Here is a 72089-nt window from a genome sequence, read left to right as displayed (position 1 = left end):
CAGGTCGAGGGGATCAACTACGATGAGACCTTTGCTCCTGTAGCAAGGTACTCATCTATCAGATCGATGTTTGCACTATCAGCTTAGATGGGTTGGAAGATCCATTAGATGGACATGAAGACATCATTCCTTAATGGCAAGATTGAGGAGGAGGTGTACATTTGTACAAATTTTGAATAATAAACACATATTCAACAGAGATTATCCTGATCATGCAATATTGCGGAATACATGCACAATACATAAGCTCCTCTACGTTGATCATCAATTTAGCAACATAAAAAACAATGAAACATCAATAGCATGCACACATTAACACAATATGTAACCCGGGGAAAGCATACAGCTGAAAACCCCACACTATCTGTATATTAATGATTGAGAACATGTAACATTACATAGTAAAATACTCCTCACAAGTACTCAATACTATCTCCACCTGTTACACAAAATACAGCTCAGATCCGAACAAGTCACAGGTTCAAATCTCCACAACTGCTTTGCCTGCCTCCACTGCACAATACCTGCTGAGAATCACTCACACTGGAAATCACGTGAGCATAGGCTATTCTATTGGGCATATACTACACAATACTCATTGGCATAACTCAATCCATGCTTGTGCAAATCCTCATGCACAACTGATAGTCACAACTCACCCTTTCACTTACCTCTAACACCTATCTCTGTTGAACTGTCCATGCACTGAGTTAATTGATGTATTCTTTAGTTGTTTTATGAGTTAATAATTAATTCACATAACTCATCACTAGTCTATTTGCAGTTAGACTAATTACAGCTAGTTCAACCAAGTCAAACTGAACACAACTCCATCAACTCCACATCCAACTCCACCAAACTCAACTGCTTGAGTTCTAACTGAAGTCCTGCATGCAATAGCTCAACTGACCCACAAAGAAAAGTGTATTTCCTTCTGACAGTTGCATGTGCCACATCCGTAGCTTGAACTGAAGTGCTCCAAGAGGATAAGGTAAAGTTTATAGTCCAAATATTACTAAGGGCTAATAATATTTGACTTTTCTATTTTTAGCCTAGCAGTCTAAAAATAGACTTTGATCACTCCTGCTGTGAACCAGAAAATAGAAGTCCATCTATTTTTCCCAACATGACCAATCATCCATAACCAGCATCCTGCAACTCATAGACATGATCCATATGTCTAAAAATAGACTTTGCGCCATAATTTGCCTGCGGGCCCACTTAGTGAAGGCGATTCCTTTCCACTAAGCTCCATCATCTTGTTGCATTCTCAACAACATTGAGCAGCCAGAGAGTTTTGAGACCTTCGATCGTGAGTCGCATGTGTGCCAACTCAAGAGGGCTTTGTATGGGCTGAAGCAAGCACCCCGTGCTTGGTACACCAGGATCGACAACTATTTCACCAGGTTGGGCTTCACCAAGAGTGAAGCAGATGCGAACCTTTACCACATCATGGTAGAAGGTAAGCCATTGATCATTGTTCTTTATGTCGATGATATGATTTTGACAGGTGATGATCAGCTGATACAGTCTTGCAAGGAGGACCTTGCAAGAGAGTTCGAAATGAAAGACATGGGTCTTATGCACTACTTTCTAGGCATGGAGGTGTGGCAGAAAGATGGTGAAGTATTTGTGTCTCAAGGCAAGTATGCCAATGAGATACTTAGGCGCTTTCACATGGAGAAGTGCAAGCCCATGCAGACTCCTCTAGCTGGGAACTGGAGGAAGGAGGATGCTACTTTAGGTGAGGTAGTAGCTGCTACTGTTTATCAGCATTTGGTGGGTTCACTTATGTATCTAGCAAACACACGACCTGACTTATGCTTTGCGGTGAACCAACTGAGTTAAGCTATGGTTCAACCTACCAAGCTGTTTTGGAAGGCAGCGAAGCATGTGCTGAGAAAAAGCACATCTCAGTATGGATTGTGGTACAGACGGACATAGGGAGTGAAGCTTCATGGCTTCACAGATGTGGATTGGGCCGGGAGTCCATCAGATAGGAAGAGCACTTCTGGGGGAATCTTCAACCTTGGTTCAGCTGCAGTTTCCTGGTACAGCAGGAAACAGAGGTCAGTTGCACCTAACTCAGCAGAGGTTGAATGCATGGCTGCTAGTCAGGCTACATGTGAGGCCATTTGGATGTGGAAGATTCTAGTGGGATTGTTTGGTCAGAGGATGGATCCAATTGTGATCTACTACGATAATTAGAGTTGTATCAAACTCTCTGAGAATCCAGTTTTTCATGACAGGTCCAAGCACATTGATATCCGGTATCACCATCTTCGAGACTGTGTGGTAAAGAGGATCATGTTGTTGCAGTATGTTTCGACCGAGGAACAATATGTAGATATTTTGACTAAGGCATTGTCAAAATACAAGTTTGAGTTCTACAGAGACATGATTAGGGTTACTGATAATCCCTTTCTTGTGGAGAGGGAGTGTTGAAAATAGCAACAAGAAATGCTAAACATAGAAGTGCTAAATTTAGTACTACTATAAATAGCATTTCGGGATGGATTCCAATTTTAGTTAGTCCCTGAACTAAAATAGAGAAGTAAAATTCAAATTTGATCTTAGCAACTATTTGTAAAGTAATTAATTAATTCACCATGAGTTAATTAGTTGTAGAAAATCAAACATGAAGTCTATGTGGGGACATGCAACAGTTTTTCCATTAATTGAGGAATTTATCCATCAGTTAAAGAGATAAGGATGAGTTGTAATTTGAGTTGTAATTAGTTGGCTCAGTTAACTGAGTGAAGTCCAGTTAGATTAATTCAAACAGTTTGTTGAATTAATTGTGAGTTCAGTTAGTTAATGCATGCATGCATGTAACTGCTGCACTTTAGATAACTGAATATTCTCTCATAAATAACTCATGCATGTTAGTTCAGACAGAGACCCAGTTGAGATCAGATGGAGGGATAGTGTACTATCAGTTGCAGGAATATTCCATTATGAATTTCCCTTGCATGCAGAAGGAATTCTTTCCTTGAGGATTGCGTAGTTACTTCTTTAGGTTTTGTGAGTGTGATGAGGCCAATTCACACATGTGGCATCACTGAACCCCAAGAAAAACTGCGCAAGGAAATAGGAGGCTTGGAGGGCTTGAGGAGGAAATATATTGTGTCTATTCAATCTGTGAGCTGTATTGTTTGATTGCAGAGAGAGCGGGAGAGCTTGAGAGCTGATTCTTTTTGTAACTTGAACATATTTCCACTTATACAGAGATTGAGGTTTTAGGCTGAGGCTTTCCATGCATTATTTCTTATGTGTTATGTGTGATTGATTTCTCATTCTCAGTTATATGTGTTATCATTGATCTTGCTCATATTCGATTAAGCTTCCACAAAGTTTGTTGTAGAAGTATATCTTGTATTTTGCTTTAGTACATTGCATAATCTTTTGATCTACAGTGGGAATTTCTACAGAGCATTCATTTTGCTTTCCTTTCGAGTTTCTGACCACTTGCAAGTGCATTTACCTCCTTAACACATAAATCGAAACGTTTGTCAAGTCCAGCCTATGGTTAGCTAAAGGAAAATCTAGCATAACTTCTTAAATTTGTTCCCAACTTAAATACATGTGCATTTTCATTCACCAAGACTAAAATCCGAAATTTAAAGAGCCACAAAACAACCTACTAGCGATGTTAATCTTCTTTCCTTTTCGATGATTTATGTAGTTAAAAAGTTGGCACAAATGCAAACACTAAAAATGAGCTTCAAAAACAATAAATATTAGAACCCCAAAAGCAACTTGTTCGTAAGAGGACGAATTTGATTCCTTCACCAAGTTTTATCATTAAAAAACCAATATTTTCAAGCCAAACATACAGATATTAAAATCCTTTAAGCTTTTTAGCTCAAAATTGAAAAGGGAAGGCAAGCGCAATTTTTTTCTTGGTCTGCATGCCCAAATTTGAATTTTTTATGCTGCAGAGTCAAGCTTAGAATATTGCGCGTCGAGGACTTTGGTTAGAGTGGTTTCTCCAAATTATTTTAACACATAAGCAATTAATATCTCCTAGAGATCATTTATTAAACCCTGGGGCCTCTCGTGACTCTAAGCGTCCCTTCACTAGTTCATTTTCTACTTGGAAACCTTCTCATCAAACACTACATCCCTACTAATATCAGTCTTTTGTGTGGAAGGATCAAAGAACGTACCCATCATTATGGTGGAGCTCACCCTGGGCATCCATACAGGCCTGCAGCTTCTCGTTCCCTGGGTTATTGAGGCTATAGGATCTAGTTAAACTACTCTTAACAAATATTACTAGAGAAATTGTTCTTGCATCTTCTGACTCTATAAAATTAACTTAATCTCTGATCCTACCTATATTATGAGCTAACTAGATTTTTATTAACTTTATGGCCACATGGCTTAGATCTATTAGTCATGGGTCAGTACTCATTATGGATCTTCATCTACACTCTACACTCTACACAATGTATCAATCTAATTTTTATTATTAATCTCCATTATTCCTCTACACCTCCACACTTTGCACAATGTATCAACGTTAACAGTTTTATGTTTTAAATGCATGCAATCATATAATTTTTGTTATTTATCATAATGTTTTAGTTTCAATTCAATGTTAGAAAACTCAATGTCATATTTTTTAATACACCTCCTACACCACTCCCTTTCTGATTCATTGCACTGTTAAAAAAAGAATTTCTAACTCTCTGCTTTCCCTGCATTATTTTTCTTATCATCATCTTCTTATTCATGTTTATCCCATCATTCGAGAGGTACCTATGAATAACTCCACTCTCCCATTAGGGGAACCTACCTTCACCTCCCAAGAGTTATCCTCGAGTAGACCTATATCGCATTATGCTTATTGTGATAGTGATTCTCTCTTTACCGGAACACTCCCATAGTTTACACATCACTTAGCATTGAGTTTCCCTGTCATAATCTCCTATATCAATGAACAATTGTCGTTCACAACTTCATGCTTTGCGTTAGAGACCATATTAGTGGTTGTCAAACAAAACTAATGATTGAACGTGAAAGGAAATGCAAGGCATGCATTGTGACTAGACATGAATGTTGCCATATGGACAACATCCCGTGCAATGAGTGCAAGTATGTTAGCACATGACACCACTCTTGGGCACACCTTCTCCATTGTAGCTTCAATGACGTGGAACCCTCTAAGACTCACTTTCGGAATCACATCTTTTTTCGATTTTGATGAATTTGTTGAATTCAAGAACTCTAATCCATCACAACTCTTTAACTTGTTAAACAGATCTATTTAGTAATCGAAAAAAGGCCATAAATATTATTCTTGTCTAATGCATTATCATTGGTACTTAAGTATATAGGTCTATAGCGTAGGTGAAAACTTAAAGTTACTCACTCTGTCAAAGCAGTGATGAAAGTGCATTATGAGAAAAGGAGCAACCATAGTTGGGGCTTTAGATATGTACCCTCCAACTACATTTTATACTATGTTATAAACTATGGAGCAAGTCTTGTCATAGAAGTTCAATATGAGTCCTCCACCTGCATATGAAAATAGATAGGAAAATAAAAGAACACTAGCAAGTGCGGCAATTAGATTTCTAACTATAGTTATTTTCATGATATTCACAAATGAGAAATGTTTTGCAAAATGGAATTCTATCATTCATATGACATAGACTTTAGAGTGAAGCTATTTATAGAATGAGTACTTGCACAGAGGTATGTTGATCTAATCAATGCAGGCAAACAAACGATAAGGAAACTCTTAAAATTGGAGTAGGTGGATATGTCAAAGCCATTGTAGCTTGTATTCTTGAGAACCATTTCACAAGCCATATTGTGAATTAATTGTTTATATAAAATCTAATTAGCATATTCAAAAGTGTTTCATTTGTTATATGGTGTATTATCTTTATATCCCCTATTGATCCTTCTTTTATAATTTTGAGTAATTCCTAAAGGAAAACAACGCTTATAAGTGATAGAGCATTTGTGCGTGCATTGTCGGATGATGATGTTGTTTGGATTTTAATAGGATAGTCAGAGCATACGTTAGTGCATCCATGGACTTTCTTGTAGACAATGAGACAAATGACACGCAGCCTTAAAACTTGACTCATTCGAAATAATTTTATGACACGTTAACGTACATGTTTCATCTTCTGTAACCATAAAACATGTAACACATGGAGGTTGAGGTTGATATCAATCATCATACTGTAAAATCACCAAGACGAACACAGATCTAAGATATTGTTGAACAAATATGTGGGTGAAGCTTTTATATATTAATTTAATATCAAACTACTACTATTTTGCTATGTGGAGAAAGGGTGTGCGAGAAGTGCGGGAGAAAGTGTGTGCGAAGAAATTGTGTGTGGGGGAGTTTGTTTCCCTTGTTCTGCACACCATTCCCCACACACACTTTCTCCCACACTCCTAATGCAAATATTTGTTTCGTCTAAATTCCCTTCACTACTTAAAGTGAAATATCGATGTTTTGTTTCATTGCTTTCGCATGGTGCAATAAGCATTCATATATTAATTTCTTGAACGCAGAGCTTGAAGCAAGAAAGGATGCCACTACATTGCCCAAAGGCGAATACTCATGTTGGAGAAACAATTGTCTAAAGCATATCAATGAGATTATATTTTATGTTTCCTATGTGCAGATGCCCTCTTTGCTTATAATATTTTTAAGTGAAAGCCGACACGAAGAACAGAGGCCTTAATGTTTTTCTTCAATGTTAGCCATTTACACGTGGCTCCATTCTTTCAGGTCCAACTCATTTTCATTGGCCTACTATCTATTTTTAATATTTAATTATATGCAAAGAAGACAATAATCCAACAAAAAGAACAAGTAAGAACCGACTAAATCACAAAAATACGATGCCAAAAACAAAACCTTATGACCTAAAAGACCCCTGGAAGTGTTCATTTTGCTTTCCTTTTGAGTTTTTGACCGCTTGCAAGTGCATCTGCCTCCTTAATACCTAAATTAGAATGTTTGTCAAGTCCAACCTATGGCCAGCTAAAGGAAAATCTAACATAACTTCTTAAATGTATTCTCGCCTTAAATACCTACGCATTTTCATTCACCGAGACTAAAATCTGAAATTTAAAGAGCCACAAAACAACCTGCTAGTGTCGTTAATCTTCTTTCCTTGACGATGATTTATGTAGTTAAAAATATGGCACAAACGCAAACATCGAAAATGAGTTGCAAAAACAATAAATATTAGAACCCCAAAAGGAACTTGTTCAAAAGAGGATGAATTTGCATTCCTTCACCAATTTTTATCATTAAAAAACCAATACTTTCAAGCCAAACACACAAATAATAAAATCCTCTAAGCTTTTTAGCTCAAAAATTGAAAAGGGAAAGCAAGCGCAAATTTTTTCTTGGTTCGCACGCCCACATTTGATTTGTTTACATTACAGAGTCAAACTTAGAATATTGCGTGTTTAGGACTTTGGTTACAGTGGCTTCTCCAAATGCTTTTAATGCACAAACAATCGATGACATCTTCTGGAGATCATTTATTAAACCCCTGGGGCCTCTCATAACTCTAAGTGTCCCTTGACTAGTTCATTTCCTACTTGGAAACCTTCTCATTGAAGACTACATCCCTAGTAATATCAATCTTTCGCGTGGAAGCATCAAAGAGCCTACCAACCATTATGGTGGAGCTCACCCCGGGCATCCATACATGCCTTTAGGTTCTCGTCCCCAAGGTTACTGATGCTATAGGATCTAGTTAAACTACTTTTACCAAATATTACTAGAGAAATTGTTGTTGCATCTACTAACTCTATAAAATTACCTTAATCTGTTATCCTACCTATATTACGAGCTAACTAGCTCAAGGTTATTAGCTTTATGGCTACGTGGCTTAGATCTATTAGTCACGGGTCAATGTTTCACTATGTTTCTTCCTCTGCACTCCACACAATGTATCAATCTAAGTTTTATTGTTAATCTCCATTCTTCCTCTACACCTCCACACTCTGCATAATGTATCAATGTTAACAGTTTTATGTTTTAAATGCATGTAATCATATCATTTTTGTTCTTTATCATAATGTTTTAGTTTCAGTTCAATGTTAGCAAACTTAACAACATATTTTTTAATACACCTCCTACACGAATCCCTCTCTGATTCATTGCACCGTTGAAAAATAATTTCCAAATCTCAGTTTTCGTTGCATTATTTTCTTATCATCATCTTCTTATTCCTATCTATCCCATCATTTGAGAGGTGATTGTGAACAACTCTAGTCTCCCATTAGGGGAACATGCCTTTGCCTCCCAAGAGCTATCCTCAAGTAGACCTATACTGCATTATGCATATCGTGATAGTGCTTGTCTCTTTACCTAAACACTCCCACAGTTTACACATCACTTAGCATTGAGTTTCACTATCATTGGTACTTAAATATACAAGTCTATAGCATAGGTGAAAGCTTAAAGATACTCACTCTATCAAAGCAGTGATGAAAGTGCATTATGAGAAGAGAAGCAACCATAGTTGGGGCTTTGGATATGTACACTCCAACTACATTTTCTGTTATGTTATAAACTACGGGGCAAGTCTTGTCATATAAGTTCAATATGAGTCCTCCACCTGCATCTAAAAATACACAGGAAAATAAAATAAGACTAGCAAGTGTGGCAATCATACTTATAACTGTAGTTATTTTCATGATATTCCCAAATGAGGAATGATTTGACAAATGGAATTTGATTATTCCTATGACATAAGATTGAGAACAAACTTATTTATACAATGAGTACTTGTCGAGAGTTGTGCGTTGATCTAATCAATGCAGACAAACAAATGATAAGGAAACTCTTACAATTGGAGTTGGTGGATATGCCAAAGCCATCGTAGCTAGTATTCTTGAGAATCATTTCACAACCCATACTGCGAATTAATTGTTTATATAAAATCTAATAAGAATATTTAGAAGGGTTACATTCATTATATGGTGTCTTGATTACTCTTTTATAATTTTGACTAATTCCTAAAGTAAAATAGCACTTAGAAGTAATAGAGCATTTGTGTGTTCATTGTCAAATGATGACGTTGTTCAGATTCGTTCATTTCACATTATCATGCATCTTCCATGATCATTTACTATTAATTTTAATAGGATAGACGAAGCATTCTTTAGGGCATCCACTAACTTTGTAGTAGACAATGAGACAAGTGGCACACAACCTTAAAAGTTGACCCATTTGGAAAACAATTATGACATGTTAACATACATGTTTCATCTTCTGCAACCATAAAACATGTAACACATGGAGGTCGAGGTTGATATCAATCATTATACTGTAAAATCACCAAGCAGATATAAGATATTGTTGAACAAATATGTGGCCAAATCTTTTATATATTAATTTGATATCAAACTACTACTATTTTGTTATGTGAAGAAAAGGTGTGCGGGAAGTGCGGGAGAAAGGGTGTGTGAAGAAATTGTGTGGAGGGGAGTTTGTGTCCCTTGTTATGCACACCATTCCTTCCACACACTTTCTCCCACACTCCTAATGCAAATATTTGTTTCGTCGAAATTCCCTTTGCTACTTATAGTGAAATATCGATGTTCTGTTTCATTACTTTTGCATGCTGCAATAAGCATTTATATATTATTTTTTTTGAACACAAAGATTGAAACAAGAAAGGATGCCACTATATTGCCCAAAGATGAATACCCTTGTTGGAGAAACAATTGTCCAAAGCATATCAATGAGATTAGATCTTCATTTTCTTGTGTACAGATGCTTGCTTTGCTTATATTATTTTTAAGTGAAAGCCAACAGGAAGAACAAGGGCCTCAATTTTTTTCTTCAATGTTAGCCATTTACGTGTGGCTCCATTCTTTTAGGTCTAACTCATTTTCATCGCCCTGCTATCTATTTTTTAAATTTAATTATGTGCAAAGAAGACAATAACGCGACAAAAAGAAAAAGTAGGAACTGACTAAATCACAAAACGATGGTGCAAAAAACAAAGGCTTATGACCTAAAAGACCCTTGGGAGCATTCATTTTGCTTTCCTTTCAAGTTTATGACCGCTTGCAAGTGAATTTGCATTCTTAATACAAAAATTGATACATTTGTCAAGTCCAACCTATGGCCAGCTAAAGGAAAATCTAACATAACTTCTTAAATTTATTCCGCCTTAAATACTTGTGCATTTTCATTCACCAAGACTAAAATCGAAAATCTAAAGAGCCACAAAACAAACTGCTAGCATCATTAATATTCTTTCCTTGCAAACGATTTTTGTAGTTAAAAAGACTGCACAAACACAAACATTGTGTTGTCGCCTAAAGTGTACACCTAAGCCGCAACACTCAGAGTAGGGGTTGTCACCCTGACCCCTACTCACTCCGTTTAAACTCTCTCCTAGCTAAGCGAGGGGAGTAGTCCCTAAAGGTGATAATGAGGGGAAAACTTATTGGATCAACAAGTTATAGGAGATCTGAGGCGAGACAATTACTTCTCTAGGTAGCTTGATTTAAGACTAGAGGGCAAGTTATTAAATTGAGCAATGTGAGATAGATAACTTCTGTTAGAATAATATAACACTTAAGATGAAACCATAAGAGACCAATGCCTAGATACAATGTTCAAATTTAAAGTGCTTCAACAACAATGTATGATATTTCAAGCTACCAAGTAAGCAATGTTGCAAGGAAAAGGCTAGCAAAATATGACATTAATCTATGAGCAAAACACAACTTGCAAATGAACTTTGAAATATCACCAATGAAATCGGAAGTTATGTTAGGTTGCCTCAAACAAGAACACATATAGCCAAATTGATTGTTTTAATGACAGATCAAAGAATTACCACAATATCTTGTAGTTTTAGGTAAGTTACTTGTGCTTACATCCTTTGGTGTCTCACTACCTCGTAAGTATTATTTCAAAATGTTGTCGCCTAAAGTGTACACCTAAGGTGCAACACTCAGAGTAGGGGCTGTCACCCTGATCCCTACTCACTCCGTTTAGACTCTCTCCTAGCTAAGTCAATGGGGGTAGTCCCTAAAGGTGATAATGAGGGGAAAACTTATTGGATCAACAAGTTCTAGGAGATTTGAGGCAAGATAATTACTTCTCTAGGTAGCTTGAATTAAGATTAGAGGGCAAGTTATTAAATTGAGCAATGTGAAATAGATAACTCTAGTTAGAATAATATGACACTTAAGATGAAACCATAAGAGATCAGTGCCTAGATACAATGTTCAAATAAATTTAAAAGTGCTTCAACAACAATATATGATATCTCAATCCCGGATGCGGGTGCTCAACAAGGACAATAAGGTGGCGGCAGAACCTCACCGCCTCCATTTGACTTCCCCTGCTTTGCCTCCATTTGACTTCCCCTGCTTCGCCTCCTAGCGGCATTCCTTCCAATCCTACTTCGCCTTCCAATGGCATTCCTTCCAATCCTGCTTCGCCTCCCAGGGGCTCTCCATCCACCCCACAGCTGCATCTCCATTCCGCCCAATTCACCTTTCGTTCATCCATGTACAGGCCCATCATCACTGCCACCATCTCCATAACCTTTCACGAGATGGAGCAAGCAATTGAGGGATAGGCCACTGAAGGGGGTGGTCACACCAGAGCAATTAAGGAGCAGGCCACTGAAGGTGGTGGCCACACCAGAGCAGAACTAGACATGGCTCAGACGAGCACCCACGGAGCAAGGACGCGGCAAACTGGGAAGGAGACGGGACAAATGGGGAAGGAGATGGACCAGGACCAACATGAAGAAGAAGACGTGGATCCTTACCGTTGTTTCATTGAGGAGGAACAACCGGCGCAACAGGCAGACAACACGGAGGCTTCACAACAGGCAGGTGTCGACATGGAGGATTACAGGTGCTTCATCGTGGAGGAACACCCATCGTCTCCGCCTCGCTCCTAGTCAGCCACATTGCTTGCCACGTGTTTGCCACACAACCCGCCACACAGCCTGCCACGTGTCTGTTATTCTCAGGTTTTTGGGATTTTTGCTTTCTAGTTTCTTTAATGGGGGTTCCGGAAAAACTGATGGTATTTGGTTACTTGGTTGGTTTCTGTTTCACCTTGAAAAACTGATAAAAAATTGTGCGCAATTGCTGGTTTCCCCTGTGTGGGCAGCAAGTTAATTTTTGCAATCGTTTTTTGATTCGGACTGGTTTCCCATTATGGGCAGTCCAGACTCTGTTTCTGTTATTTTTGCCAACATTCAGGCATGGATATGCACAGGCTAAGGCCTCAGTGTACAATATTTTTTCAGTAATAGAATTAGCCTAACTTAGAAAAAAAAAATATATGATATCTCAAGCTACCAAGTAATTAATGCTGCAAGGAAAAGGTTAACAAAATTTGAGATTGATATATGAGAAAAAAAAAACTTGCAAATGAACTATGAAATATCACTAATGAGATAGGAAGTTATGTTAGGCTCCCTCAAACAAGAACACATATAACCAAGTTGATTGTTTTAATGATAAATCAAAGAATTACCACAATATCTTGTAGTTTTAGGTAAGTTACTTGTTTATAGCGACCTTCACCTTATGAAATAATACTTACGAGATAGTGGGACACCAAAGGAAGTAAGCACAAGTAACTCAAGATTTGATGAAATTGTTAACAGTATTCTATGCAAGAAGCAACCTGATCGTAGGCCTAGCTATTCAATGCAGATCTAAGAAGACTTCAAAACCCTAAGATCTAAGATGTTGACCACTACATGTCAACGACCCGTAGCAGTACACCCCATTTTTTCGCAAAAGGGATAGCACATGATCGATGCATTTGTGTCATCTAGCTATCATCATCAGCCTGATCATCATGTTATAATGTAAACCCATTCTACATGTATATGATGTAAATAATCTCAACACATCCGCGTCATGTATAGAATTGCCTAGGTAAACCTACTTTTCTGGTGACGATCTACATTCCGAGAGGTATTTTGTCTCACCGATCCATTCTCGGATGGTCGGCAAATTTTTCCTCAAGTCTTACCCCCAACGCTGGAATGGATTTTGTCACTGGGATCTTAGGCCGGTCCCAGTGTTTTAGATCGAGTATATGCAAAAGTGATTTGAGAATAATCCTAACTATTTGGTTAGGTTATTACAAATTACTTGGTCTATTGGATTATATTTGTGTCGTAGAAATGGGTAGTCTATGAGGGTCTATTATAAATGGGTTTCCCCCCTTGTGATGTAAAAAAAAATGAAAATTACGATCTAAAATGTCTTGAGGGTTGGAAAAATAATTTATCCCCTCATAGGTTAATTAATTAAATTTTCTAGAAAAAAATAATTAAAATCCTAAGCCAAAAATTTAATTAATTCTAGGTCCTAGGTAAATTTAAATTTTCCAAAGGCAAAATTCATCGGTCCTTAAAAATTAAATTTTAAGAAGCCCAAGGACTAAGATAAATTAATTATTTTGATAAATTTTAAACCTTTGATCCGTGGGGTTAAGTCAAAGTCAAAATTTTGGGGAAATTAACTCAAAAATTTAATTTTTGAGTTAATTAAAATGCATTTAATTGAAAATTCGAATTTCCCCAAATAAATATTTCAACGGATGAGATTAAAAGGAATTTTAATCTTCATCAACGGTCAAGATTTGTTTAACGAGGATCACTCGAACTAGCCGTTGGAGGATTTCTCTTTAAATAGGAAGTCATTTGTGAGTCAATTCATCTGACCTTTGAGTCGTGTGCTTAGGGAAAAGCTCTTGTGTAATCTTTTCCTCGATAATAAAGAAAGACTTTGGGGTTAAGTTTGATGGTGTTACTCTTCATGGGAATACTGTAAGATGTGTTGTTTTCATGCATAATTTTTTCTAAATCTATTGATAATAGCTTTTAAAGAGTGATTTGAGTACAGGTATCTTGCTCAGTTGCTGGGGTTTGAATAATAATCTAAATTTTGAACGTAATAGTAGGTATCTCTATTTGTGTGAATTGTATTATTATTTTCTCGTTGTATTTTTAATGGTTGGATCGAGTTTTGTAGGGAAATCTTGAATTAGATCATCAGGTGTTAAGGGAAGTTCTCAGTTGGACCAGCCAACTCTTGATCTATTATTTTTGAAGAGCCCAACTAAATAAGCTCTAGACTTATCATAAGATTTTCGTTTTGTGATGCATGAGGGTTTCGAGCTAGCACCTCCTTTTAAAATTTAATTTTTTTTAATCATTGTGCTTATCTGATAGATCTGCTAATTAGAGCTATTAAACACTAGATCAAGGGAACAGAGTTGGACTCATATTCCTCTTGATCTATTCCATTGTGAATATTGTAGTTTAATTGTATGTAGTTAATTTTTCACCATCCTTTGTGTAGATATAATAGTTCGTAAATAATTTTTTTTTAATTTATTTTGTAAATAACTTTGGGATTTCAAAATTGTAAATATTCATTTAAGTTTTAAGTTTATAGTTTAAATTCCTTTTAATCAACTTTAACTTTTAATTTTTAAAGTTCCCTTTTTTGTCCCACATTCAAAAAAAAATAAAAAAAAAAATCTCTAATTTGTATCTTTACATACTAACCCATTCCTTTTTGTTTATATATAATTAATTTTTTTTAAATATTTTATTTTAATATCTGTAAATATTTCAATTTTTTTTATTTGTAAATATTTTAATATACATGACTCTTTATATATAGTCATGTGACTATCGTAGTAGATGATCTCCATAAGTTTAGACAGAAGAGGTGAAGGGTTTCAAGGTAAATCTTTTTGCAGGTTGAAGCATTGAAGGAACTAAGTGAAGGAGGGTCGTAAACCATTAGAAGCCATCAAGCTCCTTTCTCTCCATACAAGGTTCATATTTTAAATTATGTTCGGTGTTTTGACTCGGATTTCACTACCTAACAGCTCATTAAGCTCTCTCTTGCAAGGCCGCAGAGCTAAAAGGCTTATTTTTATGGTTTAGCATAGGTTTGGGGGTTTGTTTTGACTTGCTGTAAATTTTGTACACTAATCCCTTGTTTTGCAGAGGAAAGATCGAAGAGTTGGAGTCATTTTCTTGAGGACAAAGAGCTTTTAAAGAAACACTTCTTTCTATGACAAGTTTCACTGGTTTCTGGCATAAACACAGGCATATGAGACTGTCTTAACTCCTGGAATGAAGTTTTCTTTTTAACATGAAGGGTTTGAAATATATATTTTTGCATTAAATGCCAAGGTCACAATTGCAGAGATTTGAAAGTTTGGAAATTCTTCTAACTCTTGCCCTTTTTGCAGTCAGGACTAAATTATTTGGCATAGATCTCCATGATATTTTGGAAACAAAATTAATTTTCCCTGCAAATTCTTAAGCTTAGCCACAATGGATTTTCAGATTTTTCTGTCTAAGCCACAAAACTTGGGCTTTATTCTCATTTGACATTATTTGCTTTGCAGCTTGAATTTGAGAGATTTCCCCTCATATTTGATATACAAAATCCATTGATTTAATATTGTTTCCTTACTAATCTGAAAGGACTCTTTCTGATTTGAAGTTTAATTCTTGAGCTTTCATACATATCTTATAGAAATTTTCCAGTCCTTTTCTCTGGCCTGGGAGTGGATTCTTTATGATTGATTTGATTGGTTGCATTTTCTTCTTATAGTTTGATGTTTGTTCTTTATCACTAAACCTCATATCCTTGTGCTCTTATATTCAGCACCTAATCATTGCAACAAAATTTCTGAAGGCATTTCAAGCCATGGAACCATAACAGATTCTCATCAAAATTTAACTAGAACTTAATCAAGATTTGAACTAAATTTTGAAGCTTACCTTGGGAGTGTTGAAAAGTGTGCAACAAGAAATGCTTGTTGAGAGTGCAACAAGATGATGGAGCTTAGTGAAAAGAGTCGCCTTCACTAAGTGGGCCCGCAGGCTATTTTTGGCGCAAGTCTATTTTTAGACTATGTCTATTTTTAGACATATGGATCATGTATATGGATGATTGATCAAGTTGGGAAAAATAGATGGACTTCTATTTTTGATGAAAGTGTGAGTGATCACAGTGTGAGTGATCAAAGTCAAAAATAGAAAAGTCAAATATTATTATCTCACAATAATATTTGGACTATAAACTTAATCTTATTCTCTTGGAGCACTTCAGTTTGAGCTACGGAAGTGGCACATGCAGCTGTCAGAAGGAAATTCGTTTTTCTTATGAGTCAGTTGAGTTGTTGCATGCATGACTTCAGTTAGAACTCAAGTGAGTTGAGTTTAGTGGACTGGAGGTACAGTTGATGGAGTTGTGTTCAGTTTAGCTTTGTTAAACTGGTTGTATTTAGTCTAACTGATCAATAGACTAAAGATGAGTTGGGTGAATTAGTTATTAATTAATTCACAAGTTATTAACTCATAATGCAACTATAGAATACATCAGTTAACTCAGTTGCATGTCAGTGCATGTTCAGTTCAGCAGGGACAGGTGTTAGAGGATCAGATTGCTATCAGTTGTGACTATAGCTGTGCATGATGATTTGCACAATTAAAGGATTGAGTATGCCAATGAGTTTGCTCACGTATCTTCATGATATTATAGCTGTTGCTCACGTCCAACATAGTGTGGGTGACTATTTTGCAGTGTAAAATCGAGTTTGGGAAGCTATTCTCATCAGTTCTCGAGCAGGTTTGAGCAGTGGAGGCAGGCAAGCAGCGGGAGAGATTTGGAGATCAAATCTGAGCTGTATTGTGTGTAACAGGTGGAGATACTTGTGAGAAGTATTATGCTTTGTATTGTTACATGATTCAATCAATATAATATACAGATAGTTTGGGGTTTTTAGCGAGATGCTTTCCCCGGGATACATACTGTGTTTATGAGTTTGATTGATGCTTCTATGTGTGCCTGTGGATGTTTCTGCTTCTGTAATTTGATGATCGACGTAGAGGAGATTATGTATTATACATGTTCCGCTTAAATTGTATGATCAGGATAATCTCTGTTGAATATGTGTCATATTATTCAAAATTTCTACAGGGAGTTCTATTACTAGTTTTCAAAGGCGATTTTAAAGTTTGATATCTCTGGTTCCACATCATTTTACATGGTTTTTTTTTTCAAGCTCTTCCTCAATATATCACTTTCATTGAGAGGAAATTCATTGGCCTACTGAGGCCCCTTTTTTCCAACAGTGATCCTTTAAGTGGCCAAATTTACTTAAGATCTGAAGTAGAAACTAATTACAAAGAAAAATCATAAGAACAAGGCCTAAAATAATTGAAATTTATCCCACATTGCTCACAAGAAGTTTGGAAAATATTCTAACCATTGTTCTTACATGTTTGTGGATTGTCCTTGATTGGCAATGGGCTACAACAATTGATATTTTCTGACAGTAGCATATTTAAAGTTCGGTACACTCTTTCGCTGCTTTGTCTTCCTATTTTCTAGCATCCACATTTGGCAACTTGAAGAATGACCAATAGTGTTTGATTATTGTCAGGTTTTGGAAGTCTTCTTAGATTTGCATTGAATAACTAGGCCTACTGTCAAGTTGCTTCTTGCATAGAAATTTTTTGACAATTTCATCAAATCTTGAGTTAGGTATGCTTACATCCTTTGGTGTCTCACTACCTCATAAGTATTATTTCATAAGGTGAAGGTCACTATAAATAAGTAACTTACCTAAAACTACAAGATATTGTGGTAATTCTTTGATCTATCATTAAAGTAATCAATTTTGTTATATGTGTTCTTGTTTGAGGTAGCCGAACATAACTTCCTATCTCATTGGTGATATTTCATAGTTCATTTGCAAGTTGTGTTTTGCTCATATATCAATCTCATATTTTGCTAACATTTTCCTTGCAACATTGCTTACTTGGTAGCTTGAGATATCATATATTGTTGTTCAAGCACTTTTAAATTTATTTGAACATTGTATCTAAGCACTGGTCTCTTATGGTTTCATCTTAAGTGTCATATTATTCTAACTGAAGTTATCTATCTCACATTGCTCAATTTGATAACTTGCCCTCTAATCTTAATTCAAGCTACCTAGAGAAGTAATTGTGTTGCCTCATATCTCCTAGAACTTGTTGATCCAATAAGTTTCCACTTCATTATCACCTTTAGGGACTACCCTCCTTGACTTAGCTAGGAGAGATTCTAAATGGAGTGAGTAGGGATCAGGGTGACAGCCCTTACTCTCAGCATTGCACCTTAGGTGTGCACTTTAGGCGACAAAATTTTTTGACGCCGTTGCCGGGGATATTTTATTCTCGGCGTTTCAATGAAATTTCCTCATCATTATTCTCATTTCTCATTTTCTCATTCGAGCTGACAAAGCCAACACTTCTTAGCATTGCCACCAAGGACCTATTTATTGGACCTTGGCTTTATAGCATTTCATCTCATTTTTCTGGCATCATTTCATCTGTTCATCCTAACTCTCGTCATCTTTCTCATCTGATCCTCTCATCTTCACTTTCTGCACCTGAACATTCCAGTTGGTTTCATGTTTGGGTGGCGACTCCACTTATTCATTCATTTAATCCCAGACAAGGATCCCTCCCTGAATATCCATCTGCCTCCATCCACTAACTTTTCGATTTCACCTTTGGAAAATTTGTGAGATATTCATGCTCAAGTGGTGACTCCAATTCTTCCATTTCTTGCAAGAATTTCTGCCAGAAGCTCGCTTCTTGTAGCTGTTTTCATTTTCTTGGGCAAAGATCTCCCTCTCTGATATCCATTTGACCCATTTTTTTTTCCTGTTAATCAGATCATCATGGATTATAACTTATTTGCTCATTGTGATTTTACTAATATTCATGGAGCTCCACACGATTATCCTCCCTTTTTTTGTGACACCATCGATGAATTTCCTTCTTTTTAAGGTAATAATGTTTTTACTGCCGAAGCTCACCTTCAGAATGTCAGCCTCTGTATAAAAAAGTGTCTCCCATATTCTAAATATGAAGATGTGAAGATGAAGATTTTCATTCTTACCTTATCTGGAGATGCTTTTGATTGGTATGTTAATTTCCCTAATAACACTTTTGATTCTCTACAATCAATCATTGATGCCTTTGAAGATAAATATGGAGATAAAGACAAAGTCAAAGAAAAAGTTGAAGTAAAGAAAACTATAGAAGTTGAAAATGATTTCAAGGAGTTAATTCAAATGGTTAAAGACATACAGTTAAATCAGGCTCAAGTAAGCAAGAATGCAGAAGTTAATCATGCTCAACTTATTAAAGATATGGAACTTAATCAAGCAACATTAACAATTGATCATGCGAGGGAAATTAATTCTATGCAAAGCAAGTTATTAGCCCTAGAGGAAAAGATGATGATCATGGAATTCAATCATTCAAATCAAGTGAGTGTCATGGAAGCAAGCTATCAAGAAGAAATAAGTTCAATTCAGAACAAATTGTCAACTATGGATGAAGAAATGACCATCATGAGATTTGATTATAATAATCAATTATCTATCATGCAAGAAAATCATAAGAAAGAGATAAACTATATGCAAAAACGCTTCATGGGCATGAAAGCAAAAAATGATAAAATTATAAAGGACATAAAATTTGATCAGATATCTCTTTAGAACAGATTATTGGCCATAGAGAAAAAGAAGGTACCATGTGTCAAAAATACAGATGGAATAAATATCATTGAAAACATATTAAAAATAATGGAAGTTAATCATTCTAATGAGATGCCCATTATTCAGAATCAAATAAAGGCTAAGCTAATCATGTCACTCTGCAAGAAAGATTTGTGAAAAATGAACTCAATCAAGCGAAGTTAATAGTAAGACATTCCAGAGAAATGAATTCATTACATAAGAGGCTGGAAGAGAGGAAATCACAGGTCCCGCCTTGTTGTGAATATCCCAAGAAAGAGGCTAACTCCATTAACAAAGATTTAACTAAGAATGACATGATCAAAGAATAACAAGTTATAACTCAGGACACCTGTGAGACTGATCCATCATGCTTGATAGAGAAGGTGTAGAATGAAGAAAGACATTTCATGCATATCTTACATACTTCATCTAAGAATTTTCAAGCAGAATGTTCCAGATCATCAGTGATACAGCCTGCCACAAAGAAAAAGCGTAAGAGAAAGAGAATGAGAAAGCGGTTTGATCCATCTGAGGGTCGCGAGTAGCTTGATTTTCGGATAAGAAAAAGTCCTACCATAGTCCTACCATATGTAGGATTGGACATGGCACATCTGAGAAATAACCAACAGATTTGCCTGAAAGCAGGCAAATGCTCAACATACACTACATTGAACACATTTGATGCCATGGGGCATCCTTTATATTGTATTCATAACCCTACACCCTTTTCTTTCAATATTTTATTTTGTAGGTAGATGTTTTTCATGTTTAATAAATGAAGAGCTTTTATATTTCCTGTGCTTGACGTTATATGATGGTTTTTGGATGAACACTACTTATGTTATATTGTGTGTTACATGTATGCAAATTCTGGATTCTCACATTCGTTCGATGCAGCAACGTGTCCCCAAGTATAGCCAGATGTTAACCACTACATGTCAATGACCCATAGTGGTCACCCCATTTTTTCGCAAAAGGGATAGCGCCTGATCGATGTATCCGTGCCGTCCAGCTATCATCATCAGTGTGATCATCATCTTTAATGTAAACCCATTATGCATGTATATGATGTAAATAATCTCAGTAGATCCATGTCATCTATATAATTGCTTAGGTAAACCTACTTTTCTGGTGACGATCTACATTCCAGGAGGTTTTCTGTGTCACCGATCCATTCTTGGATGTTCGACAGAGTTTTCCTTCAGTCTTACCCCAAATTCGGAATGGATTTTGTCACTGGGATCTTAGGCGAGTCCTAGTGTTCTAGATCGAGTCTATGTAAAAGTGATTTGAGAATAATACTAACTATTTGGTTAGGTTATTACAAATTTCTTGGTCTGTTGGATTATATTTGTGTCGCATAAATGGGTAGTTTGTGAGGGTCTATTATAAATGAGTTTTCTCCCTTCTGATGTAAAAAAATATGAAAATCACGATGTAAGGTGTCTTGAGGGTTGGAAAATAATTTATCCCCTCATAGGTTAATTAATTAAAAATTCTGGAAAAAAATTAATTAAAATCTTAAGCCAAAAATTTAATTAATTCTATGTCCTATGTAGATTTAAATTTTCCAAAGGCAAAATTCGTCAATCCTTAAAAATTAAATTTTAAGAGGCCCAGGGACTAAGGTAAATTAAGTCAAAGTCAAAGTCAAAATTTTGGGGAAATTAATTCAAAAATTTAATTTTTGAGTTAATTAAAATGCATTTAATTGAAAATTTTGAATTTCCTAAAAAATTTAAATATTTCAACGGATAAGATTAAAAAGAATTTTAATCTTCATCAACGGTCAAGATTGCTTTGACGAGGATCACTCGAACTAGCCATTGAAAGATTTATCTTTAAATAGAAATTCATTCGGCAGTCAATTCATCCGACCTTTGAGTCGTGTGTTTAGCGAAAATCTCTTGTGTAATCTTTTTCCTCGATAATAAAGAAAGACTTTGGGGTTAAGTTTAATGGTGTTACTCTTCATGGGAATACTGTAAGATGTGTTGTTTTCATGCATAAGTTTTCTGAATCCATTGATAATAGCTTCTAAAGAGTGATTTGAGTACAGGTATCTGTTGAGTCCCTATAATACTAGTGATTACCCCATTACTATTGTAGTTATACCCCTTATTTATATTGTGTGCCCCTATTACCCCCATATTGTTATTTCTGTGCCCCATAGAATCCCTCTATTGTTATTTTTGTGGCTTTATATTATTATTGTTAGGTCGGCTGGATTATATTGTGACTCCTTAGACTCCTATATATAGAAAGGAGGTTTTGTCATTTGTATCATCCAAGAATTGTTCATTTATGTAATGTAAAGGAGGTTGCCCCCTCAAAGAGGCTAAATTCTAAGGCATTGATCTATCTTTTCTATCTTTTCTTGAGCTGGTTTCATAACATTTGGTATCAGAGCTTTGTATTCTAGGGTTTCACTGCTCCAAACAGGTCATCGTGGCATTTTCGCTATAACTTTTTTTCTGTGACGTTTCAGAAGTCGCAAAAAAAACCCATTTGAGAAGAAATCACGTTGAACCTTGGGTCCTAATTTCAGAGCTTTTCGCGCGATATTTGTGGAGATATGATCTGAGGAAGTTGGTCTTTTTTGCAGATTCCTGAATTACATTCAAAACAGGTGACCTGGGGAAAATCGTCATAACTTTCTCTCTGGGAATTAGATTGAAATTTCGTAAGAAGGTACAGAAAGAGGACAGACTGTAGTTTCTTGTATATCTTTTTTAGAACCAAAGATCAAAAATTGTACACGTGGCACTTCATACAAGTTCGCTCTTCTGGAAAGGTCTATAATCAGGTCATCTTGGGAGATTGTGCATAACTCTTTCTTGGAGAATCCAATTTGGATCAGACTGGTGGCATTGGAAAGAGGACACAAAGAGCTACTACAGGTCACAAATTCAGAACTAGATGATTGGAAAGTACAGAGATACATCAGAGGCAATATCAAGCTCTTACAAAGTGAAAAAAGGTGTGTAGATTTTTTTAAATTTTTGCTTAAGCTTGGTTTGAAAATTTATTTTGAAGGAATTCAAAGGGCATAGTAGAGTATTATTAACGGTAACTGATGCCCCGAGGAAAGAAAATGCAAACACCTAGTAAGGAACCTGAAAGCTCTAGCATGACTCATGAAGAAGAGGAAGAAATGCTACATGATATATCAAAATTACAAGAACAAGTGCAACAAATGTCACGCTCACAAAAGTTAATAGAAGCTAAGATAAATGGCGTGGAAGCTAATATGAATGGCATGGAAGCTGAGATGGACAATTTGAAGATAGATTTGAACACAAATTTGAAGACAGATTTGACAAATTTTCTATAAGAAATACTTACTAATGGTGAAAAGGTAGTAAAGAAAACTCATGATGAGAACAAAAGAAATGTTAATCATGATTCCATAGACGCTAATGTTGGATCGAAGAATCACCATATTCCAAAAATCGATATGAGGAAGTTTGATGGCAAGGATCCCGCCACATGGATATTACAGATGGAGCAATTCTTTGATCTCAATAATGTGCAAAACGCACAAAAGGTACGTATGGCAACTGTATATTTGGAACCAAATCAGTTTGTATGGTATCAATGGCTTTGTTCTCGTAAACAATTTATCACTTGGGCAATTTTTATGGAAGAATTGATAGCACATTATGAGGATACAAAAAGCAACACTTTTTTTAGCCAATTGATAAGTCTCAAACAAAAGGGTTCAATAATGGAGCACATTGAGGAGTTCCAAAAATTGAACATAAGGGTAAAAGATATTCCAGAGGAGCATAGGATTGATGTGTTCATAGGGTCTTTAAAGGATAATATCCAACATGATGTTCGCCTTTGGGAACCTGATTCATTAGAGAAGGCATTCAGGTTAGCAAGAAAAATGGAAAGCAAAATTATGGCAACTAGGAAGCATACCATTCACAACTATAAAGACGGAAGTGTTGTTGCCCCTAGTCTTCCACAACCTACAAGGTTGACACCACAACAATTGGAAGAAAAAAGAGCAAAAGGGCTTTGTTACAATTGTGATAGCAAATACACAAAAGGTCATAAGTGTGCTGAGAAGAAATTATTCTACATAGATTGTGAAGAGGAAGAAGAAAAGGAGCAAGAAAGGTCAAAAGAAGAGGATATACTCCAAGAACAAAGCCTAGATGAAGAACAAATAAATCCGACCATATCTTGTAATGCATTGGCGGGAATTACCACTCCTCAAACCATCAAGATAGAAGGACAAATCAAGAAGAAAAAGGTAATAGTGTTGATTGATTCAGGAAGCACCCACAATTTTATTCATTGTAGGGTAGCAAAAGAATTGAATTGCTTCCTATATCCAGCACCAGAGTGTCAAGTGATGATTGCAAATGGAGGAACAATAAATTGCTCTGGAAAGTGCCATAATATCAAGCTATCCATGGGAGAATATGTATTGACTAGCCCAATGCTTTCCATTCCAATGGGAGGTGCTGATGTTGTACTAGGAGTCCAATGGCTACAATCCTTGGGTACAATAGCTTTTAATTTTCAAGAACTTTTCATCAAATTTTCTATGGAAGGAAAGGAAGTTGAATTAAGGGGTATTGCAGGGAAACCAGGAAAGATAATCAGCTCTAATGGCATGACAAAGCTTCTAAAAAAGGAGCAAAGAGGTGTAATTGCACAATTATGTTCGCTAGATGTTTCCACATTGGAATCATCTATTTCTCCAGATCTCCAAAAAGTCCTGGACAATCATTCCAAGGTATTTGAGACTCCCAAAGGTCTCCCACCTATGCGTGATCATGATCATGCTATTCATCTGATTCCAGGAAGTGTTCCTCCAAACATCAGGCCGTACAGATATCCCTATGTCCAAAAAAGTGAAATTGAACGTATGGTTGCAGAAATGCTAGAGGCTGGTATAATTCAACCGAGTCAAAGTTCTTTCTCAGCTCCAGTAGTATTGGTGCACAAGAAGGATGGATCATGGCGCATGTGTCCGGATTATAGGGAGCTCAACAAGCTCACTATTAAAGATAAGTTCCCCATTCCTGTCATTGATGAATTACTGGATGAATTGCATGGATCAATTTACTTCACCAAGTTGGATCTTCGTTCGGGATATCATCAAATCAGAATGAAGATTGAAGACATTCTGAAAACGACATTTAGAACTCATGAGGGTCATTATGAATTTTTGGTCATGCCTTTTGGCCTTACCAATGCACCTTCAACATTTCAAGGTTTGATGAATTCAATTTTCAAACCATTCCTTAGAAAATTTGTGTTAGTATTTTTTGATGATATACTAATCTACAACAAGTCTTGGAAGGATCATGTTGAACATGTTGACAGGGTGCTACAACTATTGGAGGAGAAACAATTATATGCAAAAAGATCCAAATGTTTCTTTGGAGTCCAGGAGGTGGAATATTTGGGTCATATTGTATCTCATGAAGGAGTTAAGGTAGACCCTAGCAAAATTAAAGCCATTAAGGAATGGAAAATCCCCACATCCATAAAGCATCTGCGAGGATTTCTTGGGTTGACAGGGTATTATCGCAAGTTTGTTAAGAATTATGGGAGAATAGCAGCACCTCTAACAACATTATTGAAGAAAGATTCATTTTCATGGACTCCGGAAGCAACAAAGGCCTTTGAACATCTTAAAGAGGCAATGTGCCAAGCACTGTCTTAGCTACACCGGACTTCACAAAAACCTTTATTGTGGAATGTGATGCTTCAGGAAATGGAATTGGTGCTGTTCTAATGCAAGATGAAAGACCCATTGCTTTTGAAAGTCGTCCAATCAAGGGAAAGTTTTTAAGCAAAGCTATTTATGAGAAGGAAATGTTGGCAATACTCCATGCACTTAAGAAATGGCGACCCTACCTAATGGGAAGACACTTCAAGGTAAAAACGGATCATGATAGCCTTAAATACTTTTTAGAACAAAGATTATCCTCTGAAGAGCAACAAAAGTGGGTCACAAAGATGTTGGGTTATGACTTTGAAATCATCTACAAAAAAGGGAAGCAAAATGTGGTGGCAGATGCACTCTCAAGAAAGGATGAGGATGTGGAAGCATTGTTGTGTGCCATTTCTATTATCCAACCAGATTGGATAAACGAAGCAAGGGAGGAATGGAAGAATGACGAAGAAGTGTGGGCACTTATTCGAAAGCTACAACAAGATTCCAGTACTTCTGATACATTTAGCTGGCAAAATGATTCGTTATGGTACAAAGATCGCTTATACCTCTGTAAGAATTCCCAGCTAAAACAAAAGATTCTTATGGAATTGCACACTTCTCCCTTAGGAGGGCACTCAGGATTTTTAAAAACTTACCACAGGGTTAAGAAGGAATTTTTTTGGGATGGCCTTAAATCAGATATTCAAAAGTTTGTGGCGGAATGTTTGGTTTGCCAACAAAATAAAGTTGAAACAATTAAGACACCGGGTCTATTACAACCTTTATCCATTCCAAGCCAACGTTGGGAGGAGGTTTCAATGGATTTTATCACAGGTTTACCCAAGTCTGAGGGAAAGAGTGTCATCATGGTGGTAGTTGACAGACTTACCAAGTATGCACACTTTTGTGCATTATCACATCCATTTAAAGCCAGTACAGTTTCTACTGCATTTATGGAAACAATTCAAAAGCTACATGGAAACCCAAAGATTATTGTAAGTGACAGAGATCCCATTTTCACTGGAAATTTTTGGACATAATTATTTTCTTGTCTTGGTACTCAGTTAGCTCATAGCTCATCTTATCATCCTCAATCTGATGGGCAAACTGAGATAGTAAACAAATGTTTGGAAGGATATCTTCGTTGCTTTGTATCTGATAAACAGACACAATGGGTCAAATGGTTGCCTCTGGCTGAATGGTGGTATAACACTTCCTTCCATACAGCAACAAAAATGACCCCATTTATGGCACTTTATGGGTATCAACCACCATCCATCACATCATATTTAAGAGAAAATTCTAAGGTTCAGGCAGTGGAACATCACATCGAACATCAACAACAAGTCCTCCAACTCTTAAAGGATAACCTCGTGTTGGCACAAAATAGAATGAAACAACAGGCAGATCAACATCGCAGTGAAAGAAGTTTTGATGTAGGTGATTGGGTATTCCTACGGCTACAACCATATAAGCAAATGTCCCTAAAGCAAGCTAAGAAGGATAATAAATTATCACCAAAGTATTATGGTCCGTACAAGGTGTTGCAAAAGATTGGTACTATGGCATACAAATTGGAGCTTCCTGCAGCTTCTCGATTGCACCCAGTTTTCCATGTTTCATGTTTAAAGAAGGTTATAGGCGACAAGCTCCCAATTCAAACAATATTGCCAGAACTTGACGAGGAAGGAAAAATTATATTGGAACCGGAAGCAGTCACAGAAACAAGAACTCGACAGCTACGAAATCGATCAATTTCAGAGTATCTTATCAAGTGGAAGAACTTATCCGCTGAAGATTCCACATGGGAGGATGAGAATTTTATGCAGAAGTATCCAGAACTACTCAAGCGTTGAGGACAAAACTTTTTTGAAGGAGAGGGGCATGTTGGGTCCCTATAATACTAGTGATTACCCCATTACTATTGTAGTTATACCCCTTATTTATATTGTTGTGCCCCTATTACCCCCATATTGTTATTTCTGTGCCCCATAGAATCCCTCTATTGTTATTTTTGTGGCTTTATATTATTATTGTTAGGTCGGCTGGATTATATTGTGACTCCTTAGACTCCTATATATAGAAAGGAGGTTTTGTCATTTGTATCATCCAAGAATTGTTCATTTATGTAATGTAAAGGAGGTTGCCCCCTCGAAGAGGCTGAATTCTAAGGCGTTGATCTATCTTTTCTTGAGCTGGTTTCATAACAGTATCTTACTCAGTTGCCAGGGTTTGAATAATAATCTAAATTTTGAATGTAATAACATGTACCTCTATTCGCCTGAATTTTATTATTATTTTCTCGCTCTATTTTTAATGGTTAGATCGAGTTTTGCAGGGAAACCTTGAGTTAGATCATCGAGCATTAGGGAAAGTTTTCAGTTGGACTAGCCAACTCATGATCTGTTCTTTCTGAAGAGCCCAACTAAATAAGCTCCAGACTTATCATAAGATTTTCGTTTTGTGATGCATGAGGGTTTCGAGCTAGTACCTCCCTTTAAAATTTAATTTTTTTAATCATTGTGCTTATCTGATAGATATGCTAATTAGAGCTATTAAACACTAGATCAAGGGAACATAGTTGGACTCGTATTCCTCTTGATCTATTCCATTATGAATATTGTAGTTTATTTGTATGTAGTTAATTTTTCACCATCCTTTTATAGATCTAATAGTTTGTAGATATATTTTTAAATTTATTATGTAAATAACTTTAGGATTTCAAAATTGTAAATATTTATCTCAGTTTAAATTTCTTTTAATCAACTTTAACTTTTAATTTTTAAAGTTCCTTTTTTGTCCCACATTCAAAAGAGTTTCTCTAATTTGCATCTATACATACTAACCCATTCCTTTTTATATATATATATAATTTAATATTTGTAAATATTTCATGTTTTTTATTTGTAAATATTTTAATGTACATGACTCTTTATATATCTTCATGTGACTATCGTAGTAGATGATCTCCGTAAGTTTAGACGGAAGAGGTGAAAGGTTTCAAGGTAAATCTTTTTGCAGGTTGAAGCATTGAAGGAACTAAGTGAAGGAGGGTCATAAGCCATTAGAAGCCACCAAGCTCCTCGCTCTCCATACAGGGTTCATATTTTAAATTTTTTCGTTGTTTAGACTCAGATTTCACTACCTAACAGCCCATTAAGCTTTCTCTTGCAAGGCCGCAGAGCTAAAAGGCATATTTTTATGGTTTAGTAGAGGTTTGGGGTTTTGTTTTGACTTGCTGTAATTTTTTTTACACTAATCCCTTGTTTTGCAGAGGAAAGATCAGAGATTTGGAGTCATTTTCTTGAGGACAAAGAGATTTTAAAGAAACACTTCTTTCTACGACAAATTTTATTGGTTATGGCACAGACACATGAATATGAGACTGTCTTAACTCCTAGAATGAAGTTTTCTTTTTAACATGAAGGGTTTGAAATATATATTTTTGCATTAAATTCCAAGGTCATAATTGCAGAGGTTTGAAAGTCTGGAAATTCTTCTAACTCTTGCCCATTTTGTAGTAAGGACTAAATTATTTGGCAGAGATCTCCGTAAGATATTCTGGAAACAAAATTAATTTGCCCAGAGATCTCCGTAAGATATTCTGGAAACAAAATTAATTTGCCCTGCAAATTCTTAAGCTTAGCCACAATGAATTTTCAGATTTTTTTGTCTAAGCCACAAAACTTGGGCTTTATTCCCATCTGACATTATTTTCTTTGCAGCTTGAATTCGAGAGATTTTCCCTCATATTTGATATACAAATCCATTGATTTAATATTTTTGCCTTACTGATCCGGAAGGAATCTTTCTGATTTGAAGTTTAATTCTTGAGCTTTCATACATATCTTATAGAAATTTTCTAGTCCTTTTCTTTGGCCTGGGAGTGGATTCTTTATGACTGATTTGATTGGCTGCATTTTCTTCTTATAGTTTGATACTTGTTCTTTATCACTGAAGCTCATATCCTTATGCTCTTATATTCAGCATCTAATCATTGTAGCAAGATTTTGAAGGCATTTCGAGCCATGGAACCATAACAGATTCTCATCAAAATTTCACTAGAACTTAATCAAGATTTGAAATAAATTCTGAAGCTTACCTTGGGAGTTCTATCACTAGTTTGCAAAGGCTATTTCAAAGTTTGATATCTCTGGTTCCACATCATTTTACATGGTTTTTTTTCTTAATCAAGCTCTTCCTCAATATATCACTTTCATTGAGAGGAAATTCATTGGCCTACTGAGGCCCCCTTTTTTTCCAACAATGATCCCTTAAGTGGCCAGATTTACTTCAGATCTGAAGCAGAACCTAATTACAAAGAAAAATCATAAGAACAAGGCCTAAAATAATTAAAATTTATCCCACATTGCTCACAAGAAGTTTGGAAAATATTCTAACCATTGTTCTTACATGTCCGTGGATTGTCCTTGATTGACAGTGGGTTGCAACAATTGATATTTTCTTACAGTCGCATATTTAAAGTTTGGTACACTCTTTCACTGATTTGTCTTCCTATTTTCTAGCATTCACATTTGGCAACTTAAGAATGGCCACTAGTGTTTGATTATTGTCAGGTTTTGGAAGTCTTCTTATATTTGCATTGAATAGCTAGGCCTACTGTCAGGTTGCTTCTTGCATAGAAAAATGTTAACAATTTTATCAAATCTTGAGTTACTTGTGCTTACATCCTTTGGTGTCTCACTACCTCGTAAGTATTATTTCATAAGGTGAAGATCGCTATAAACAAGTAACTTACATAAAACTACAAGATATTGTGGTAATTCTTTGATCTATCATTAAAACAATCAATTTGGTTATATGTATTCTTGTTTGAGGCAGCCTAACATAGCTTCCTATCTCATTGGTGATATTTCATAGTTCATTTGCAAGTTGTGTTTTGCTCATATATCAATCTCATATTTTGCTAACCTTTTCCTTACATCCTTGCTTACTTGGTAGCTTGAGATATCATATATTGTTGTTGAAGCACTTTTAAATTTATCTGAACATTGTATCTAGGCACTGGTCTCTTATGGTTTCATCTTAAATGTCATATTATTCTAACTGAAGTTATCTATCTCACATGACTCAATTTAATAACTTGCCCTCTAATCTTAATTCAAGCTACCTAGAGAAGTAATTGTCTTGCCTCAGATCTCCTAGAACTTGTTGATTCAATAAGTTTCCCCTCATCATCACCTTTTGGGACTACCCCCTCTTGACTTATCTAGAAGAGAGTCTAAACAGAGTGAGTAGGGATCAGGGTGACAACCCCTACTCTGAGCGTTGCGCCTTAGGTGTACACTCTAGGCGAAAACACACCGAAAATGAGTTCCAAAAATGATAAATATTAGAATCCCAAAAGCAACTTGTTCGAAAGAGGATGAATTTGTATTCCTTCACCAATTTTTAACATTAAAAAACCAATACTTTCAAGCCAAACACACATATATTAAAATCCTCTGAGCGTTTTAGCTTAAAATTTGAAAAGGGAAGGCAAGCGCATTTTTTTTACCGGTTTGCACGCCCAAATTTGATTTTTTTACATTGCAAAGTCAAACTTCAATACTGCGCGTTGAGGACTTTGGTTACAGTGGTTTCTCCAAATGATTTTAACACACAAACAATCAAGGACATCTCCTGGAGATCATTTATTAAACCCCTGGGGCCTCTCATGACTCTAAGCATCCTTTGACTAATTCATTTCCTACCTGGAAACCTTCTCATCAAAGACTACATCCTTACCAATATCAATCTTATGTGTGGAAGGATCAAAGAGCCTACCAACCATTATGGTGGAGCTCACCCTAGGTATCCATACAGGCCTCCAGGTTCTTGTCCCTTAGGCTACTGATGCTACAGGATCTAGTTAAACTAATTTTAACAAATATTACTATAGAAACTATTGTTGCATCTACTGACTCTATAAAATTAACTCAATCTCTGATCCTACCTATATTACAAGCTAACTATCTTGGTTATTAGCTTTATGGCTACGTGGCTTAGATCTATTAGTCATGTGTCAGTAATTCACTATGGATCTTCCTTTGCACTTCGCACAATGTATCAATCTAAGCTTTATTGTTAATCTCCATTCATCCTCTACACCTCCACACTCTGCACAATGTATCAACGTTAGAAGTTTTATGTTTTAAATGCATGAGATCATATAATTTTTGTTCTTTATCATAATGTTTTAGTTTCCATTTAATGTTAGAAAACTCAATGATATATTTTTTTAATACACCTCCTACACCACTCCCTTTCTGATTCATTGCACCATTGAAAAAATATTCCAAATCTTGGCTTTCACTGCATTATTTTTCTTATCATCATGTTCTTATTCCTATCTTTCCCATCATTCGAGAGGTCCTTGTGAGCAACTCCACTCTCCCATTAGGGGAACATACCTTCGCCCGCCGAGAGCTATCCTCAGGTAGACCTATACTACATTATGCTTATCGTGATAATGCTTGTCTCTATCGAAACACTCCCATAGTTTACACATCACGTAGCACCGAGTTTCCCTATTATAATCTCAAATATCAATGAACAATTGTTGTTCGTAATTTCAGGCTTTGTGTTAGAGACCATATTAGAGCAAAATCGATGATTGAACATGAAAGGAAATGCATTATGACTTGACCTGAGTGTTTCCATATGGACAACATCACGTGCAACGAGTGCAAGTATGTCAGTGCATGACACCTGATCAAAAAATGAAAAGTGAAGGTTTCGTTAAATAATTTGCAAGCTAGTTCATGTCTTTTAGGTAATGGATCGTGGTTGTAAAAGTACACAAACTTAAGTAAATTTGCAGAATTTTAACAGTTAAAAGTGGACAAACATGCAACATCAAATACAAGCAAATTGCTAACGGAGTTCACCCATCTTGGGCTACGTCCTTGGGTCCAGCTTCCAGTGGTGACCGATTCATTATATGCTCAATGCATCAACATACAAACTTAAATTTGCAAAAATAACACTGTCATTGTGTCCAAAATGCTCAAAAACATCTATTTAGGCTCTTCTTAAGCTTAAAAAGGTTGAAAAATGAGCAAGTTATGCCTATTTCTTCAAGGCTGCATATAAACTCTATAATAAAACAAAATCGCTCTGCAATTTTTTCAACAAAGTGTTCATAGCCCAATCGGTAGAGCGCTAAATTGTTTTGGCGGAGGTCATGGTTTGACTTGTAGCTCATGTCATTGATTGTGTTGGTTGGTTAAAATATAGTAATTTTTTTAAACATGGGTCGAAACCCCTACCCAAAACCTCCGCTCTTGGTCCTATGCATTGCTACATGACCATGAGTCACGGGTCATAGGCCATGCGCCCATACTATTTTCCTGTCATAGGTTACATGCCTCCACATGACCACGACTATGGGCGTGGGCAGTATGCCACATGCCCCAGCCCCCAACAATTGTGTTAATGATTCTTTGTATGCCAAAAACCATGGGTTGGGTCGGTCATGGCACACCCGTTGACCTGCCCATCAACCCCAAGCGTCATTTAATATGAATTTAAATATAATAATGCACCCATTGTTTAATAAGAATTACTCGTGACCCAATGGTTGGGCGCTCAATTTGTTGGTTGGAGGTTAAGAGGTCGATTCCGTCGGAGGTTGTCGGTCAGCATAACAAAATTTTGGCGCCATCCAGAGTGCCACATGGTACCGAGGGATTGGGCCATGTGTCACTATATGATTGTCCCATCTCACGAACCTTCAAACCTGTAACAGCCTTGGTGAAAATTCCATGTAAAAATATATAAATACCACAGATGATGGGACACGTATTCCAAGTTGAATGGTGGGCAGGACATCCTAGGGGGTGTTCATTTGATTGTTTATGCCTAAGGAAATTGGCAAAGGCAATGGCTAAGGCTTTGGAAAGGAAAAATGGCATTTTTGGCACATTTATTTATGAAAATAAAGGAAATTAGGAGAAAAGGGAGGTGAAAGGTCACATGTTGGATGTGAGGAGGAAATTGAAGGAAAATAATGGAAAAGTGAAGAAAATAGAGGCCTCATTGATAAAAAGGCTTTCGAGGATCAGTGGGCGAGACTTGATCAATTTAGCTTTGGAGCCCTCTCATTAAATTCTCTCTCTCTCATACTCTCGGATACTTAGAGTTTTTCTTGGAGCACTTTGGCATTGGAGCAAGAAAGGCAAAGAAGGTAAGAGGAAGCAAAGATCAAGTAGGGAAAGGTAGGATCAAGCAGCTACAACAGGCTTCATTGCAAGTATCAACTTGCATGTGTATTTTCCTTGTTAGATTTGGCATGCATGGTATTGCATGTGATTCTTTTCTATCATGGCATGGGTTTTGCCAAGTGTGATAGTGTTGTCAGCCTAACCTTGCCATTTCTGGATAACTTTGATGAGATGGGTTCTCTCATTCGATTTATGTGGGAGGAGGGTGTTACAAAGTGGTATAAAAGCGTGGTTGCGCTCTCCTTGGGTGAATGTGTTGGTCATGCATGCATGTCAGTTACATGTGTGTCTCTTACACTTGCATTCCATGTGCTTGTTGTATTCATAATGATTGATCATGGTTGTAGTAAGGTTGTCATGAGGAACTTGATGTTGATTCTATAGAATGCATTTCCATGAGTATATGACTGGTTACATGAGTATATGCAGCTTGATTACATCCTTGTATGTTGGGTTGCATTCTTGGTTATTTGATTACAATAATTGATCGCTTATGCTCGACTACAAGCGTTTATGCGTATGTGTAGTTGGTTAGACATTGCTTATGCATATTGATGGTTGCATGTGGCAATGTGTACAATGGAGTAATGGTTGTTGTCATGCATGAGGTCATGGTTTGTGAAGTTGATATGGTCATGCATTGATGACTGAAATCTAGCTAGAATGATGTGTATATGGTTTGGTACTCATGTGTTATATGTATATATGCAATTGTTATGCATGTATAGTTTTGGTTATAGCTATGCATGAATAGTAGGTCAAACATGCCTTGTGCAGTCATGCTATGCAATTTATGTCATCATGGTGCTATTGGTTATTATGATGCTAATGTGTTGGCTGAGATAGAGCAGGAGATGCAGATCATCATAATGAGGTTGCAACATTAGACTTTGGGGTAAGAGCAAATCGTTATACAGGTATTGTACGTTTGACATGCAGGTATGTAAGTTAAGGATTGTTATATGCATTAGGTTTATATACATTAGTTTTATGTACATGTCTTTTGATGTTATGGTTACATACATGATAGATGATAGTTGATTAGTATAGTCATAAGCACATGTGTCAGATAGTCACGAATGATAATAACCTATGGATGTATACATTGCTATTTTTGTTTTATGTTAGATAACTTGATGATTAGGTTATATGTTGTTGATGAGCATGATATATAGCTTATTGTTGTTATATGATATTAACTTGATGATTAGAGTTATTTTATTGAGATACTGATGTTATAATTTGGATTGGTCATATGTGTGATGGTTATGTTCATTGCATTGAAGATCTTGATGTTATATGTGTTGTGTTAACTTGATTTGACCTATGCGGATGGTTATGGTTGCGATATTCAAGTATGAGTTGACATATTTGTGATATGGTGTTGTAATAATCTAGATTGATCGTACATATGTGATTGTTATGCATGAATGACAACTACTTATGAGCTTATGATGTGAACATATTAGTTAGTTATTGTTATGGATATCATAATTCATGTTTCAGTTGATATGTTGTGAAGTTGTATCGTGCTAACCTAGATTGATTGTGTAGACAAGATAGCCTCCCCTAAAATACTCTAAGGTGTGAGTTTGGTTATTTAGTATACTGGGTGCTTCATTGTTGATTATGGCGTTTATTTGGTGTTTGAGTGTTTGGTACCTATTATGTCGCCTAGTTGAATTATCTGACATGGTATATTTATAGTTTGTTGAATGATTGATTTATTGCATGATATGAATATGAGTTTATAGGGTGGCATGAAGGATTGATCTTGTATTAATATAATTATACTAACACTTATGTGTTGAGACATTTGATATGTACTTGAGTGTAGTAGGTGATAGTTGTAGCATTATGTATAATGATTATGAGTTGATTATGGATTATGACATGATTGTTAGTCTTGCTAAATGTTGATTTCAAGTTGATAGATATGATTGTCTTGATACTTGGAACATGTGGTTGACATGTGTGAGCAGTTGCAAGAAGCATGCTAGTATTATCCTGACAAGGTAATAATTGATGTGGTTATATAACTAACAATTGGGTGATATGACAATACATAGTAAGACTCAGTTGCAACAGGGTAAAGGTAAAATAAAGGAATTGGGTAAGAATTCCTTTGCTATGTTTGGAAACCCTAATTCCAAACGAATGAGTGCTTTGCATACATGAAGTCTTCTTAACCTTGATTTTTCCTGAAATTATGTGGATACATGTTATATTCATGAACATGTACTTGACAGGTTTATTAGCTAGTCTTTATTTATAGGTGGATCTTTCAAATGATGGGAGTCCTTTGAGAGATGGTGTGTATGTGTTTGGTTGCAAGCAACGTGCTTGACACAACAAAATGAGGTAATTGGTGTATTGTTATGTTTATTTATGCACTAACAGTTATGTGTTTACAACAGTATGATGCAGGGAGTTGCATGGAAAGAGAGGTTGCGATAAGATCTCAAAGAAGGCTCAGGTTAAGATTTCCTTGGGAACCATGGGGATTGAGTCATGGCGTCTGTTGTTAGGCTTATGCTTTTGGTCTTTTGCAATTGTTGCACTTGATTTTTGATTTTGATTGTGTCTGGTGTATAGCCATGCCACTTTGTTGCGGTGTTGTATTGCTTTTGGTTTTGGTTTTCGTGGTTTTCTTCTTGTTGTGTTTTCATTCTTGCATTTTATATTTTGATTCTGGGGAATTGGTTGGGAAAGAGGAAAAGTTGATGGAGATCGAGGAGAGCTGTGTGGTACCCAACATGTAGTGTAAGACACAGATGAAGCTGGATGGATGAGTAAGTGCAGTGGAAGGTAAGACTATGATAGTCGGTTGGACTAGTTGGGTCCATTGTGGTAAATGGACGATGATAGAATAGTCATGGGAAAGGTAATCAAGAAAAGGTAAAGTAAATGGATCTGAGGTGTTGGATGCCTTGGCTATGTTGGGACTGTTTTTCTCAATATTGCACATGTGTTGCATGAACAAAGGAGGTTCTCTTAACCTTGACCTTATAATATCTGACAATTTTGTTGTGATCATGATTATGTTGATGTTTATATATGTATACGTGTAGGCATGTATGTATGTCATGTCTGACAGGGTGATCATGAATCATGATGATTTTGTGCTAATGTTTATATGTACATATATATGTATGACGTTGAATGATGAGATCATTATTATTTTATGATGTATGTATGTGTACATGTATCTATGTCACTGTTTAACAGGGTCATCAGGGATCATTATTATGGAGGAATGATTGCTTACGTATGCAAATGACATGAAGAGATTCCTGGTCTACGAGGAATCAAGTGGGAAGAGTAGTCATGACAAACATATGAGGTAAGTATCATGTGAATATGAATTTATATTGTATGCTTCTATTATGCCTATGCTTATGTTATGGACATGTTATACCAAGGGATACATCAACAAAGTGAAAGCAGTGTGGTCTGTGGTATGCTGGGACAAGCATGGTTAAGAAACTAGAAACAAGGTTGCTTGGTAAAGAGTCAGTGTGGTTTTGGATGTGTGGTACTACTGTTGTGCATATGTTGTACATGTTGCATTTATGATGTGTGCACATGCGGTGTTGTGCATATATAGTATGTATACATGTTGTTTATGCAATGTTATGTACAAGATGGTACAAATAGTGTTGTGCGAATATTACATATGGTGTTGTGCGCATGATTGGATATGCAGTGTTGTGTACAGATGATGTTATGTACATGTTGGAAATGCAGTGCTATGTACATGTGGTGTTACGTGCATGTTGTACATGTGGTGCTATGTACATATGGTGTGCATGATTGTACAAGTGGTGATGTGTGCGTGTGGGCTATGTACATGTTGTACAAGTGGTGTTGTGTGCAGGTGGTGTTGTGTACATGTGGTGTCACGTACATGTCGTGTGTGCGGTACTATGTACATGTGGTATTGTGTACACGTTGTACAATCGTGTAGTGTACATATGGCATTGTGTACACGTTGTGCAGGTGGTGCTTGGTACATGTGGTACTGGTGTACGTGTAGGATTGAGTGCATGTCATACATGTTGTGTTGCGGGCATATTGTACTATGTATGTGCATTGTGTAGTCATGGTATTGTGACATATGCATTCATTATGTTGCACTCTAGACACGTATTTGTGTTATGTTGTACATTAGGTGTAGGTGCATGTATTGTGTTGTACACCGGATGTAGGCATATGTATTGTGTTGTGTTGTACACCAGGTGTAGGTGTATGAGTTGTGTTGTATGTTGGGTGTACATGTATGCATTTTGTGGTGTCCCACATTGTGTGTGGATGAATGTATTTTGATGTACATTGTGCACGTATATTGGGTGTAGGTGTATCTGTTGTATGCCAAGTATAGGTTCATGGTGTTGCATGGTGTGTGAGGTGGTATGTGTGTGATGCACACTATGCATATGTTCACTTGGTGGAGGAGAAGGCATTGGGTGTTTGCTGGGTGTGGCAACCGATCTGGTGTGTGTACAAAAGAACAAAGGAAAAAGTAAGGATCGATCAAGGATAAGTATCGATATTGTATTTCAGTTTTACTATGCATGTGATTTATGATTCTGGTCTATGATGATTACATGTGATTTATGATTCTGGTTTATTATGGTTACATATGATTTATGATTTTGATCTATGATGGTTATGTTTTGAGCTAACCTAATGTGATGTTTTTATACATGATGCTAGTTTGACTTATCGTGATATGAAGTAAACAAGATTGCAAGTGTACTTGCAATGAGGTATGATTTGAAGTTATTTCAATTTATTTTGAATCTGATGGAAGTTATGTGATTGGTACAGGAAGCACGGAAATGCCTGGTTGGGTGGTTAAAATCAACTGCCATAATCAACAACGACAATGGAAATAATTGGAACATGCAACAGTATGCTGGTAAAGCACTTCGGGAACAGGGCCATTGTGGGACACTGGTACCCAATAGTGACCATTGATTGCCATGAGGAAGCCTTGCTAAGGGATGGATCGCTTAGGATAGGGGATTCTGGGGAACTTGGAAGGTGAGTGACTGCACGGAAAGGGGTAATTGGATTTCCTGAGGGACTATGTAGCAAAGAATGGAAGGTCGCAGATATATTTGTTTTGGTCATTAGCACTGTCAGATGAAATCAAATGCACATCGGGAGTGTGCCCTGGAACAATGAGTCGGTAACTGTTCACTAAGAGGACAAGTGGCACAGGATTGTAGCGCTGGACATCGGATGCAGATTTGACTTTATAGTGGATTTTGGACCTCCTAGGAAGGAGGTGAATCCTAGTATTACTTGAGGGTGGAGGTGTGAACCTTTGGATTCCCTTGTTGTAGATACAAACATTGTATCCTTTATTTGTTGGTTTAGAAAATGTGCATATGTGTATATGTGGATTGTAAATACCGTAATGAGTTGTGTTATAAAGCTCCACTATGTGGTATGTTGTCATGTTGTCATGATGTTTTGTTTTAGCATAGGGTCATTGTAAATATTGCAATGAGCTATGTTACAAATCTCCATGGGCAGTATGTTTTGTTTTCAACAGTCTTAATGGTTATAGGTGTCATTAGACATCGAGGACGGTGTTCCCCCAAGGGGGAGGGTTCTATAACAACCCTGGTGAAAATTCCATGTAAAAATATATAAATGCCACAAATGATGGGACACATATTCCAAGCTGAATGGTGGGCATGAAATCCTAGGGGGTGTTCATTTGATTGTTTATGGCTAATGAAATTGGCAAAGGCAATGGCTAAGGCTTTGGAAAGGAAAAATGACATTTTTGGCACATTTATTTATGAAAATAAAGGAAATTAGGAGAAAAGGGAGGTGAAAGGTCACAGGTTGCATGTGAGGAGGAAATTGAAGGAAAATAATGGAAAATGAAGAAAATAGAGGCCTCATTGATAAAAAGGATTATGAGGATCAGTGGGCAAGACTTGATCAATTTAGCTTTGGAGCCCTCTCATTAATTTTTCTCTCTCTCATACTCTTGGATACTTAGAGTTTTTCTTGGAGCACTTTGGCATTGGAGCAGGAAAGGCAAAGAAGGCAAGAGGAAGCAAAGGTCAAGCAGGGAAATGAAGGATCAAGAAGCTACAATAGCTTTCATTGCAGGTATCAACTTGCATGTGTATTTTCCTTGCTAGATTTGGCATGCATAGTATTGGATGTGGTTCTTTTCTATCATGGCATGGGTTTTGCCAGGTATGACAGTATTTTCAGCCTAGCCTTGCCATTTCCAGATAGCCATGGTGTGATGGGGTTCTCATGTGTTGGTTGAGCTGGATTGCTGGATGGATTAGAAGTTGAGTGAGGTGGATCTCCGAAATGATAGAACAGATGGCCTAGTAACCCTTGAACCGAACAGTGGGTTGCAGTAAAGTCGGATTTTGTGTTGCCTCGGATGGCCTAGGAATCCTTGCCAGTGAATGACAAGATATAAAGTAAAGCCTAGAGGTGGTTTGCTCTTCGTTGGGCCAAGTTATTCTGGGTTTGGGATATATGATAAATCCTGGAGAGAGGGTCTTGGTGTAGGGCCTAGTGGTCTGGGTTCAGATTTCAGTAAATCCTAAGAGACTAGGAGACAGGAAAATTCCTCACGATGTAGGTGGAGAAATCCGGTGGCATCCATGCTTTTTTGGCCTAGTGATCAAGTGGAGATCACGGTAAAGTCGGTTATGATGTGTTCATGTGTTGGCCTAGTGCTCCAGGATGGATTACGGTAAAGCTTGGTTTCTATTGATGAGAGTGAGGTGGTTTAGCCTTGATATGCCCTGGTTGGTTCTTTTGGTTTGAGTCCCACATTCATGCTTGGAATATGGCATGAGGGTGATTGGATGAAGAGAGACTTGGTTCAACTAATCTATAGTCAGGTGGAACATTGTAGTCCCATCTCCGGTTGTTTCATTACATTAATTAATGAGAAATTCATTCCCTTGATTTCTATGTGTAAATGTACTAGTGTATATAGGGATTTTGATCGCTGATATGTTTATGGTATTTCTGTTCCTATTATTTTGGTTATATGTACATTTTGTGACAACAACTATGTATGGCTCTCAACATGTTTTTACTTGTATGTGAATGGATAATGTGTCTATGACCTAATAGATGATAATGTAGCGAATGGCATGAGGGAACAATGGTTCATAGCGATTCTCAGATAAGTATGAGATCCCTACACTTAATTTTGATGTTTACACTTGTAGGTTACATGTTCACAATATGTTTGATGAAATGCCTGTCATGGCTAGTAGGGGTCTAGTTAAGGTCTTGATCAACTTATTGTTTTTACATCATTGTTTCCCTATACATTTCCTGATTCTAAGCTATCATTCCATTCTGGGAAATGGCCTGAGCTATGGGCTTGAAAAAGTGGCTTAAATCTCGGGGTCGCTGGCACAAAACTAACAATTTTGGTCCACAGTTGCTGGCAGGCAGGCCTATGAGAGCAACTTTGGATTCCTGGTTGCTCCCTTGCCCATAGCATGAAAACGACTATCGTGTTAGAGGTCCAGAACAACAGTGGGACCCAGGGACAAGCTACCTGAGTGGCTGACTTGTCTCCTGAGGGTTTTATTGATGATGTTGGATGACTGTGTGTGATGTTCCATCGATTCCACTTCCTTAAGGTCATCTAGGAGGGTGAATCTGATCATAGTAGCCTCTCATCTCATGTTCACCCTAGTTGGCATGGTTACTTGGGTGGATGTTGGAGGAGGGTGTTACAAAACCAATAGCAACATGCCATGTGTCCTCGTACAATTGGCCCAAATGTTTGCTCCTGATTGGTCCCCTTATGACATTCATACTTCCCAGTTAAATGATGATGTTAACACCATGTCAGTGTACAGATTGCCATGCCAGTGTACAGATTGCATAGTCAAACTTGCACTCTGACTCTTTTTTCTTTGCCCAAAACTTCAAAACACGATAACTTCCTCATACGGTGTCGGATTGAGGCGATTCAAGTGTTGTGGGAATCAAAATGATGATATCTGGGATTTGGCACTAGTTTAGGGAGATTTTGAGAACATTCAGTTTTTAGCATATTTTTGATCCCCTAGATCACTCCTCCCCTCTGGAAGCTTTTGGACCACCAAAAGTCTGTTTTGACTCAACAAGTAAGTGAGGGTACAGATCCCTCACTTTCCTGATCTCTATCGACCTTGTATTGTTTGGATTGGTACCTTTGAGCCCCACATGAAGATACTCCACATTGCCTCTACGTGAAGTTTTTATCCTCCTGTCAAGAATAGTGTCTTCCTGCAACTCATTTAAATATTCAAGAGAAAAATCTTCTATAGATGGAATCTAAACATTCTCTTCTTGATCAATGATCATAGGAGGCTCATACAATCTCAAGTTTTCCACATTCACAACATAATAAATTTGCATGTAAGGTGGCAAATCTAATCGAAAAGCATTGTTACCAATCTTCTCCAAGATTTTGAAAGGACCATATTTGATTGGTTTGAGATTTTTACCTTCACCTTGTAACCTTTCCTTGCTGATGTACAACCAAAATTTGTTGAAAATGCAACAAGATGATGGAGCTTAGTGAAAAGAAGTCACCTTCACTAAGTGGGCCCGCAGGCTATTTTTGGCGCAAAGTCTATTTTTAGACATATGGATCATGGTCTATGAGTTGCAGGATGCTATTTATGGATGATTGGTCATGTTGGTAAAAATAGATGGACCTCTATTTTTAGACATATGGGCAGAGTCTATTTTTAGACTGTTAGTCTAAAAATAGAACAGTTGAATATTATTAGCTCTTAATAATATTTGGACTATAAACATTATCTTATCCTCTTGTGTCACTTCAGTTCGAGCTACGGATGTGGCACATGCAACTGCCAGAAGGAAATACGCTTTTCCTATGGGTTAGTTGAGCTATTGCATGATGGACTTCAGTTAGAACTCAAGTGATTGAGTTTGGTGGAGTTGATTGAGGAGTTGATGGAGTTGCGTTCAGTTTGACTTAGTTGAACTAGTTGTATTTAGTCTAACTAGCAAATACACTAGTGATGAGTGATGTGAATTAATTATTGATTAATTCACTAATTATTAACTCATAAATCAACTAAAGAATACATGAGTTAACTCAGTGCATGGACAGTTCAGTGGAGACAAGTGTTAGAGGTGGGTGAAAGGGTGAGACTACTCTCAGTTGTGACTATAGCTGTGCATGAGATTTTCACAATCATTGATTGAGATTGCCAATGAGGATTGCGCAGTACAAGCCAAGGGAATTCGAACTTGGATTTGATCCAATCTCAACTTGGATTGCGTAGTAGAGGCAGGCAAACAGTGGAGGAGATTTGAACCCGTGACTTGTTCAGATTTGAGCTAGTTTGTGTGTAGCAGGTGGAGATAGTACTGAGTACTTGTGAGGAGTATTGTACTATGTATTGTTACATGTTCTCTATCATTATAATATACAGATAGTTGGGGGTTTTCAACTATATGCTTTCCCAGTACATACTGTGTTGATATGTGTGATTGATGCTTCAATGTGCGCATGCGATTGTTTCTTAATTCTGCAAATTGATGATCAATGGTAGAGGAGGTTATGTATTATGCATGCATTCCGCAAATAGTGTATAATCAGGATAATCTCTGTGAATAAGTGTTATATTATTCAAAATTTCTACAAAATTGATCTCCCACATGGAAATCATGATCAACCTTATGTTTATCATGTCTTGCGTTGTACTTAGCTTAGATTTTCTCCAGCTATTCTTGTACCTTTTGATTCACTAATTGGATTTTTTCAATGAAATTCTTGGCTTTGTCCATCTACTGCAATATCTTTACCAAAGATGAAATCCAAAGGAGACTTTGGTTAATAACCCAAGCAAGATTCAAAGGGAGATACTTGTGTAGATGAATGCTTGGCATGACTGTAGGCATTCTGGATGTAATGCAAATTCTCATCCCAAAGTTTAGGATGCGTACCACAATATCCTTGAAACAAATGCACTACTATTTTGTTCACTACTTCTGTTTGGTCATCGGTTTTTAGATGAAATGCCATGCTCTTCGTCAACTTTGTGTCCATGAGTTCCCATAAACTTGACCAAAACTTCCCGATAAATCGAGAAACTCGATCAGAAATAATCAAAGTAGGTAACCCAAAATGAACCCATACATTTTGGAAGAACATCTTTGCAGTTTGTTCAGTTGTGACCTGTTTCTTACAAGGCATCAACACACACATTTTTCCGAAACAATCCACTACAACATATAAATAATCATGATCTTTTCTGGACATTGGTAGTCCCCCAACAAAATCCATAGAAACACTTTCCCAAGGATGAGAAGGGATAGGAAGTGGAGTGTAAAAACCCAATTTCCTATTACTTGGCTTGCTATTAGTGCACATAGAACATCCTTTTACATACCTTGATACAATTTCAATCATACAATGCCAATAACAATACCTCTATAGTTGAGAAACTATTTTCCTACACCAAAGTGACCAACAACGAGAGAAGTATGGGCTTCCATTATAACATTAACTCTTTCACCTTGTGGAATACACAAATTGCCAATATGATACTATAATTTTTTATAAACATGATAACCCAACTCTTCAGCATGACTGCCTTGACTCGAAGTTGCATAAACATCTTTAAAATCTTCATCTTGAGCATACTATTCAATATAACGTTCATGCATGATTGAGTTATTCTTAAGAATGATAAATGCATTAAAAATAGGCCTTGATAACATATCTACAACTTTGTTGTAAATACCTTTTTTATACTTGATAACCAAATTAAATTACTACAGAAATCCCATCCATCTGAAATTCCTATATTGTTGTAGCTTGGTTTGCGATTGTAGATATTGCAAAGGTTGATGGTCAGTATGAATAATCATTTCTTTACCCATCAAATAATGCTTCCACTTATTCACACTTTGTACAAAGCATACAAATCTTTATCATAAGTTGGATACTTAATTAATTCATTGGAAAAGGTCTCAGAATGATAACATATTGCCTTACCATGCTGCATCAATATTGCTCTCATAGCATATTCGCTTGCATCGATTTGAATTTCAAATGGTTGCTTGAGATCTGGAAGTGTTAGAACTAGTGATATGCTGATTTTCTCTTTCAAAGTGTCAAAGTCTTTCTGTTTCTTGCCTCTCCATTGATGATCTATAAAATGCCGTGGATATTCCATTGGACAGTTTGTCACAACAGATCTGATAATGTTATATTAAAACTATGAAAATTATACACTATTATAGTTTATTAAACTTTAAGGTTTATGGATTTAATTGTAATTAGTGCATGCATGTGAATGGAAATTATACAGAAAAGTATGGAATGAAAAATAAGCACACACACACACACAAGACACAAGATATGCTCTCTAGGAAACCCTTTCGGGAGCAAACCCAGCTGGAAGACGAGGTTGCTTCGCTCTTTTTCTCTATCTGGAAATATGGCCGTAGGTACAAAGAAGTAATTCATGTGGCCCGTGAGTTGCTACAGTGCACATATCCTCTTTGTGCACGTTGTACCCCTTATCTCTCTTGTTTATATTTGCTCAACTATGGAACAAAATGCTCTCAAAAGAATGGAATTTCTCTTCCTCCTTGTGGCTCAGTTATAACATAGCTTGATAGTCTACTAGTGGTTAATTTTGACTGCATCAACTCTTAACTACAGTTACAAAATAGACTCTTCTAGAGTATTTTACATAATAAACATGTGGCTAGCCCCTTTTCCACAAATAATGGGGGCTGACGTGACATGCTCCCAAACTATAGGTGTGAAAACATGAAGTTCAACTTCTGAGTGGCATAACTTTTGCATACAGACTCAGCTTGACGCACTTCTTGCGCCATTGGAAAGATCTATGTGTGTAGAATAACATAGAAAGATGCATACTAAATTGGTAAAGTTTTACTCTAAAAAAACTTCATTTGATGCCTCAAAATGCTCTCGGAAGGTTTCAAACCTCGTTTCGCTAAACTGGGTCTCGCCGATAAAATGGGTCCCGTGAGTTGATTCCTCCACTTTTTCCACTCCAAATGCATTGAGTGGATGAAAAACAATATAATGATACAATTCGAATCAACTAAAAGAGGTGCTTGACACTTGTCAAAGCATGTAATGGTGTTGCAATGAATGAGAAGTTAGCGATAAATTTTCTCCAATATTGGGTTGCTCCCAAAAAGCTCCTAACTTTTGTTTCATTGTTGGGTTTAGGCCAATTCACAATAATATCAACTTTGGAGAGATCAATCTTCAATTCACCACGTTCTATAATATGACCTAATTCAACCAAAGAGGTTTTCCCAAATTCACATTTAGACATCTTCAAATACAATTTTTCCTTTTTCAAGACATCTAACACTTGTTTTACATGCTTAACATGCTCTTCAGGAGTCTTACTAAAAATCAGAAGATCATCTAAGTAGACTATGACAAAATCATCAAGAATGGTGGTAATACATCATTCATAGCTCTCATGAATGTAGTAGGTGCATTACAAAGCCCAAGTTACATAACTAACCATACAAACAAACCTTGTTTTTTCTTGAAAGAAGTTTTCCAAATATCATCTTCAACAATCCTTATCTGATGATAACCACTTTTAAAGTCTAACTTGTTAAAATAAGCAACATCCTTTGACTGATTTAGAAAATCATCAATGCGAGGAAGAGGATAGCAATTCTTTATCGTAATCTTGTTCAAAGCTCAGAAATCCACACATATGCGCCAAGTACCATCTTTCTTTGGAACTAGAACAATAGGAGACCCACAAGGAGATGTACTAGGTTTGATGACCCCTTTGTCAAGCAACTCTTGAATTTGTTTCTTGATATCTGCATTCTCCAAAATTGACATTCTATACATGCCAATATTTGGAAGTGGTGCATCCTGTTGGAATTGTATCTCATTTTGGATTCCTCTTTGTGGAGGCAACCCTTCAGGTTCCTAAAATATCTTGTCATAAGGATTAACAACTTCAACTAATTCATGCTTGAGTTTAGAATCACCTTCTGAGAAAGCTTCAAATTCAATAGTATCTTTAGCTTTAATCATCAACAACACAAAATTCTTACTAGCATTCTTTCATTTTACTTGCACTAACAAGAAATAAGTTCATGTTTTTGCGATGTGCTCTAGCAATATACTCAACTACATCGTTGAAAAGATGATATTTGTTCTCATGTTGATAGAATATGGCTTTTCTGTAATATAAATTTGGACTCCCTAAGACAATCCCACAAATATCAAGTGGTACAACGTCAAACTCTACCTCATCTATCAAATTAGCGATGATGGCAAATTTGAGTTTACACATTCTCGTCACTTACAATTTGGAATCATCACATACCCAACCCAAAGGGAAAGGTTTTGTATGAGGTGAAGTTTCTAAATTAAGTTTCTTGACAATTGTTTCAGAGATAATATTAACTTAAGATCCACTTCAAATACTGTATCAACCTTTGTATGTTTTGTAATGACCCTGATATGAAAAAAGGCACTTCTTTCTTTATCATTTTGAGATTCAACAAGCTTGCTAGAAGAACTAGAACTCGCATTAAAAGTTATAACTTTAATCCCCATGGTTGTGATTTTGGCTTCATCACTTGAATCAAAACCTAAATCTTGTTGAGTTGTAGCAACATTCTTTTGTTTCTCCTTGTTATTGAACTTCTTTGGTCTCAATTCTAGATGTAATTTCCAACAATGATCTTCATCATGGCCATATTTTGAACAATGTTTACAAGTAAGTTTATCTCTCTCTTTCTTGACAATAGCATTCTTCTTACCTTTGCCTTTAAATTTTCCCTTTCCTTTGTCTCCAGATTTAAAGGGTTTCTTTCTAACTCTTGAGGAACATTCTTACCTCTTGATTCTAAATGAGTAGCATGAACACATACTTCATCTACATTGGAGGGATTAAACGCAAGTATAGTATGTCTCAAATAATTATGCAACGCACCTATATATTTAAGGGAAGTATCTTGTGAGGTCAAATAAACACCCAATATTAATGCTATTTTTCTAAATTCTTGTGCGTAACTTTGGACACTTTGACCTTTAGTTTGTCTAAAATTTTGCCAATCCATTATTGCTTTTTTGCATGTATGCTAATGGATAAATTTGCCTTCTTATTGCAGCTATAAAATCATTCCAAGAAGAGATAATCTTACCACTTTTCTTCAAATCTTCTTGAGTTTTGGCCTCCCACCAGATGAGAGTTGCACCTTCCAAGTGAAGAGACGCAAGTGGGATCTTTGTGACATCATCATCAATCTTTTGTATCCTGTAATAAACTTCAATTTAACAAACCTAATTATCCATTTTTTTAGCATTTACTTCTCCATTATACATTGGCAATTCAAACTTGACATCAAGCTTAAGCAAAGAAGACTTAGCATGTCCTCTTGGAGATGTAGGAGGAGTAGGTCTATGTGAAGAAGGAGGTGAGGATGGAGGTGAAGGAGGAGCAGGAGGTGGAGGCTTGCTCCCTTTACCACCATCACCTTTTGGTTGATTACAACTTTCTCCTTGCAACTGTGTTGTTATTTCATTATACAACAATTTCACCATCTCAGTAATATCAAAGAAAGATTTTCTAATATCTCTCTCATACTTAGATGTCAGTTCTTGTCCTTATCCCTCTTTATGTGCCATGAATTGTGGAGTATGTGGTCTTCTTGAGCCAATTTGAGGGTTAGGTTCTTCAAGTGCTCATTCTCCTCTTCTCAATCTAGACCTTGTAAGCATTCAAAAACCTTGCAAATTCTATCAAACCTTTACAAAACCATGCTTTGATACCAAATTGATCAAAAAATGAAAAGTGAAGGTTTCATTAAATAATTTGCAAGCTAGTTTGCGTCTTTTAGGCAATGGATCATGGTTGAAAAGGTACACAACTTAAGTAAATTTGCAAAATTTTAACAGTTAAAGGAGGACAAAATGCAACATCAAACAAAAGCAAATTGATAACGAAGTTCACCCATCTTGGGATACGTCTCCAGGTCCAGCTTCCAGTGTTTACCACTTTATTATATGCTAAAATGCTCAAAACATCAACATATAAGCTTTAATTTTCAAAAATAACACTGCCATTGTGTCTAGAATGCTCAAAAACCCCTATCTAGGCTCTTCTTGAGCTAAAAAAGATTGAAAAATGAGCAAGTTATGCCTCTTTCTTCAAGGATGCCTGTAAACTCTGCAACAAAACAAAATCGCTCTGTAAAATTTTCAACAAAGAGTTCATAGCCCAATTGGTAGAGCGTTGGAGTGGTTTGGTGAAGGTCACGGGTTTGACCTGCACCTCCCACCGTTGATTGCGTTGGTTGGTTAAAATATATTAAAAAAAATTAAAACATGGGCTGAAACCCCACCTTGAAACCTCCACTCTTGGTCCTGCACATTGCTATATGACCACAGGTCGTTGGCCATAGGCCACACACCCATACTATTCTCCTGTCACCGATTACATGCCTCCACATGGCCATGACTATGGGTGCGGGTGGTATGACACGTGCCCCAACGCCCAATGATTATATCGACAATTCTTTGTATGCCAAAAAACATGGGCCAAACCGATTAAAGTTTAGTGTGAAATTAGTATTAGCATAGCGATCGACTGGCTGCGAGAGCTTGACCTAGCCGACTCCCGCTTCTGGTTCTCCCTTAACGCTCGAGGCCGCAGGCCGTCTCGGCCCTCTGGCAGCTCCGGAGGGCAGCGTTTCTCAATCCTCGGGTTGCTGGGTGCCCCTTCGCGCGCCCCTGTGGCTGCTGCGCCCTTGCGCTCAGCCCTGAGGCACCCTTAACATGGAATCCACCGGGGGCTCCTCCAATCCGCCTCCTTAGGTGTTAGCATTCCGAGCAATGATCGATGCTGGTCCGAAGAGAGCCCCATCAGCGATTCAACAGAAGTTCATTAAGAAGATGGAAAAGATCCCTTCAGTGGCCCTTCCTGAAGAAGAAACGTGCAAAGCAGCTTTGAATCTGGCAGAGAGAGGCCTCATTGGCCAGTTCACAGGCCTCTAGCCTTCTCCTAAATTAGTAGAAGACTGGACTCAAAGAAACTGGAACCCACTAATCAAAGAGGGCGTCAAAAGCTACTTTGTAGGAAAAGGATTCTTTGTCTTTGTGTTCGAAAGCTTGGAAGACAAAAGATTAATATTCAGGAATGGCCCATACTTCATGGGACCGCAGGGATTGTATTTGAATAAATGGTCCCCGGACTTTGACCCTTCCCAGGATGTCCCTTCTACTGTTCCGGTTTGGGTGAGACTCCCCCATCTGCCTCTCCATTGCTGGAATAAAAAGTCCCTTGAGAACATCAGAAATGCGCTGGGTAAATACATAGACAAAGCCGCAAGAAAAGATCAGTACTCATGTGCTCGCATATGCGTTGAAGTTGACCTAGAGAAGGGGTTACCGGAAACAATCAAGCTCACAGTAGCCAGATGGACGCATATCCAGGAACTGGACTACGAACAACTACCCTTCAAATGTAGACACTGTCATGAGCACGGACACTTCACCAAGCACTGCAAGAAAAGGGTCGAAGAGCAACCAGACAAACAAAATGGGGAACAATGGACTCTAGTTCAGAAAACAACACACCCAAAAAAAGGTGCCGACAAAGGAAACACATCAGGGATTCCAAGCAGTTCTAAGCCCATCCAGGAAGACGAAGCAAACGCAAAAGGGACAGCAAGCACTCAGACCAACCCTGCAGCTACAGAGCAGGAAAATATGGGGCAGGTAGAAAGCACCCCACCAAGCAAAGAAGGAGAGAAAGCAAAGCAGACCGAAGTCACCCAAGGCAGCCCATCCAATCCCTCTTATGCAAAAGTTACAAGGAAAAAAGCAATAGAAAGCTCAGGATCATCGGAGGATGAAACCTATGAGCGCCCCTCTAAAAGAGTTGGAAGGAAATCCTGCAAAGATATGAGAGAAGAAGAGGCCGAAAGACTCAAAACCCAAGGAAGTCAGGCCACAATAGAAATGTCCATCGGATGAAATACCAGACCGAGACCTTCCAAGGGAGGTCCCATCCCTCCTCTCAGTAAATAATGAAGCTCGTTTCTTGGAATTGCAAAGGATTGGGGAACCCCTCTAAACTAGAAGTAGTTAGGGACCTACTAAAAACAGAACCCTCAGACATCCTCATGCTCCAAGAGACCAAGATTGAAGGGCAAGCCCTTCTAGATATCAGTAAGTCAAAGTGGAATAAAAATACAGGTAAGGCAGTCAGTGCCAGGGGCACTTCTGTAGGACTGGCTACTCTTTGGTCAGAGTGCACCTTCCAACTTCACAACTTTAAAGAAACTCAGCACTGGATCTTCACAGAACTCATGCATAAAGCTAGTAAGTTGAACATTTCCCTCTTCAATCTGTATGTTCGTGTAAACTACTCTGAAAAAATAGAATGTTGGAATTCGCTTTCACTTTTTCTTGAGCATCACTCCCTAAGTAACATTATCATAGAGGGAGACCTTAACATAGTCTTGAAACCAAAAGAGAAGAAGGGTGGCTCCTGCACCAGAGACTCCATGTTGGCCTTTGTGGAGGAGATCTCCCAGAGCTGGGACCTCTTAGACTTCAATCTAGTCCGTGGGCTTTACACTTGGTCTAATAATCGTGTTGGGTCGGATCACATCTCTGCTCCTCTGGACAGGTTCCTAGTTCAAAGAACCATTATGATGAATAAAAAGATCGTCATCACAAAAATACTGCCTAAATTTACCTCAGACCACAAGCCAATTCAACTCCTTCTAGAAGATGAGGAAGATCTGGGGCCCATTCCTTTTCATTTCAGCCCTCTTTGGATCGAGAAAGTGGGCTTCATGGAAACTGTTAAAGCCGCTTGGGTTAAGTCCTTCTCAGGCTCCTCCAGCTATATCTGGGAACAGAAGTTGAAGGCCACAAAACAAGCATTGAAGGAATGGATAAAAAAGCTAGACCCCACTCCAACCAACCAAAGAAAAGAGGCAGTTCAGATGTTGCACTCCCTGCAAACAGAAATGGAAAAAAAAGACATTACAGAAGAGCTCTTGGACAAGGAAGTAAAAGCCCAACGATCCACTTATCAATCCTTTCGGGCTGAAGAAGAATACTAGAGGTTAAAATCCAGAAGTCTTTGGTTAAAGGCTGGTGATCGGAACACCTCTTTTTTTGTTATATACCTAGGGGGGATAATATGGGGTACCAAGGGTGGTACCCAAGGTAATAATGTAATAATGGGATGGGCCATAGTAATAAATAAGGTGGTTAACCCATGTCATGTAAGGGACCACAAGTAGTTAATAATAATGTAATAGGCCCATGGTATTAGTTGATGGTATGAGGGAACCATGGTAATGATGCATGGTATTGTATGTATGAGGCCTATATAAAGGCTAGAGACTCCACATGAAGATGAAGAGAAGGATTATTGTATGAACAGGCATATGGCTTGTGGAGTGTTCTCATTCCTTAAGGAGTGAATGTATGGTGTTGCCCTACCTTAAGGGTTTGATCAATAAAGAATCATTTCTATTTATATCTATCTTATTGTTTCTGGGTATATTTGCATTATCTTATCTTTTCATATCTGATCTATAGCATTTCCGGGTTAGATCTACAACAATTGGTATCAGAGCTACAACAATTGGTTTCTGGGGCGGTGAGTTGCAGGTCAGATCTGTACGTTTTGGTGAAAGATCTGTAGAATCTAATTGAAGATCTGTATTCTTTGTGAAAAAATACCCAAATTCAAAAAAAAAAATCAGTTGAATCGGAGTCCGGATGAAGGAGATATCGCTGATCTAAAAATTAGTGGGGTTGCAGACAATTTTCAGGGCAGCGAGTTTTGCGGCGCAGATCTAGAAGTCCTGGTGCCAGATCTGCAAGATCTAATTGTATATCTGGAATATTTGGGAAAAAACACATGATTTCAAAAAAAAATCAGTCGAATCGGAGTTCGGATGAGGGAGATATCGCTGATTTAAAATCAGCTCTTTTTGCAGAAATTTTGGGTGACGCCGGGAGCATAGCAGTGCAGATCTGGAATTCTAGTGCCTGGATCAGGATTTTTATCATATGGGCAGATGCAGAATGATTGTTCCATTTCCAAAAATATGTTATAATAGAGATTCTGAGCAATATTGACGGATTTGTGGCCATTTCAAATTTTCGCCAAGTTTTTTCAAAACCATTCATGGCTTCTAGCAAGGTTCTATACTTTACAGGAAAAGATGATGGTCCTACTATTGAAGAATACATAAAACACCAGAAGTGGGCACGGGAAAAAAATTGGAGGAATTCATGGTGGTATTGTTTGAAAGATGAGGCTTACAAATGGTATATCTCACTTGATAACAAACAGTTGACCAAACTCTCAGATGCAGAATTTGAAAAAGTACTTTTAGACAAATGGTCTCGTGCTAGAAAAAAGGAGAATGAGCCACATAAAGGGTTATTTTCTAATGGTATATCTTTATTGCAGGTTCATGGATTGATTCAGAAAGAGAACATCATTGTTTCTATCAATCCTAGTTGTAAACATAATTTTATCAGTGTTAATTTGGCAAAAAAATTGCAAGTCCCAGCAAAACAAATTGAACATACACAGGTTGATAATGAGAATGTTCAAGTGTACAAGGATTTGAAGCTTTCTATGGATAAGTATGTTTTTCATGGTGATTTTTATGCTTTAGAGATGGATAATATCGATGTTGTTTTGGGATATCCTTGGATGGAATCTGTGGGTACTATCAATATTAATGTGCAGAAGAAATTCCTAAAGCTATGGTATAAAAAGAAGAAAATTACATTACAAGATATTTCCATCCATAAACAGGTAGAGCACATGGAGGCTGAAGCAGAAGATGTTCAAGGGAATGACATATCAGATGATGAGCCTTTGATGATCGACAATCAAACACAAACAGAGGCTGCAGAAGAAAAGGTTACAGGTGATGATACATCAGAGGAGGGCTCAGTGGTTGAAGTCATATTGACAAAGAAGACACCACAACAGGCACCACAACAGGGTGAAGTCAAGCAAAAGCCATCGTGGGTTAAAACTTCAACATATCATCACCCATATCACCCAGCGAGACAACCATCAAGATGGAAACCAAGTCGTCACATGACGGATCGCGAGGAGAGAAGATCCACCCACTACACATCAACACAGAAGAGCGGCCACAGTCAACTTCCATCTCAAGCGAGCGAGGCACCAGCGAGATCGAGGGTTCACCTTTCTCTTGGATGGCTAGATGCACGTGCATGGTACCAATGGACTACTCTTTTGAGTAGATCTTATTATTTGTGTTCTTCCCATGTTTCGGGGACGAAACATGCTTAGGGGGGTGGAATGTTATATACCTAGGGGGGATAATATGGGGTACCAAGGGTGGTACCCAAGGTAATAATGTAATATTGGGATGGGCCATAGTAATAAATAAGGTGGTTAACCCATGTCATGTAAGGGACCACAAGTAGTTAATAATAATGTAATGGGCTCATGGTATTAGTTGATGGTATGAGGGAACCATGGTAATGATGCATGGTATTGTATGTATGAAGCCTATATAGAGGCTAGAGACTCCACATGGAGAGGAAGATGAAGAGAAGAATTATTGTATGAACATGCATATGGCTTGTGGAGTGTTCTCCTTCCTTAAGGAGTGAATGTATGGTGTTGCCCTACCTTAAGGGTTTGATCAATAAAGAGAATCATTTCTATCTATTTCAATCTTATTATTCTTGGGTTTATTTCTGTTATCATATATTTCTGGGTTAGATCTACAACATTTTTCCATCGACAATACAGAGCTAGATTGTCCCAGAATCATATAGTTGAAATCAAAACTACGGAGGGCCAAGTCTGCAAAGGCTTCAACCAGGTTAAAGACGCTGTTGAAACTCATTTTAGGAATTTATACAACGATGGAATCCAAGGAAACACTGAGGAAACTGCTGAATTCCTCTCTAATATCCCTCTTCTTGTTAACCCTGAAGATAATATAGCGCTTTGCAGACCCGTTTCTGAAGAGGAAATTATCAACGTAATTTGGTCCATGACAAGGCCCTTGGGCCTGAAGGATTTACAATCCATTTTTACAAATCTTGCTGGGAAGTTATCAAAGCTGATCTATTTAAAATGATAAGAGGTTTCATGAAAAAATCTAAGATAGGAGGAACCAACTCCACCTATCTAGCTCTAATCCCTAAAGAAACCAACCCTAACTCTTTTGCAAGATTTAGATCTATTTCGTTGTGTAATGCATCTTATAAAATTATAGCCAAACTCTTAGCTAACCGAATCAAGCCCTTGCTCAAAAGATTGATCTCCAGTTCTCAAGGCGGATTCGTGGAAGGCAGGTACATTATGGATAATGTTATTCAAGTTCAGGAGACCAGTCACACAAGTAAACAGTGAGGGGAGAAAGGTATGTTGATTAAACTTGATATGGCAAACGCATTTGATAGAGTTAACCATTTGTTCCTTTGCAAAGTTTTGCTCTCTTTTGGTTTCTCTCAGCAATTTGTTCAGCTCATAAAAGCATGTATTGATTCCCCGTGGATAGCTCCCCTTATCAATGGTCGCCCATTTAACTTCTTCCAAGCTCGGAGAGGTATTCGGCAGGGATGCCCTCTCTCTCCCTTCCTGTACATCCTCATGGTGGATTCCCTTAGCAGAAAACTATCACTTGAAAGAATTTCTGGCTCCCTCCTAGGTCTCAAACCTTCCATCAGATCAGCCTCCCTGAATCACGCTCTCTTTGCGGATGACTCCCTGCTCCTTGGAGGAGCTTCCTCCAGAATTGCGAAAGCCTTTGACACTGTTCTGAGAAGTTACTGTAGGGTATCTGGCGCACTTGTTAATGAGAGTAAAAGTGAAATCTTTAGTTGGAACACTGATCAGCAGGAGATCAATAACATTTCAAAGGTATTGGGGTTCAAAGGACACGTTCAATGGGACAGGATCAGGTATCTTGGTCTCCCTATAACCTCAGGAGTGAATAAGAGGTCCCTCTAGAATGATATCATCAGCAAAATCAAAGCTAAAATCGTAGCTTGGGGAGGCCACTGGTTAACAAAAGGTGGCAAAACCATCCTAATCAAATCTCAGTTGTCATCCCTTCCCATCTATCAAGCAACTTTCCTCTTGGCTTCCAAAAATGTAATGGATCAAATCTCTACACTCCTCAGGGACTTCTTAAAAAGAGTAGGTATAAAAAACATATATGATTTGTCAAACTGGGACAGTCATGGTGATTGGGTAGGCTGGGATCTACACGGCGTCCTTGCGCTTTTAAGCGATCAACAAAACTTGCTTGAGGAACTGCTTGAAGATGTCGCACCGGTCAACAGATACATGAGGTACAGTTGGGGCTGGGGCCTGACAGGAAGTTACAATGCAGCTGAGGGTTATAGAGCTCTACAGGGCTCTAAGAACAGTAATCATCCACCCTCCTTTTGGAAACAGGTTTGGGAGCCGATAGCTCTTCCAAAAGTTAATTTTTTCTTTTGGACTCTGGCTCACAATAAACTCTTAACGAGAGACAACCTTGTAAAAAGGAAGATCGAAGGGCCCCATAGATGCGTTCTTTGCAGAAGTAATCTAGAAACTGCCCAACACCTTTTTCTGGAGTGTCTCTTCGCCAAAGAGGTGTGGGGACTTATACTTCAAGATTTTCAGATCTCCCTCCCTTCTCAGATCTATGTCCTGGACCTCTTTGCTTCATGGAGTGCCTGCTACCCTCAACGCATCCCTCATAAGTCTTTTTGGTGCAAAGTATGGATAACGCTCCCCAAATTTGTTTGCTGGCAGCTTTGGCTGGCATGTAATCAATAGATTTTCAAAGATATACAACATTCTCCGATTCAAGTTGTTGTAAAAGCTAAGTCTCTGCTCTTGGAAGTGGCCCAACAACAGTATCACAAAGAAGACCCTCTGCTCACGCCGGAAGAAAAGAGGTGGCTGGCCCTAGAGCCACATCCCCGAAAGTACCTCCTGCCCCCTTAGAAAGCTAATCCAGACTGGCGAAAAAGAGAACTAGATGACATCTTCCAAAATTGGTGGAGGGCCCAAAAATTAACTACTATATTCTTCGATGGGGCATCCAAAGGGAACCCCGGAGAAGCAGGCGCTGGTGGGGTCATCTACTCCACGGATGGGTCTTTTAGAGATACATTTGCATGGGGCCTAGGCCTAAAAATGAAAAATCAAGCCGAGATCCTTGGGCTGCTCAAAGCCTGTCTTATTGCCAGAGAGAAAGGTGGTAAAGATCTCCAAGTCTTCGGAGATTCAGAAATTTTAATAAAAAATTTAATCAAGGGGGAACTCTTCAACAACGCTGGTCTCAACAAAATTTTGGGCAAATTGGAGAGAGTCTTACAAGACTTTGACTCACACAAGTTTTATCATATCCTCAAAACCTCCAATAGTGAAGCAGATCAGATGGCGAACATTGGATGCACTCTCATGAAAGGGAGTCTAATTGTAAATGGGGAAAGATCCTTCCAAAAGCTGTGAAATTGTTGTATCTCAAAGGCAGTAAAAAAGGATCACATCCATGTAATAGGGGTCGCTACGGCAAAGACCCATTTTTCTTTTTGCAATATATAAAAACCACAACCGTTCGAATTAAAAAAATAAAAATGGGCCAAACCGGTCGAGTGCGCCCATTGGACCGCCCATTAACCCCAACTGCCATTACATAAGATTTTAAATATAATAATGCGTCCATGGTTAATAAGAATTACCCGTGGCCTAAAGGTTGGGCGCTCGTTTTGTTGGTTGGAGGGTATGTGGTCAAATCTGCTGAAGGTTGTTGGTCGACATAACAAAATTTTGGTGCCATCCAGAGTGCCACGTGGCACCCTGGGATTAGGGCATGTGTCACTCTGTGATTGGCCCATCTCACAAACCTTCAAACCACTAGCAACGCGCCACATGTACTTGTACGATTGACCCAAATATTGGCTCTTGATTGGCTCCCTTATGACATCCGTACTTCCCGGTCAGATGCTGACAACAACACTATGTTAGTTTATGGACTACCACATTAGCGTACAAACTGCACAATTAACCCTACACTTTGACTCTTTTTGTTGTTTGTCCAAAACATCAAAATGCGATAACTTCCTCATACGATGTCGGATTGAGGTGATTCAAGCATTCTTGGAATTAGAATGACAAGCTCTACGATTTGGAATTAGTTTTAGGAGATTTTGAGCACTTTCATTTTTTAGCATATTTTTGATCCCCTAGATCAACACCACTTCTGGGCACACCTTCTCCAATGGAGCTTTAGTAGCATCAATGACTTGGAATCCTCTAAGACTCACATTCAAAATGACATCTTTTTCACTTTTGATGAATTTTTTGAATTCAAGAGCACCAATCCATCACAACTCTTCAACCGATTATATACATCTATTTACTAATCCAAAAAAGGCCATAAATGTTATTCTTGTCCAATGCACTATCATTGGTACTTAAATATATAAGTCTATAGCATAGGTGAAAACTTAAAGATACTCACTATGTAGAAGCAGTGATGAAAGTGCATTATGAGAAGAGGAGCAACCATAGTTGGGGCTTTGGATATTTACCCTCCAACTACATTTTCTACTATGTTATAAACTGCGAGGCAAGTCTTGTTATAAAATTTCAATACAAGTCCTCAACCTGAATCTAAAAATATACAAGAAAATAAAAGAAGACTAGCAAGTGTGGCAATCATATTTTTAACTGTAGTTATTTTCATGATATTCCCAAATGAGAAATGCTTTGCAAAATGGAATTTTATTATTCCTATGACATAGGCTTAAGAACGAAGCTATTTGTACAATGAGTACTTGCACAAAGTTGCGTGTTGATCTAATAAATGCAAACAAACAAACGATATGGAAACACTTACAATTGGAGTTGGTGGACATGCCAAAGCCATTGTAATTAGTATTCCTGAGAACCATTTCACAAGGTATGTTGAAAATTAATTGTTTATATAAAATCTAACTAGCATATTTAGAAGCGTTGCATTTGTTATATGGCACCTTATATTCATATCCCCTATTGATCCCTCTTTTATAATTTTGACTAATTCCTAAAGTAAAATATCACTTATAAGTGATAGAGCATTTGAGTATGCACTGTCGGATGATGACGTTGTTTGGATTTGTTTGTCTCACGTTATCGTGCATCTTCCAATATCATCACTGTTAATTTTAATAGGATAGTCAGAGCATACTTAATGGCATTCACAGGCTTTGTAGCAGACAATGAGACAAGTGACGTGCAACCCTAAAATTTGACCCGTTTGGAATAATTTATGACACATTAAAGTACATGTTTCATCTTCTCCACCCATAAAACATGTAACACATGGAGTCCGAGGTTGATAACATTCATCATACTATAAAATCACCAAGACGAACACAAATCTAAGATATTGTGGTGGTCATGACATCTGCAGCAATGATTACAACATGATAGAGTTCACATTTCATCTCTGATGAACAAAGAGCAAATGACAAACCTTTAATTGTGTAGAGGGCAGAGGAAGCTTTCATTGTGCTTCTGCCACATTGTTGCACCTCTGCACCTCAACATTTTCTTAAACGTGGTTAATTTGCAACCTATGGCATGCATTGCTTTATGATCAAGGAACTTATGCTTGAATGTATATCTAATTTAATACACATAATCAATGATGATTGTTTTTATATTTGCTCGAGAGAGGATCGAATATTCCAAAAAAATTCAAGGCACTAAATTTATTTATACATTCAAAGAAACATATCAAATAACAAAAAAAAACTCACAATGTAACTAAACTATAACTAAACAAACCCCAAAACGTAAAACCATTAAACTGCACCAAATAGAAATTGATATAGTTCGTACACATTTTATTTTGTGGGTGTTCAATTAGACATGTGAAAATTCGGCTAACCCCGAATCTTATTGCAACAACTGATGTTATTTATTCTATTTGTTAATTTAATTAAACAAATTATTTGTTGTCTGTTATGACAAATACAGAAACAAATACACTGCAACCTTCACAAAACAAATACCGCGGAAGAAATAAAAACATTGAAAGAAATAGATGCGCACACATAATATGACACTGTTATTTTTGGACTAAGTCCCTGGAAAAACCCAACTCAGGAAAATTGGTGCAACAATTGAGGGTTTTAATATTATGCAATAGTGAAAATTTGAGTACAATCTATGGATGCTTAAACTAGCAATCCAAACATAGAAATAAATGGAAATAATAACTAGTGAGAAAATTTTTCACTCCACAAGCAATCCAACACTGACCTCAACTCGAATTGAGCTGCTCCTTGCTCCCTCTGCGTAGTCACTATGTCAGCCTACACAGTTACTACATCGCACAAGCTTGGAACTGAGTCTCCTCTCACTGTCTCATCAACCATTGTCTGGGAAACTGATACTCTTTGCCTCCGGACCCTCTGCCCAACTTCTGGCTCAAAATATCGACTTCTTCCCAGTAATACAAAAATCTCCCCAAGAGGGCTTTGCGCTGCCTCTCTCTGGCAATCACTGCCTCTCTGCAATGTACTCACCGGAACTAGAAAAGCTTCCTTCGACCTCACTGCCCCTCTCTCACTGCTTCGACCTCACTAAATCACTTCTAGCAACACACAACTGCTACTTTAGAAATCGAGTTCTCAACAAAATCAAACTCTACAAGTGTGTTATCCAAGGCCCATTGACTTTCTTCTTATAACCCTCTATTGAGACTTCAACGACCAAGATTAGATCTTAATCTATGGCTAGGATTAACTAGAAGTCGGTCCATGTACTTTTCTATAACATTCTCACCATGACTTAATTATTTCTGATTAATTAGTCATATTCCCTAAGTTTAGACAAATATTTAAAAAATGACTAATAATCTAATTAAGTCACTTCTAGGTGGAATTTCCAAAAACAATTTCTAGGTTTTGGAGATCTCATGTATTCTAGCCTCTGCATAAAATTTCATGGCTAGAACACATCCAATGCTACAAAAACTAACACTCCCTCTTAGCGAGGAATGCATTCTATTTTTGTTGCTCCTTGTAGCAACACCATGTCTCTGCATCATCTCCTATCACACTGCTGATGTTTGGCTACTATTGTCCATCGACTACTATGCAACTCTGATGTGTTTTGCATTTGTGCTGCTACTGACTGAACTATTGCCAACACTGCATCTACGTTGTAACTCCCTCTCCATCTATTGTTACTACAACTGAAAAGCATCCTAAATACTTAATTAATTATGATCAGTATGATGCATTTGTCACCTAAGTCTCTGAATCTTCGTAGTATCAGCGTTGTCATTGAGGCATCTGCATTTCTACTGAATTTGCACTGTGCCAAGTACATTGCTGCCAACACTGCATTACGCTCCCTAACATCTAATATGCAACTAGACTCTACATATGTCACTCTGACATCTGATTGAATCTACTACCACTGATCCATCCTGCTACTGAAATAATGTGTTCCCTGTAGCAAGGTATTGATTCAAGAGGTGGACCTCCTTAAGAATATTTCCCATATGTAGCATTCTGAGGCTACAATACCAAGTCACCCCATTTCACTCCTGGGGGTATACCAACAAACATGGCGAAGTCTTCCTCCAGCTTGGAGGAAAGCCTATTGATCTCTATTGATGTTGTCTATTGGTCTTGCTTCTCCTACTTGTCCTTCTACCTGAGAGGACTCTGGGTGTTGTAGTGACCATGCTCATCACATCTAAAGCACTTTACCTTTGACAAGTCCTTCTTCTTCTTTCACTGCTCCCCTATGCCTGACTGGGTCCCTTCGATGTGAGGACCACATTCTCCTCCTCCTTCACCTGCTTCAACCCGATGCTGCTTCCATTGATGGAGCTCTTCACTAAGTCTCACCTCAACTACTCCTACTACATTTTGACCGACATCCTGTCCCACCTTGGCAAGGTTTCTCTATCCAAAATGCTCTGGACGAATACTTTCCACTCCTCGGAAACAATGTTGAGTGTTAATCATACTAGCTTTATGGATTGAGGTGCTGCTCCAGCAATTGACAGTTGATCCCGGATCTCCTGAATCATGGTGAGGTAGGGGTTTATGAATTCCCCCTTCTGCATCCTAGTGCATCTCATCATTTCCTCCAAGTACATCTTCCCCTGCTCAAAAGTGCCTTGGTATAGCATGGAAAGTGTATCCCATATCTCCTTTCCCATTCCCTCGATCGCTATGTGTGATACAATGTGATCTCGAACACTATCAAGAATCAACCTCTTTGCCCTCACCATATCCTTTCGGTATTCCTTCAGCTGATATGTATCCTTGGGGATAAATACCATTGCATCTATAAATGGCTTCAAGCCATATTCATCCAGAAGGAAGGACATCCTTGCCTTCCAGATGACATAGTTGGAAGCACCGTCCAACTTGTCCTAATCAAGTAGTTTGGCAGTGGCCATCTCAACAAAAATAAGTCGAAATCCTCCTCTTCTCTTTTTCTCAGTTGATGTTGGGATCTACGCAATCCCTGTTTGAGTAAGTAAATCTGCTCACAACGACTACAGATCTGCAAGAGAATATCAAACTTCAGAAGCTAAAAGTCCCCTGAGGAAAATTTCCCTCAATGTGTGCTCTTTCTTCCTCCTGATGCTATTTTGCACTAGCAACTTCTGCAAAATAATGCGTCGAACTAGAGATCTGCTTTGCAAGGAAAACACTGGTTGTTCCCTTTGCCTTTGGTACTCCTTGAACTGGAGAAATCTGATTTCTCTGTCGCTCTCTCGGAGAAATCAACTTTTCCTCAAGAAATTGACCCTCCTGGCCAAGAAATTGCGCTGCCTCTGAGGGTTTCGAACTGCTGCCTACTTAGAGCTACATAATTCCTCTTCCCTTCTACCACTAAGCTCTTTGACTTACAGTTTGTGCTTTGATACCATGTGAAAATTCGGCTACCCTCAAATCCTATTGCAACAATTGATGTTATTTATTCTATTCGTTAATTTAATTAAACAAATTATTTGTTGTGTGCTAAGACAAATATCGAACAAATACACTGCAACCTTCACAAAACAAATACCGCAGAAGAAATAAAAACACTGGAAGCAATAGATGCACACACACAATATGACACCATTTTTTTTGGACTAAGTCCCCGGAAAAACCCAAGTCAGGAAAACTGGTACAACAACTGAGGGTTTTAATATTATTCAGTAGTGAAAATCTAAGTACAATATATGGATGCTTAAACTAACAATCCAAACAAAGAAATAACTGGAAATAATAACTAGTGAGAAAAATTTCTCACCCCACAGGTGATCCAACACTAACCTTAGCTTGAATTGAGTTTCTCCTTGCTCCCTCTACGCAGTCACTGTGTCAGCCTACGCAGTTAATGCATCCCAAAATCTTGGAATTGCGTCTCCTCTCACTGTCTTATCAGCTGTTGTATGGGAAACTAATACTCTTTGCCTCTAGACCCTTTGCCTAACTTCTGGTTCAGAATCTCGACTTCTCCCCAGCAAAACGAAAATCTCCCCAAGAGGGCTCTACACTGCCTCTCTGTGGAAATCATTGCCTCTTTGCAATGTACTCATTGGAACTGGAAAAGCTTCATATGGCCTCAATATCTTTGCCCCTCTCTCACTGCTTCGACCTCACTGACTCACTTCTGGAAACACACAACTGCTACTCTAGAAATCGATTTCTCAGCAAAATCAAACCTGCAAGTGTGTTCTCCAAGCCTCATCGAATTTCTTCTTATAACACTATGTTGAGACTTCAACGACCAGGATTAGATTTTAATCTATGGCTAGGATTAACTAGAAGTCGATTCATGTACTTTTCTAGAACATTCTCACCATGAATTAATTAATTTTGATTTTAATCATATTCCCTAAGTTTAGACTTACGAAATATTTAAAAAACAAATAATAATCTAATTAAGTCACTTCTAGGTGGAATTTCCATAAACGATTCATGGGTTTTGGAGATCTCATGTATTCTAGCCTCTCCACAAAATTTCATGGCTAGAACACATCCGATGATACAAAAACTAACAATATACATAAGACACGATTGATTTATAAAATATCCCTACAATAAATTAACTTTAATCTACAAGTTGTTAGCTATCATAACATAATAAGATCTCACTCACTTGTGTGTGTCCATTTCTTCTTCTACACATTAGCTTGAATGTCTCCTCGATCGGTGGCAAGGGCCCATATGTCCTCCCACACACTAATATGACAGTGATTCTCCCTCACTAGCTAGGAAATGGCAGTCGCATGTCCAATATACTCCACCTTAGTTTTGATACACCATGTATCAATAAATGCGAAAGTGCAGGAGAGAGGAGGAGCACTTTTGAACCTCTACACTTTCACATTTCCTCTTTGACGAACAACGAGTAGATGACAAAAAAACTATTGTGCAGAGTGCAAAGGAATATTTCATTGTGCTTCCTCCACACCTCCACACAATGTATCAACGAACGTCTGTTCTTCATAATTTCAGGCTTTGCTTCCTCTTTCTAGAATGATAGCTTCGTTTCTTTAGCAACCGTATATTAACATATCCCCTCATCATTATTATTATATGATATGGGTTTTCCTCATCTAGATCTCATTGATCACCAATTTTATTAGGTTTCATCAAGTAGGGCTCGATGATCATTGTTGTTAGGCTAAGGCTTTGCATGGAATGACCATATGGAAGCTAACATACATATTGAAAAGTGAGCTCAAAGGTGTATGGATAGATGACTCCTAGAGCATGCCTCCCCTCAGTAGTAGAGGCGTATTGCTCAATAGCCATAGTCCACATTGGTATAGCCAATCCTTCTCCTAACTCATATATATCCACTTCCATATTTTTATGAGAAATCAACCTTAATAGGAAGAAGAGTTAGGTGGCTATTTCTCTTGTCCGAATTTGAAAACATGTATGTGAAAAAGATAATTAAGGGACAAGGAGTCTCAGACCACTTGGCAAGCCACCCCTTACTTAAGTACGAGCCAATGAGGATGGATTTTCTAGATGAGGATATCCTGTCTGTAGAATAAGAAGATGACGATAAGAAAAATAAGGCAGCGAAAATCGAGAGTTGGAAATTCTTTTTCGACAGTGCAATGAATAAAAAAAAGGAGTGGTGTAGGAGGTGCATTAAATGTCATTGAGTTTACTAACATTAAAATAAAAGTAAAACATTATGATAAAGAACAAAAATTATATGATTGCATGCATTTAAAACATAACTCTGTTAACATTGATACATTGTGAGGAGTGCGAAAGTGCAAAGGAAGTGTTATGCTCCTATACCAATAGGTGTCATATTTCATGATTGACTAGTAAAGTGCCAAATATGTTCATCCTTTCCATGCTGCAAAGGTTCCACATTTTGAAAAAAATCACAAAGTTAAAAAATGTAAAGAGGGTATGCCCTAAAAGAAAGATCAAAGGGCAAAAAGAATGACATGGTCAAAAAGAAAGCAAATGAACCCCAAATCAAGAAGACCAGGAAAGTGTGCTAGTCCAAAATGCCACTACTATTCTATTTTTGCAAAGAATTTCACTGTGTGCAATTAGTTAACTCTTGCTACAGTTGACAGATGGCCAAATAGCTTAATCTTGGCCAATTCATGTTTAAATTTCTTGTTTTAGAGATAGAGAATAAAATCTGTCCAAACAGTTCAAGCTTGGTGGATAAGAAGTTAGGTAGAGAAGCAAAGGTGCTCAACAGCTAAATCTGAGCCCCTGGAAGAAATAAGGGCCGACTTAGATAGGATGGTAGTTAAAAGAAAAGAAAAGAGTAAGGGTTTGCTAGTTTAAATGCACCCAAGGAAAAAGGAAAAAAAAATGTTAGGTATAATAGGCTGGGTAGGCAGTTTTGATGTTGCAGAAGTAGGCTTATGAGCAATTTTTTCTTTCAAAGGTGATTCATCTCATTTGATATCATAAGCACAATGCAAATGATTTGGCTACAAAACATATGAAGCATGAATAACTTCCCTCTACATTTCTCCAAAAAACACTTACTAACTTCCCCCTAAAGAGATTGGGATCTGCTCAATACTCCCAGATCACTCCATTTCATGAAAAAGTTCAAGTGAAGTCACAACTTTGCTTAGGCACAAAGCAACATTTCTTGTGTAAAATCCTTACTTTCCCTATAGCCTAAGATCATCACTTAGTGCTTCCCATTTCATGAATCACATTAATTACATTTTAACTTTATTATTTAAATCCCTAGGCTCATTCCCTTTTCCCGTACTATATTAATATATAAAACCCCGAAAATTTTAATATCCCGCCCCTGCTAGCTATAGCGGTATATTATTGATTTAAATGGGATTATAGGTTCATCTGGGACCTTATAAAAACCCTCCCCACGCGCACATATGCCAATTTTGATTAACGTTCAGTTAATAAACAATTTAAAGCCCCCACAGCTAATTGCAATCGCCTTGGGAAACCTTAAACCACAACTTATATCACGTGGGCCCTGCGCCATAGCCCTGCGCCAACTCCAATTGCCGCCAACTGTTGGATCTGGCCCTCCCCATCCAATGGCCCAGATCGATATCGCTGCACCCTCCGCGTCTAATATTTACCGCCCGGGGAACGATGGTATTCCCGCCGTACCGTGGGACATGCGGCAGCCTCCCGCAGTGCTCGCTGCCCTCCCCTCCGATACCAGCTTGGCCCAAAAGCGGTGCGGGCCCAAAACCATTTACCGCCCCCGCTGCCTCCCCGCTGACGTCATCACCACATCATCCGTTGACGTCAGCTCCGTGTCATCACCACGTCACCCCGCTACGCGACAAGATATTTCGTCATGTTGACGTCACCCAACTAAAAGCGCCAAAAGCCCGCCAAAGTCAATTTTTGTTAAAAAGACGCGAAAAACGTCATTTTCACTCATTTTCACTTGTTCTTCTTGCAGAACTACTGCATGCGATTTACGTCCAAGCAGCTGCTCAACCATATAGTCCGCCACCCAGCCAAATCAAGTCCACATTCCTGTTCTCCAGCTCGTCCCGCAACCTGCAATCCGCACAGTGTGCTGTTAAAGATAGGTATTTACCTCAATTTTGTTTCCAAACCCTGTGAATTTTAGTTTTCTCTGCAAAGTTGTCCAAAGCACCCAAATTCGAGTTTGATTCACCATATTGCCTTCAAATAAGCGCACCAGAACCACTACTCTTTTACCCATTTTTACCAAAAACCCTGCAAATTTCGTTTTTCTCTGTATATTTCACCCAGTAAGCTAAATTCAAATCGACTTTGGTCTGCAATTCCCGAAGAAAAGCCCCAGAATTGTTGTTTTGCATATTTTTGCTACAAAAACCCAAATTCCAATTTGAAAATCACAGAAAATTGAGCAATGGAAACCCCTCTGGCCCTCAATGTTGCCCCCCTCAATGCACCTCACAAAGAGTTAGAGTGGTTTCCCTTAGCTAATAGGGATTTTCAAATACAAGACTTAAATGGTTACAAAAACCACCTCCAAGCATTCTGTGAAATTAGGAACAATTACCTAAGCAAAACTGATCTCTATGGGATATGGGAATCCAATCTGCCCAGATACTACCTCCCCTCAGTAAATGTATTCCCAGATGTTATCCACCTATGCTGTGCCAATTATGAACTTACTCCGAGAGTAGTTATGACTCCAACTGCAACTGTCCTCTTTCATATAACTCTTGAGTCCATAAATTAAATGCTACACTTCAAACCCACTCAGCCTCTAGCTCCTCTTTCTATGGGATTCTTGCTTCAGCAGGGCTCTAAACTGCCCAATGCAGAGATAACCCGTGTTGTTCAAACATTTGTGAGACCAGATTGCTAGCCCAAAGAGCCACCTCCCTTTCACCATGTATGGTTCAATGAAGCTGGAAGATTCATTATTGATATGATATCCTATGTCCTGGGATTTAAGACAAGTGAATATGTTGATGAGACCATCTTAACTCTGTTTTCCATGTTTATTCTAGGACAACCTCCTGCTGTCAAATATGACTTTGCTACTTTCATTGCCAACAAGATGCATGACCAATTCATGAGTCTAGAAAGAGAAGGAGTCTTTAAGTACACATCTTATATATATCATCTGTTCTTATATTATCAAACAGACAGTTTTCAGTTTCCCATCAGAAAATTGGATTCTAAAGGAGAAAGGAGGTCTGTGATCTTTTGGACCTTATTCTTCCATGAAGTCCATAACTCTCCTTACACTTACTGTGAATTCATTGATTTGTTTATACATTCGGTCTCCTCTCTACTAATGAGGACTCCTCCTAGACTCTCTGGTGATATGGAGAAAAATTTACAGCTCTCCAAAAGCTACAAAATAGGTGACTGGTACTTCTACCAGAATCACACTGAAATCAGAATATATGGCTGTGCTCTAGAATATTTCAGGCAATTTATCAATTTAGATTTGACTCACTTTTACGGTGCAAAGAAAAAAGCTAAGCTGAAATTAAGAAACGAGTTAGGTCCTTTTATCATTAAAAAAAGGAAGCATGGCAAGATGCTGATAAAATATTGGGGGAACAACTCAAATTAAAGAGGAGCTTTTGGTGGGTACCCTATGACCCAGATGGCTTTATCACTAAAAGAAAAGTAAAAAATAGGCTATTAGCCTATAAACATTGTAGGATCCCTGAAATAGAGAAATTTTCTAATCAAGATGAGTGGGTAGAGGGCACATTAATTGAGGAACTCACTGAGGAAGAAAAAATGGAACAAGCTATGAAAAATCTAGAAAAGACTCTTGACCTGGACTCTTTTGGACAGGGATTTTTGAGCTGCCTCAGCAGACCGGAGTGGGTACATCATCTGCTGGAACTTCACAACAACCTACCCAAGAAAGCACTACAACAGCTGTAGGGACATCAAAGGGCAAAGAAGTGCTAGATACAAAACAACACATAATGACAGATTAGCCAGCAGTATCCAAGGAACAGGGCCAAGGGCAAGTTCCTCTTATCCAGACCAAAGCACCAGAGATACCAGCATTACAGACTCCTCTAAATGAGGAAAAGGGCTGGAAGAGAGACAGAGAAGAGGCCACACCTGTCAGTGGACCAGCAGAGCAACCAGGGGTAAAAATTCAAAGAATAAGTCCTCTACCTGAAGAGGAAATTATTGAGGAAACCTTAGAAAGCCTAAGAGGCGAGAGGGCAACCAACCCACAGATCTCTCCGGTAATAGAAACATCCACCAACTCTCACAGGCAGGAATTGGAAAGGCAGCATAGTGTGGAAGTTTCATCCACAAGACCATCAAGCAAGTAGGCCTCAGATGTCAAAAGAACATTCACAAAGATTAAAGATAGAAATGATCCATTGAGGTTGCAACTTTATGACCAATTTCTCAAGATGACCCACGCCAACTGTTTAGTCAATTTAGTGTTCCTAAATTGATGTCATTAATTGTCAACCTGGGGCTCGTAAGCTGATGAAGTGAAGGTGTACTATATGTACTTAAGCAACCTCTTAGAGCTTTTGTCGTTTGGGGTGTTGTTTGTGGTTAATTTATATTCCTAGGATGGAGTGATGTTTTTATGAACAGATGAGTGATGGTGTGTGTAAAGTGAATTCTAGATGAGTGAGAGTATGTGTAAGTGGTTTCTAACTACTTGCTGAAAAGGAAAAGCTTGAATGAAATAAATAACTTGAAATGAATTGAAAGCAAAGAACCACTTTCTAATGGCATTAGACACCATTCATGCTGCTGCAAATAAAAGGTAAGAAAATCACTTAAAAGACCAATGATAAAGTTTATCTCTTCCTAACTCTCTGCCTCTAACACATAGTACTGTGTAAGACACGATTAGGAAGTAGCTAAAGATAAGTCTAAGAAATGATAAAAATGAGAAAAATCTACTTTAAAGACTAGTTATGATGTTCAGCTCTCTCTAACTCTCTGCCTCTAACACATAGTACTGTGTAAGACATGATTAGAGAGTAGTTAAAGATTAGTCTAAAAAGCAACCAAAGCCAGCTGCAAGTTACTAATATTCTGATCTCTAAAAGTTAGACAATTTATAATAAAGAGATCATTCATATGTTAGCAAACCACTTTGAGAAATAAAACTAAAAAATCAGCTACAATAAAGTAAAGGCAGCAACTTGAATCTGTCAACTGAAACTACCACTAGATATTTAAGCAAATACACAAACACAAAATCAATCCCGGGCTTAAAAACCTGCAAAAGAACAATGCTGATCAGCGTAAAATAAAGGCTGGAAATCAAGAAAGTAAAGCAAGCTGTACATGTTTCAACTAAAAGAAATGCTGAATAGAACTAAGGAAATGCTGCACATAAAATACATAAAATACTTTACAAGGCTAACATGAACAGGGGCCCTCCATTCATATCATCCAAAAGAGACTCAAGGAATTGTAAACTTCAAAACAACACTGTTTCTATTACTCCATGTGCAGAAAAATACAGCTCAGAGTGCTAGAGCAGCACTATAAAAACAAAGTCTTTGAATGCTCTAAAATAACAACAAGTTCATCAAGTGCAGCAACTAAAAAGTAACCTTCAGCGTATGCAAACACTAGTTTTTATAGGCATCTGAAAGACGGCCTAATGCGTACAGCTAAAACTGGAAAACTAACTAACTGTCATGCGTAATTAAGGATCAAAACTCGTCATAAGTCTGCGTGGATGAGCTGGAGGTTCTGGTCGTTATGGGCATTGAATCCAGAGTTGGATTATGTCCCCCACGGCCTGCATAACACGGACAAGTCACCTTTTAAACTGACGTGACCCAACAGCTTACGTATCACCGTTAAGCTGCCTTTATTGACCGTAACTTGACCCTCGTTGACCGGAGGTACAGATGACGTGGATGGCTGAACAGATAGCACAGGAACCTCGAGCACCTTGATTCCTAAGTGCCCATGTGGCTCATTTGGCAAAATGACACGTGGAACCTTGAGATTAACAAAAAGGCGGCGGGATCATCAGATGGCTGCGGAATCAGCAGATGGCTGCGGAATGCCTATAAATATGTCAAAATCTAAACAAAACAGTCACACATTAGCAAAATCCCTAAATCATGCTTAATGCCATCATATGTAATGATCTGGGTGAGTTTATGCAGCAAAATAGAGCAAAAGGGAGAGATGAGTGAGGGAAAACTGTAGGAAATGATGGATAACCAAGTGTAAAGTAGGGACTCTACATACCCCCACTGCGAGGGTATTGCATGTCCTCATGCAATCAAAAACATGGTTCAGTCCACCTGCTGGGATGCCTCTGCTAGGACATCCAGCCTTCTCTTCTTTCTCTGTGTGGCCACATTGACCCTTGGTCTTTTCATCAAACACCTGAATTTCAGATTAATTAAAGCTCTGTTTAATTTTCTGCATCTCTTCTTGAGCTTTTTGTTTTCCTTTTGCCACAAGCCCATATGAAGCATGGTGTTATCTTGGACCATCTTGTCCACATTGCCCTGTATCTTCAGTTTTTCATTTTCTTGTTTGATGTGGCGATTTAGTACCTCTAGCTCAAATATTTCCTGCTTCAGTGATTGGACTTGCTGCTCCAAGGGTTGAGCAGTGCTTGGCCCAGCAACTGCTTGTTCCAGCGTCTCCAGGTAATTATAAACTTTTTGTTGATCAGGGTCAACCTCAGGTGACCGCCTTGGGCTATGCTCATACTGAAATTCGGATCCTTGTTCAAATTCAGGCTCATGCTCAAATGGACTTTCCTCACGTGGAGGACTGGTCTCTACATACTCAGCGTGTGAAGGACTTTTCTCCAAGTCAGGACTTGTAGCACCTTTTTGAGGTGTGCTTAAGTCAATGAAGAATGACTGTTTACCCTTTGTGGCCCCTACTTTTCTGTTTTGTAATCTGCTGCTCCTTCTCACAGAGGTGGTACTCTGTTTTTCTTTTGGTACTTTTTGCTTTTGTTTTTCCTCCTTCTTGGAAAGGGCAGTTTCATGGAGTTGAGCCAATCTTTGTGCTAAGGGCTGAGTGTCTTCCTCACTAGAATTCTCAGGAGTGAGGTAAGTTTCTTGAACTATGGATTTCCCTTTATCTTTCTTTTGTTTCTTCTTACTCTCTTTTCTCTTTTGAGCAATTTCTTGAGCAAGTTCTGAAAGAGTTTCTGTGATAATTCCTTGAGCTGTTTGACCAATGTCCATAGCAGGCTCAGGGTCAATCTCATGTTCAGAATGATGTACATCAGTTTCTTCTACAATCTGCTCTTGAACAGTTTCCTCTTGGTCAACAGTTTCCTCTTGGACAACAGTTTCAGGGGTAGCCTCCTTTCGTTTTCTTCTACTCTTTCTAGGCACAGAGGTTTCTCCTGCTTCCTCAAAATGGTTTCTCACAAGAAATTTCTCCCAGGTATCTCTTTTTGCTTTTAACTGTTCCTCAACTAGCATTTTAACAAGACCATGATGACATAGATGTGATTCAATGTTTGTTGGGTTCTTTTGGGCCATTGAACACATTTTTCTAAGACTTGAGAGTAGAAAATATGGAAGGTTAATATCATCTCCT

Source organism: Pinus tabuliformis, chromosome 4_2, assembly GCF_031772625.1.
Source record: "Pinus tabuliformis cultivar Carrire ecotype Pingquan chromosome 4_2, CPIR1, whole genome shotgun sequence".
NCBI classification, from domain to species: domain Eukaryota; kingdom Viridiplantae; phylum Streptophyta; class Pinopsida; order Pinales; family Pinaceae; genus Pinus; species Pinus tabuliformis.
The sequence above is the reverse complement of the archived record's forward strand: the minus strand, read 5'-3'. Positions refer to the sequence as shown.